General features: G+C 43.9%; 1 protein-coding gene and 1 pseudogene across 1 annotated transcript; both read left to right on the top strand.

The window, feature by feature from the left end:
• Positions 1–20,855: 20,855 nt before the first annotated feature.
• Positions 20,856–21,478, top strand: LOC107131963 (protein BEX2-like; annotated as a pseudogene).
• Positions 21,479–38,961: 17,483 nt separating this feature from the next.
• LRRC52 (leucine rich repeat containing 52) lies at positions 38,962–60,818 on the top strand. The gene is made up of 2 exons (NM_001206099.1): positions 38,962–39,583; positions 60,478–60,818. The coding sequence occupies exons 1-2, from the start codon at positions 38,962–38,964 to the stop codon at positions 60,816–60,818; spliced, it is 963 nt and encodes a 320-aa protein (NP_001193028.1).
• The last annotated feature ends 11,271 nt before the right edge of the window (positions 60,819–72,089 follow it).

The raw sequence follows: 72,089 nt of genomic DNA, 5'->3' as shown, positions 1-72,089 counted from the left end.
GACTATGATTTTCCAGACTCCAGATGGTGATCATGGTTGTTAAAAAGCAAGCATTATCCCTGTTAATGAGGATAATAAAACTGAACAATTCATGAGCACTGACAACATATGGAGCCCCCTACAAAACACAGATTTACCCAGCATTATCAGGAAATGAGGTTTTCCACATCAGTGAATTTTCTGGAAAATTAGGGCTTACCTTTTTAGCGTCAATATTTTTTCCTGAAGATATTAAGCATTTGGGATGGAAATATGTGTCAGATATGTAATGTACTTTCCTATCTTGCACACACTGTTTTATCTGATGTCTCCTTATGAATGTGCACTGAAGGACAGGAGGGAGGGTTCTTCATCCACTGCATATTTGGGTCTTTATCCAGACAGCCTACTTCTCCTTGACTTAGATTCAGCTGTACACAGGTTTCTCTGCGGGCTTCCATAAGCTCCTTATGGGGAAACCGGGCTTTTTATCCTTGATCTTATATCCCCTACAACCTTGCCACACAAAATGTGCTCCCCAGAAGAGCATGTTAGCACCACCTGAGAGGGGATTAGAAATCAGACTCTCTGACCCCATCCCAGGCCTGATGGATGAATTCGATTCTGAATTTTAACAAGATCTTCAAGTGATTCATATGCACATTAAAACTTGAGAAGTATCCTCCAGCTGTGCTTGCCAGCCTGTCCCTAACTGGTTATATCACCCTCAGCTGAGAGTGCCTATTAGAAACATAGGACATGGGACCTGGTTCAGACCCCAGAATCAGATTTTCTGGGGAGTGAAACCCAGAAATCTACTTGTACCTCACTCTAAGGGCAATTCTGATATGTACCAATAGTAGGAGTATCCACCCCTATGGTTTGCTCATAGAAAATACTCGATAAGTTGGTTTTTCTTTTTAAACTCACTTTACTTCACCTTTTAGTAAACAAAGCAAATCCAGGAACGTTTGCATTGCCTTGTAAAGGGTTGCCTCACGACCGAATCATCATTTCCGAAGGGAAAGAAACCATGGCTTCACTCATATACCTGACGTTCGGCCATGACCCACGATCAGTTCGGCCATGACCCACGATCAATAGTCCAACATCACTAGGGACGCAAGCCTCAGTTTAAGGACGCCTGCCCAAGTTCCCCTAAGAGAAGTACTTCTGTGGCTCCTCCACTCCCTCTTGAGGTTCAGGGAATTTGAGGTTGAGTGGGAGCCCTTCTTCTTTTTTTTTTTGTTTCCCATTTTTTAAAATTTATTTTTCATTGAAGGCTAATTGCTTTACAGAATTTTGCTGTTTTCTGTCAAACCTCAACATGAATCAGCCATAGGTATACATATATCCCTTCCCTTTTGAACCTGCCTCTCATCCCCCTCCCCATCCCACCCCTCTACGTTGATACAGACAGCCGTTTGAGTTTCCTGAGACATACAGCAAATTCCCCTTGGCTATCTATTTTCCATATGGTAATATAAGTTTCCAGGTTACTCTTTTCATACGTCTCACCCTCTCCTCCCCTCTCCCAATGTCCGTAAGTCTGTTATCTATGTCTGTTTCTCCACTGTTGCTCTGTAAGTAAATTCTTCAGTACCATTTTTCTGGATTCTGTATATATGTGTTAGAATACCCGCCCGAGCCCGCGCTGTGGCCGTCCGTGCTCAGCAGCGCCCCCTCTGGCAGCTGGCCCTCCGGGCTTTGGTCGGCAGAGCCTCTGCGCTCCGAGGCGCTCCGAGACCGGCTGCTGGTACATAGCTCCGTAAGAACTATTGCTATTGCCCCCTGCCTTCCCTTCTCTCGCCAGCCTGTGCCGCTTCTCGGCCTCCCGCTTCCTCCCGCGGGAAGCGTGGAGTCTGGCGGGGAATGTGGCCAACCTAAGGCGGGAATGGCATATAGATACGCCCCCTGAGCTGAACGGCTGGGCAGTGGACCTCCGCTCCCCATTCCAAACCGCAGCTCAGAAACTCCGCTCCACGCGCGAATCCGCCCCTCAAGGGGCACACAGTGTGGCCCAGCGCACCATCGGTCTTCAAAATAAATCTTTATTAAATTGAATAGAATGCCTGCTTTGTTTCCACGATTATCCTGTTTCCTGCACAAGCAAGCTGGCAGGTGTTAGTCCTTTCTAAGCAGATAACAAGCCCATTTCTAGGTTTCTAACTTGGCGGTTAATATCTCTGGTATTACCATGTGAAAAAAAGACAGACACAAAAGGCCAGATAGTGTATGATTGAATTTACGTGAAATGTCCCAAATAGACAAATCCATAGAGACAGGAAGTAAATTAGCAGTTGCCAGAGACTAAAGGGAGGGGGGAAGTGGGGCGTGACTGTTAGTAGGTATGGGGTTTCTTTGGGGAGTGATGAAAATAAAAGAATTAGAGAGCAGTGATGGTTACACAATCTTGTGAATATACTAAAACCACTGGTTGTAAATATAAGATGGAGATGTGAATTATATCAATTTTTGAAAGATCTCGGACTTTGGACTCAGTCCACCTGAGTTTGAATCTGGCCCCTGCCACATCCCAGCTGTGCTACACGGTACAAGTTAATTTATCTCTTTGAGATCCAGTAGCACGGTCTGGGGAGAAGGCAATGGCACCCCACTCCAGTACTCTTGCCTAGAAAATCCCATGGACGGAGGAGCCTGGTAGGCTGCGGTCCATGGGGTCGCTGGAGTTGGACACGACTGGGCGACTTCACTTTCACTTTTCACTTTGATGCATTGGAGAAGGAGATAGTAGCCCACTCCAGTGTTCTTGCCTGGAGAATCCCAGGGACAGGGGAGCCTGGTGGGCTGCCGTCTGTGGGGTCGCACAGAGTTGGACACGACTGAAGCGACTCAGCAGCAGCAGCAGGACTGTCTGGAAAGAGAATGATCAAAGTTCCCATGTTATAGACTTGCTATGAGATTTAAATAGGACAGTCTTTGAAAAAATGCCTGGTACATCAAAAGTGCTAATGAATGTTTACTGCTGACATTAAATCCAACAATTCTCAAACTTAAGATGCATAAACATTACCTGGAGAGCTTGATAACCCCTTACATCTTCAGATTTATAAGCCTGGAGTTTGGCTTTAGAATCAGCATTTTTAATAAGCTTACCATTCTGATACAAATGGTCTGAGAATGACACTAAGAAAAATACTGTTCTACACTTTCATAAAATGGAAGAATTGATAAATCATATTTTTAAGAAGTACATGTTAGCTTCCCAGTTAGGAGATAGAAAACTGGAAAAAATATTGCTCATACCCTCACAGCAAAAAAAAAAAGTTGGACAATCTACAAATCCACAAGTTCTCTTGAACCCAGCAGAGAGCTGAAACTGAAGAGAAACCAACTAACACAAAATTTACGTAAACTACAGGCACCTCCCCAGAGAGACAAACATGAGCACTCTGTAATCTGGACCAAATGTCACTAGACCCAGATAAGAATAATTCAACTAAAACTTTCAACACATTGCTAAAGGCTGAGTTTAGGCTGGCAAGAAATGTAGAACCGCTGGAGACACAGACAAAGGAGAATTAAACACACTCTCACAGGCTTTTCTCCAAAGACCTTGCCAGGTACACCCAAGAAAGATTAAAGCAAGACAAGAATCCTGAAATAGCATTCCATGTGCTGCAGGCTGTCATAGTGGCTCAGATGATAAAGCATCTGCCTGTACTGTAGGAGACCCAAGTTCGAGTCCTAGGTCGGAAAGATCCCCTGGAGAAGGGAATGGCAACCCGCTCCAGTATTCCTATCTGGAAAATTCCATGGACAGAGGAACCTGGCAGGCTACAGTCCATTGGATCGCAGAGTCGGACACGACTGAGCGACTAACACACACACGTGCTGCAGGCTTGGGAGAAAGGGTCGCGGTCACCATGGGAAAAACGTGAAGCTCCACCTGGATCCTTAACCTATTTCTCCTACAGAACACAAAGCCTTAAAATACTGGCAAAAGGGCAACACATCCTGTCACTCTTAGCGCGTGGTGAAAAAGCCACTGCAACTGGGATAAGGGGTGTGGCGAGGACAGAACCAATTTTCTAGCCATAGCAGGGAGCAAGAACACGTGCTGGGCCCAGACCTGCAGCTGAGGGTAAAGGATGACCACTGAGAAAGCACCACCCTCAAGACCCAGAGACATGCTGTCTGCTTACAGCTGAGACTTAATCAGGACACACAGCGTGCTTTCTGCTGTTCCAAACCACCAGGTAACCAGAGATGGTAGTCTACCACTGAGAGAAGTGCGAAAGCACAGGGAGAGGCCCCACTGAAGCACAGTGCAGAGGGAACACCTGAAGCTGAGGGCAGAGCAGACACGGGCAACAAGCTTCCCAGCACACCAGATCCCCACCCTAAATACAAGCTACACTAGAGGTATGGGAAAACTCTGGTACTGAAGGTGACCAGCACAACATCCAGACTGGTTCACCTTTTAAGTAGGCTGACTCAGTTCCCCACATTAAATGCTTAGAATAAGAAAAGGCACGTATGTGTGCTCAGTTGTGCCTGACTCTTTGCAACCCCACGGACTGTAGCTCCCAGGCTCCTCTGTTCGTGGAATTTTCCAGGCAAGAATTATTGGAGCAGGTTGCCATGGTGTTGGAGAAGACTCTTGAGAGTCCCTTGGACTGCAAGGAGATCCAACCAGTCCATTCTAAAGGAGATCAGCCCTGAGATTTCTTTGGAAGGAATGATGCTAAAGCTGAAACTCCAGTACTTTGGCCACCTCATGCAAAGAGTTGACTCATTGGAAAAGACTCTGATGCTGGGAGGGACTGGAGGCAGGAGGAGAAGGGGACGACAGGGGATGAGATGTCTGGATGGCATCACTGACTCGACAGACATGAGTTTGAGTGAACTCTGGGAGTTGGTGATAGACAGGGAGGCCTGGCGTGCTGTGATTCATGGGGTCGCAAAGAGTTGGACACAACTGAGCGACCTAACTGAACTGAACTGAACTCCAGAATATCCTCCTGACCCAGGGATCAAACCCACATCTCTTGAGTCTCCTGCATTGGCAGGTGGATTCTTTACCACTGCAGTACCTGGGAAGCCTAAGAAAAGGCATGCCCATTTCTAAATGTAACAACTGTTTAACTCAGTCTCTACCATCCTACACAAGGTGTCTGGATTTCATCAAAAAATTACAAGGCATTCAAAGACACAAGAAAATGAAAAACATTGTCAAGAGACAAAGCAATCAACCAAATCAGATTGTTACTGTCACAGCTACACTCAGCTATGACACAAATGTCAGAATTATCAAACGGGGAATTTAAAACAACTATGTTTATTATTAAACATATTAAACTATTGAAAGGCTCTAGTGGAAAAGCTGGGAAGTATTTTTGATGAGATGAGTAATTTCTATAAAAAGAGAAAAACTGTAAGGAAGAATCAAATGGAAATGATAGAAATGGAAAACACAATAGCACAGATAAATGCCTCAACAGGCTCATAAACAGATTTTACATAATCAAGGAAAGAAGAAGTGAATTTGAAGATAGGTCACTAGAAAAAACAAAAGCTGAAATCCAAGAGAAAAAAAATGGGTTAAAAACAAAAAAACAGAATACAGCACCTAAGAACTGTGAGACAGTATCAGTAATTGCATGTAATTCAAATCCCAGAAGGAGAAGAAGGCTTCAGCAGGACGTGAACTGTGAACTTCCAGATGTTCAAGCTGGATTTAGAAAAGGCAGAGGAACCAGAGACCAAATTGCCAACACCCGTTGGATCATCGAAAAAGCAAGAGAACTCCAGAAAAACATCTCCATCTGCTTTATTGACTATGTCAAAGTCTTTGACTATGTGGATCCACAACAAATGTGGAAAATTCTTCAAGAGATGGGAATACCAGACCACCTTATCTGCCTCCTGAGAAATCTGTATGCAGGTCAAGAAGCAACAGTTAGAACTGGACATGGAACAATGGACTGGTTCCAAACTGGGAGAGGAGTACGTCAAGGCTATATATTGTCACCCTGCTTATTTAACTTAAATGAAGAGTACATTATGCAAAATGCCAGGCTGGATGAAGCACAAGCTGGAATCAAGATTGCTGGGAAAAATATCAATAACCTAAGATATGCAGAAAAAACCCTTATGGCAGAAAGCAAAGAACTAACGAGCCTCTTGATGAAAGTGGAAGAGGAGAGTGAAAAAGTTGGCTTCAAACTCAACATTCAGAAAACTAAAATCATGGCATCCAGTCACATCACTTCATGGCAAATAGATGGGAAACAGTGAAAGACTTTATTTAGGGGGGCTCCAAAATCACTGCAGATGGTGACTGCAGCCATGAAATTAAAAGACGCTCACCCCTTGGAAGAAAAGCTATGACAAACCTAGAGAGCATATTAAAAAGCAGAGACATTACTTTGCAAACAAAGGTCCATCTAGTCAAAGCTCTGGTTTTGCCAGTAGTCATGTATAGATGTGAGAGTTGGACTGTAAAGAAAGCTGAGCACCAAAGAATTGATGCCTTTGAACTGTGGTGTTGGAGAAGACTCTTGAGAGTCCCTTGGACTACAAGGAGATCCAACCAATCCATCCTAAAGGAAATCAGTCCTGAATTTTCATTGGAAGGACTGATGCTGAAGCTGAAACTCCAATACTTTGGCCACCTGATGTGAAGAGCTGACTCATCTGAAAAGACCCTGATGCTGGAAAAGATTGAAGGTGGGAGGAGAAGGGGACGACAGAAGATGAGATGGTTGGATGGCATCACCGACTCGATGGATATGAGTTTGAGCAAGCTCCGGAGTTGGTGGTGGACAGGGAAGCCTGACATGCTGTAGTCCCTGGAGTTGCAAAGAGTCAGACACAAATGAGTGACTAAATTGACTGAACTGAACTGAAGGAGAAGAGAAAGCAAGGCAGAAAAATATTTTAAGAAACAATGCATTTAAATTTATCTTCATTTATTCCATTTTCAGCCATTTTCTTCATTTCTTTTAATAGACCCAAGACTCTATCTGGTATCATTTTAACTGATACCAAAAGAACTTCCTTTAACATTTCTTATAGGTCTACAATTTCCTTGCATAGCATTACAGGCTTTTCTCTTCCATCTTCTTTTGCCCTGTATCTTCTATCACCCAAAACATACCTCCTAGTCTCCTTGCAAACTTATCTATGCTATCTGTGGTCCATTCCTTTGGATTTTACTAAGTGTTTATCAATCTCTCCTTTTCTCCACAGAGCTAAACTACATTTCCCAGCCTTGCTTGCTGTTAGGTTTGGCCATGTGCCTGAGTTCTGGCCAATATGAGTAAGAAATAAACTTTTATTATTCTCCATCACTAAGATTTAAGAGTATTTAGGCACAGCATTCAGATTGATTATATTCATTGCAGCCAAAGATGGAGCTCTATACAGTCAACAAAAACAAGACCAGGAGCTGACTGTGGCTCAGATCATGAACTCCTTATTGCCAAATTCAGACTTAAATTGAAGAAAGTAGGGAAAACTACTAGACCATTCAGGTATGACCTAAATCAAATCCTTTATGATTATACAGTGGAAGTGAGAAATAGACTTAATGGACTAGATCTGATAGACAGACTGCCTGATGAACTATGGACAGAGGTTCGTGACATTGTACAGGAGACAGGAATCAACACCATCCCCAAGAAAAAGAAATGTAAAAAAAGCAAAACGGCTGTCTGAGGAGGCCTTACAAACAGCTGTGAAATGAAGAGAAGTAAAAGCAAAGGAGAAAAGGAAAGATATCCCATTTGAATGTAGAGTTCTAAACAATAGAAAGGAGAGATAAGAAAGCCTTCCTCAGGGATCAACGCAAAGAAATAGAGGAAAACAACAGAATGGGAAAAACTTGAGATCTCTTCAAGGAAATTAGAGATGCCAAGGGAACATTTCATGCAAAGATAGGCTCAGTTAAGGACAGAAATGGTTTGGACCTAACAGAAGCAGAAGATATTAAGAAGAGGTGGCAAGAATACACAGAAGAACTGTACAAAAAATCTTCACGACCAAGATAATCACGATGGTGTGATCACTGACCTAGAGCCAGACATTCTGGGATGTGAGGTCAAGTAGGCCTTAAAAAGCATCACTACGAATAAAGCTAGTGGAGGTGATGGAATTCCAGTTGAGCTATTTCAAATCCTGAAAGATGATGCTGTGAAAGTGCTGCACTCAGTATGCCAGCAAATTTGGAAAACTCAGCAGTGGCCACAGGATTGGAAAAGGTCAGTTTTCATTCCAATCCCAAAGAAAGGCAATGCCAAAGAATGCTCAAAGTACCACACAATTGCACTCATCTCACACACTAGTAAAGTAATGCTCAAAATTCTCCAAGCCAGGCTTCAGCAATACATGAACTGTGAACTTCCTGATGTTCAAGCTGGTTTTATAAAAGGCAGAGGAACCAGAGATCAAATTGCCAACATCTGTTGGATCATGGAAAAAGCAAGAGAGTTCCAGAAAAACATCTATTTCTGCTTCATTGACTATGCCAAAGCCTTTGACTGTGTGGGTCACAATAAACTGTGGAAAATTCTGAAAGAGATGGGAATATCAGACCACCTAACCTACCTCTTGAGAAACCTGTATGAAGGTCAGGAAGCAACAGTTAGAACTGGACATGGAACAACAGACTGGTTCCAAATAGGAAAAGGAGTACGCCAAGGCTGTATATTGTACCCTGCTTATTTAACTTATATCCAGAATACATCATGAGAAATGCTGGGCTCGATGAAGTACAATCTGGAATCAAGATTGCCAGGAGAAATATCAGTAACCTCAAATGTACAGATGACACCAACCTTATGGCAGAAAGTGAAGAAGAAATAAAGAGCCTCTTGATGAAAGTGAAAGAAGAGAGTGAAAAAGTTGGCTTAAAGCTCAACATTCAGAAAACGAATATCATGGCATCTGGTCCCATCACTTCATGGCAAATAGATGGGGAAACAGTGGAAACAGTGGCTGACTTTATTTTTCTGGGCTCCAAAATCACTGCAGATGGTGATTGCAGCCATGAAATTAAAAGACGCTTACTCCTTGGAAGAAAAGTTATGGCCAACCTAGACAGCATATTACAAAGTAGAGACATTACTTTGTCAACAAAGGTCCATTTAGTCAAGGCTATGATTTTTCCAGTGGTCATGTATGGATGTGAGAGTTGGACTATAAAGAAAGCTGAGCACTGAAGAATTGATGCTTTTGAACTGTGGTGTTGGAGAACACTCTTGAGAGTCCCTTGGGCTGCAAGGAGATCCAACCAGTCCATCCTAAAGGAGATCAGTCCTGGGTGTTCATTGGAAGGACTGATGCTGAAGCTGAAACTCCAATACTCTAGCCACGTGATGCGAAGAGCTGACTCATTTGAAAAGATCCTGATGCTGGAAAAGATTGAAGGCAGGAGGAGAAGGGGACCACAGAGGATGAGATGGTTGGATGGCATCACCAACTCAATGGACATGGGTTTGGGTGAACTCCATGAGTTGATGATGGACAGGGAGGCCTGGCTTCCTGTGGTTCATGGGGTCACAAAGAGTCGGACACGACTGAGCGACTGAACTGAACTGAGGTACAGCATTTAGCCTACCCTGACAAATACACTAAATATCTACCTAGTCAAAAGTAAACTAATTTTTAGATAACCAGTGAATTCCTTGGAATATGTTTTATGGGAAAATATATTTTGTACAACTGCTGGCAATTTCAGAAAAAAGGCTATAAGAATAAATAGGTAAAATTTTATGTATTCTCTAACTCATAAAACATTGAGAGCCACATTTGTTACTTTACCAACATCTACCTCTTGGGAGCTCCTGGCAAAACTCCTGGGATGTGCTCTTAATCAAGCATGGTATAGTACAATGGAAAGTGCCTTGTATTTGTAATAGGAAGACCAATATTCCAGCTTCTGAGATGCTACTGATCAGTCATGTGGCCTCAGGAAGCGTTTTACCTCTTTGATGTCCATTTTTTTTTAATCTATAAAGGGGGGATAATAGTACCAATCTTCAAGGGTAAAGGATTACACTGTAAGGATTAAGTAAAGCAATATCTGTGTGGTAGATTGCTGTAATCTCACCAGTGCTTTTCCCTTCCCTGTATCTATACCTTTCGCCAGATGATTCTATTAATACAACTCCTCCAACAAAAGGAGTGAAGTGCATTTCCCCATACTTGACACTGAGTTCAGCCATGTGACTTCCTTTCACCAGTAGCGGAACCCTAGCACGCTTCTGCCTACTCCTGTGCTTCTTGCATCAGCTCTTTCATCACCACGAGAACACACCTGGGTTAGCTTGAAGGAAGACAGGAGAAGTGGGTCAGATCTGAGTTATCCAAGTCTTCACAGCGGAGGCCATTCTAGGTCAACTGACAGCCAGCTGATCTCTGGCTCTATGACCAATATAGCCGGACAAGATCAGCAGAGCCGCCTAGCAAACCTCCAGACACGTGAGCCGTAAATGCTTATTGTTGCACGCCACTGAGAGGTCACAGTTGTTTGTTACACAGTATCACTGTGGCAGCAGGTAACCAATGAAATAGAGTACGAAATTAGGCTCCTACAGACTGTAAACTACTGCACAGATGAAAATTGTTTAAGTTCATGGGCGAAAATGTATATATATGGGGCTTCCCCAATGGCTCAGCAGTAAGGAATCTGCCTGCAATGTAGGAGCTGCAGAAGATGCAGGTTCGATCCCTGGATTGGGATGATCCCCTGGAGGGTACAGAAACCCACTCCAGTACTCTTGCCTGGAGAATCCCATGGACAGAGGAGCCTGGCAGGCTATAGTCCAAAGGGTCGCACAGAGTTGGACACAACTGAGTGATTTAGTATGCACAGCACATATATATATATACACATATAGTGGAGTCTTGCCCCAAAGCCACAGGTGTGAGACCTGGTACCAAGGCCACAGAAGCAGAGTCCAAAACCAAGGTCACCTTCAAAGGTGACTGAGCCCCTTTGTAACTGTTGCCAAAAGCCCCCTGATCATCAGCAGCAGACTTTCTGACCCCAAATTAGGCAAAAATGCCCACTCCAGTAGTCACCCTATAGCACCCTAGAAAGTGAAGTCAATCAGTCGTGTCCAACTCTTTGTGACCGCATGGACTATAGCCTACCAGGTTCCTCCGTCCATGGGATTTTCCAGGCAAGAGTACTGGAGCCCCAACCAGTCACCTAATGCTACCCTTCCAGCAGGAATTTTCTTTGTTTCAGGGTTATAAAAATTGGCTACTAACCCACGAAAAGCATCAACTCTTCCTGTTCTGTGAGAAAGTCGACCCACTGCTTGCAGCGTCCTATAACAGAGATAATAGTATTCTTTGTTCTTAATAAACTCACTCCCTTCTGAAATGCTGTGTCTGGAAATTCTTTTCCAACTCGAGTTTGGACTACCCCAACATATATGTGTGTATATATATATATATATATTTATATATATATACGTATATATAGATATATATATATTTAGTATATATATACATATATATGATATATATGATTGATATATATATATACACATATATATCATATATATATACATATATATCTCCAAGGACTCCCTTGGTCTATGAGATATTAGAGCCTGTGAAGAAATTTCATTGAGTCCTGATTCAGAGTCATGAGATCAAAGTCTGAGTAGGGCAGAACCTTGAAAGTGAAAGTGTTAATCACTCAGTTGTGTCCCACTCCTTGTGACCCCATGGACTGTAGCCCACCAGGCTCCTCTGTCCATGAAATTCTCCAGACAAGAATACTGAAATGGGTTGCCATTTCCTTCTTGAGGGGATCTTCCTGACCCAGGGATCAAACCTAGGTCTCTTGCACTGCAGGCAGATTCTTTACCCTCTGAGCCACCAGGGAAGACAGAACCTTGAAAATGGTCTAATCTACCCTCTACCTGTGTATATAGACTCGTTTTCTCAGCCACATTGATTCTCTTTTGTACATACTACACGCAGGTTTGTTCCTTCTAGCACTTTTATGCTCTGACAGTTATAAAAACTTCACCTTTAAATCTTGCCCTCTCTCTAGCAGTCCCTGTGTTAGACAAGCCAGGAGGCTGGGTCCAGTTCCATTCTTCTCAATTCACCATTTCTCTGCCTTGGCCTCTGTTGGTTATGCTCTGATCATGCTGTGAGTTACAATTTTCTCAGATGCCTTCAACATGCAGCCACTTTACAGACTAGAAGCTGCTAATGCTGTTTCATTTATCATGTTTTCCGGCATATTGCATTCATCCTAAATATCCAGCTTAATTCACACAAGAACACCCTCTCTGAATATAGGAGGGCTGGTCTACAAAAGCCCATAAAATAAGCATCCTCCTAGCTTCCAAAGGAATGAAAAGCCACAAGAATAAATTGGAAGAGAAACCAAGCAAGCTGTTTTTTATTTTCTAGAGGAAGGAAGAAATTATTCAGCCTGACTCAGGCCTCTTTCAGGCACCTCACACATTATTATCGCTGAACATTTGTTATTATTTTTTATTATTTTTCTTAACAAGCAGGTAATCTGAGATGGACCTTTTCTTCCCTAAAAGGAATAAGGAAGATTTCCAGGTCTATTTCTGCATCCTAAATGGTATTTTACCTTACTAGCTGAAGGATCTTTTTTTTCCTCTGAGAAGAAGGCAGGAGGCAGAGTGCCTGTCTAGAAAGTGACAAATCAGACATGACGTACACACAGACCCATTACTTCTGTCATATTTCTCTTCTTAACTTTTCTCAGCAATTAAGGTTTCCATGAGCCTCCCACTCCTTTTCAAATCCTGCTCGTGAGGCAGTTGTAATTAAATCCCTTGATTTCCCAATGCTTCTTTATAAAGTAACTTTATATTAGAAAAGTTGTCTTTTAAATTTCCCCAAACACCCTTTCCTGACTCAGACTGTGATGGGCAACAAAAATCTCTTCCTCCTTCTCTTTGGTGTCTAAATTCAGGTCAAGGATTGTCTCCTCCAGGAAGTCTTCCTTGATAACCTAACCCAGCCTCATTTTAATGCTCTTTGTCTGGACTCCCATGTCCCCTATACTTGCCACTATCATAATATTTACTACACTGTCTTATAGTCTTCAGTGTCCTTATTGTCTCCCACACTTTGCATTCATGGAGCTAGTTTTGGCAGTAGAATTCTAGAGTAGGAACACGGACCAGTTGTTTATCAACCCTCACAGCAACTGTTTTGTTCCCCATTGAAAGTATTCTCAATGTGTAAGCCTAAACCCAGCACTGCCTTTGTTTCTGCCTTATTTGCATCACAGTGAGAATAAGATTGTGATGATTTACCTGGAAATGAGCTTCATGGGATCTTCTGAAATCATCATATTACCAAATAAACTTTGGTACCACATTTGTACTGGCACTGTGGTGGGCGATTGGGGGAAGGTAATAAGGAAATACAAAACTAGGTCTCAGACAACCAGAAATATATTATCTACTTGGAGTTATAGGTATATGTATATAAAACACTAATTAACATGAGGGTAAATGAGTGCCAAATAAGTCACATAGATACAATAGCTAAGGGAGACATTCAGACAGAAGGAGGTTACTGGAATAAGCAGGGCTTCCCTGGTGGCTCAGTGGTAAAGAATTCACCTGCCAAGCAGGAGACACAGGTTCGATCCCTGGGTTAGAAAGATCACCTGGAGAAGGAAATGGCAACCCACTCCAGTGTTCTTGCCGAGGAAATCCCATGGACAAAGGAGCCTGGCAGGCTACAGCCCATGGGGTCACAAGAGTCAGATACAACTTAGCAACTAAACAAAAACAACTGGAAAGAGAGGAAAGTTGGAAGTGTTTTCAACGCAGCTTTACAAAAGAAGCTATAACTGGGTCTTGAAGGAACAGCATAAATGCAGGCACAGAGGTGGAATCTGCACTATTTCGATTTAGACAATAATAAATAGACTTTTTGGCTAGTATAAAGGCCTTGTGCTGAGGAACAATGTGAAATTAGGTTCCAAAGCCAGATCATATTATTTTCATTTTCCCCCACTAAAAGAACTGTCCAAGTCACCTACTTTTAAGAGGCCCCATCAAGTCTATGTCCTGAACAGGAAATGTGTGCTTAGCAGGGTGCACATTATTACATAACTCAACCACCACCAATGGCTCTTCAAGAGCACCATGTTAACTCTTGGTTAGCCAAAAGCTATCTTTCTAGTCTGTGCTCTACCTCATTCAACCAACCAGTACAGATTGCACACCCACTAAGTTCTTCTTTCTGAATTGAACTCCCTAAACCACTAAAAAATGAAGGAGATAGAATTCCTAATTTCAAAGAACATATTTTTGTCTTATTTTTCTTTTTCCATACTTGTCTATCTCCCACCATTTCTTATGGATAGTATTCTTTTAGGCATTTCATCAAATTTCAGACCTTCTGCAGCACTTCCCTGTTAAACACATTGTAATTACACTGGTAGATTTTAAAAGAGAGGAAAGAAGAAAACAAGAAATGCTTTGGCTTTGGAAATGAAACGGTTACATTCAGAGAGCCTTCTTTATAATACTAGATCTATAGCTATTCTCTCCTCAGTGGTTAAGAATTGGTTCTATCTGCCAGAAAACTTTTTTTGCATCTCTCTCTGATGAGAAATAAGACATCTCTCTTCTTGTCTCATGGAGAATTGAAATTGTGGCCAGGCCAAGATAACACTGTCCAACTCATCCTTCTGAGCTTAACTTCTACCAGCCCCTGAGCCAGCTCCAAGGCAGCATAGCATGCCTGGAAAACCCTCCTTTTCACTGCGCCAAGCCATGTGTCTCATCATTTAAGGAATTCCTAAAATCCCACCCTCTCTGTGGTCCTTAAGACTTCAAGAATAACCAAGTGCTTCCCCTCAACAGAAACTGCCTATTCATCCAAGTCATTGGCCACTTTCCCTGATTGATTACCACTCCAATCCCAGCCCTTCCCACCTCATCCCTAAACATATGTGCCCTTGAGCTGGCCTTACTAGAAACAGCCTACATTTTAACTCATCTGTGGCATCATGAAACTTTTCTGTGGGTTTAAGTAGTCCTGGGTTTGCTGGGATGTAGGGAGCTAGCCCTGTGGGGGGTTGTTTTCGAAGGGCATTAGGAGAAGCCTACACCAAACAAGCAAGCACCCATTCACACATTATTTTCTTATAACAACTAGAAAAAAATAGCATTTCCATAGTATTGATAAAATGCTTTCATATCCATGACCTTAGTTTTTTCTTCAACCTTACTCTTCAAGTTAGGATGTATCTTATCATCTCCTAATAAGGAAATGGAAGTTAAAAGAGGTTAAGAAGAAAAAAGAGGTTTAAAAAAAAAGAAAAAAAAGAGGTTAAGTTGTTTGCCTTTGATCAAGTAGTAAATGGTTCTAGGAAAACTATTTGGGACTAACATCATCTAGGCCCTTCACCTGACACCATAAAGCAAAATAAATCTCAGATGGATTAAAGAATTAAACATAAAAAAGTAAAACTATTAACAAAAAGAGAAAATGTAGTTGAAGATTTGCCTAATCTCTGGATGAATAAAGAGTTTTCAGGCATAAAAACACTGGAAGAGATGGCAAAAGGAGAAAATTTAATAGATCAGTCTACATAAAAAGGTAAAACTTTTACTTGTCAAAAAATCAAATAAAAAAACAAGCAACAATCTGAGGGGAAATGGTCAGGCTATTGTGGCATAGCCTTGCTCAGTCTCAGCTGGAGCCACCTCAAAGTCCAGGAGGGACTTCCTGGTGGCCCAGTGCTTAAGAATCTGCCTGCCAAAGCAGGGGACATGAGTTCGATCCCTGGTCCAGGAAGAGCCCAAACTAAGCCCAAAACCACAACTAGTGAGCCCACATGCTGCAACTACTGAAATCCGTGTACCCCAGAGCCTGTGCTCCACGAAAAAGAAGGCTGCACAATGAGAAGCCTGCACACTACAACCAGAGGGGAGCCCCAGCTCTCCACAACTAGACAAAGGCTCTGGAGCAGTGGAGATCCAGCACAGTAAAAAATTTAACTAATTTTTTTTAAAAAAAGAACACAAGAATGTTGACACAAATGCTGAGGCCAGTTCCAAAGGAGTTAATAGCTGGACGCCAGGTCTCTCATGAAGGGAGATGTGAATAGCACATCTACACAGAGAAAAGACTTGAAATGCACTAAAATGTTGACAGTAGTTATGGAATTATAAATTATTTTTGTTTTCTTCTTTATCTTTTCCATATTTTCCATAATTTGGCAAAAAAAAAAAAAAAAACCAATAATCGGGGAAGAAAAGGTGTTATATTCAGGAAAATAGGCCTTTTTATTTTAAAATGAGGATTATCAAGGGATTTTTGTTTTCCTTAATCTCTTGTTCTTATCGCCACACGTCGTTTGAAGGTGATAGTCTAATATATCCATAGTTTGCCTGGAGACATTTGTGTCAGGACAAGACCAAGCTTTAAATTACACACGCATACACATAGCACTTGGCTCACTCTCTGAGGTCTTTGTTTCCTTCAAGGTTTATATGAAGTTCCAATTTCTCTCTTGAAACAACTGCATTGGGAGGAAGATAAAGAACTTGGAGTTGAGGGGCAAAGGAGTTCACAATTACAGTCTGCTGTATGCAGGGCTGGGGCAGGGGTTTCCAGCACTAGCACCGCGTATCTGGGGTAAATTGTACCATTACCACTCCACAAAAAACAAGGTTCAGAGTCAAGTCTATTGCCGCACGTCTAGTGAGAGCTGAAGATGGGATTCACTCCAGGTCTGGCCCCAAATCTTTGCTCATTCATCTACACCTCAACTCCCTTCAATCAAGGTATATCTATATCCTGCAGCTCAGCAAATCTGGGGGAGCTGAGCATTGGAAATGCCTTGGCAGGCAATTTGGAATTCTGTTGAGAGCGGGCTGAGAGTCAAGGGATGATTGCCTTCTAAGAATGACCATGACCAAGGTGCCAGATGACTTTGGACAAATTTATCTTCTTGCCCATAGAAAGAGTAGTTGGAAATAGTAGTTTCAAGAAGGCTTTCCTGTTCTTCACCTCTGGCTCCCTTAATATTCATTTATATATGTGTGAGAGGTGTGTCAGCAAGCCAAGGCTACTCATTGTGCTGCAGGGAAAACAGAGGGCTTGAAACAGTTCCCTGTGAGTGCCTCACCAAAAACTGCCGAAAAGTCCACCACACGCCAGCAAAAGCATAGTAACAATCCAGACGCCAATGGACAGAGGACTAGTTAAGTGATGTTGTAGCCATACAGTAGAATGCAATGCAAATATGAAAAAGAATTGGCGGAGTCATCTAGCACTTTCTATGCGGGGCTTCCAAAATGCCACACTCACGTTTTTCTCCTTCCTCCCTGGTCATCCCATTTCAGTCTCTGTAGCTGGTGTAGCTGGTCTCCCCTCTTCCCAACCTCTCAATATTAGAGCAACCCAAGAATCAGTTTCAGCTTTCTCTTTACATTCTCTGAATTCAATCCCTGATGGCTATCTGGGCCCAAAGTTTAAAATATCTAATGACACCCAAATTTCTATCTCCAGCCCTAACCTAAGCTGTGCCCCCAGACTCATACATCCTACTGGGACAGGAAACAGCCACCCCAAGTGTAGCCCTCCTAAGCCAGAAAATGGCAGTCCCCACCTTACTGGCCCCTTCACCCCCATTTCCCCCATTTTAGTAAGTGGAGAACATTCACCCAGTCGCTCGGGTCACTTTGATTGCTTTCTCTCGCACCCCATATTCTGCAGGCTCTACTCTCAACATATAAATCTACTGTTACCACCCTGGCCCAAGCCACTGTCACCTGCTTCCTGATTATAGCAACAGCCACCTGGTCCTCATCACTTCCACTCCTGCCCCTTGACAGTCTGTTCACCACACAGCAGGCAGAGGATCTTTTTAAAACAGGCCAGCTATTATCCGCACCCCCAACCAAACCACCCGTGGATTTATATATCCCTTAGGACCTCGTGGGCTGCGTCCCCTGACTGCCTCAGTGACCTCTTTGGCCCTCACACCCCCATCTCATTCTTTCCCAGCCACAGCAGCCTCCTCCTGTCCCCCTAACATGCTAGACACATGTTCATCCTCTTCCTTCATATATTTCTGCCCACCTGGCAAACTTGGCATGGTTATGCCTCTCTTTTATGTCATCTCCCCAGACTGGCCTTCTTATCTAAGAGACCCTAGCATGTCTATCCTTATGCTGCTTTTATTTTCCTTCACAGCACTTCTCCTTACCTGACCTCATATTACGTAATTACTGTTTACTTGTGCATCTCCTGATATTGTCAATAGAATGTCAAGGAGGGTGGAGATCTTGTCATGCTTTTCTACTGCTATATATTCAGGGCCTAGAACAGTCTGCACCTCAGAAGACACTCAAAGTTATGTCTAAATAATTAATGAATGTATGTGTGCCAGGCTACAGTCCAAAGGGTTGCAAGAGGCAGACATGACTGAGCGACTAAGCACGCACATGCTGTGACAGGACAATCTCTAACATGTGTGTTAGATAAAGCCAAGTGAGGATAACACCCAGAGTACGTCTAGAAGGACACACAAATCGTAAAAGATGGTCGTCTCTGTGAATGAAGACCGAAGGTCGAGAGTAGAAAGGAAATGCATTTTTCAGTGATAACTATTGGACTGTCTGAATTATTTCCATGTACATGAACTACCTTCTCAGTGGAAAAAAGGAAAATCCCCTTGTGTCTGGCCACTTATTGCTCTAATTGGACACATTTTTTGATAGGACACCACAGCCTCCCTTGTTGTCCTACCAGGGTCCTCAAACACTTCCAGTTCACCTTGATTTCTCCAAATGGACCACCACATCCTCCAAGTTTTGTTTTAGTTTAGTTTTGTTTTGCAGGGGGAGGTTCCCTGCCACAAGACCAGAGACCAGAATTTGATTTCACATACCTACACTATTCTGACAGGTTCCACTCTCCTCCCAGGGAATCTCAGAGCTTTGCTGTGTCCAATTACCTATCCCCTGCTCTCCCAGTGACTCCTGGCTGTTCCACACCTCCAGACTGCCAACTCTAGATTGCACCAATCTCAGAAACACACGTTGTCAGCTTGGACAACACTACTTGTAAAGGACAGCTGGGATGTGTCTTTCAGTGGGAAGGGAAGGGGCTGTTTCCTGCCCTGATGCTTGTCCCTGGCCTAGGTCCACAGAACCTGAGAGCCAAGGCCATAGCTCCTGTATTTCTCAGATGATCAAACCAAAGCCTAGAGTGTGGCACTTGCCGAAGATTGCATGGTGAGTTAATGAAGCACCAGGACTAAATTCAAGTCCCAAATTCCCAGTTCTAGGCTCTTTCCAACAGGATTGCCATCAGGGCGGATCCCAATTAGACCACCCCTCAGCTCCACACTTGGCTTTTAGGGGAATTAAAAGATGGGGAGGGAGGAGAGCATGGTCTCAGCCAGAGCAGCTCCAGGAGGCTCTGAAGGAGCACTGGCCTCTCATGGATTTTACCAGGGCTGGGGACCAGCTCCTGAACACACTTAGGACTTCTAGGGACATGATAGTAATTTCCTCTGACCTCAGCCTCCTCACAGACCACAATACACAAGTAATATCCCTTTCAGTCTCCAAAATCAGGTATACTTTAAGTTGACTGCAGAAACCTCTTACCTCTAAAGAGAGAAAGAAATTAAAGTATTGCAAAAGCAGAGGGTGTTAAACAAAACTACTCTTTCTCCTGGTAATGCCTAATCAAAGAAGAATGTTTAAGAAAACACCAAAGACATGGGATTCCATTTGTAATGGATTTATCCATCAGAGATTACATACTCACACATGCTCTCATGGTCAAAATAAGCGATAAGCTTTGGGGGTTGCAGGTCTGCTAGGGAAAGAGTCAAGAAGCAGCTTCAGGTGTAGCCTTCATGTAATGCTCCCAAGAAACTTAACTGTCAGGAGTTTCCCATCCAGTGTGGGGGGTGGTGATCTCAAACAATCCAGGGTCGTGTGCAAAGAGATCACCTGCATTTTGTCTGCTCTGTGAGGCTGTGCTGAAAGTCTGTAGCCACCCAGCCTCCTAACACACACTTGGCCTGCTTATTGGGTCCCCTAGCCTTGTCTGCTAATCTTGCGGTACTCAGAACCACAGATTATCTGAGCATCTTCTTTCTGTGGGATGGCCTTAGCCGAGCAGTTCTTTTGGAATTCTTTTGAGACTGGGTCTAACCTCTAAGTGTTAAACAGCTACTAATAACAAACTAAATTCTAATGTACCAGCAAACTAGTAATTATTACTGCAATTGCTATTTCTTTGGGGGAACTTACATTATTGTATTATTCTGTATTGCTATAGTACAATTTATCAATAACTAATAATAGTTCTAAAGTCAAACAAAAATAACAGCTACTACCTTTTCTGAACGCTGTCCTATATGTCAGGTGCCCTATTAATTACATGGCTGAATACCTCAAAAGGGCTGTAGGAATGGATAAAGTATAATTATGCCCATTGTACAGATAACAAAACTGGCAAGCAGTTCAGTGAGCTGCCAATCACACAGATAAGTTGTATCTGCTTGACTCCAAATTTCATGTTTTAACCACCACGTTATATGACCTCCCATTACTAAGCGTTTATAAGACACTGTTAGTTAGCATCATAGAGCAAGTGATTCTTTGGTGACCTCTAAGTTTGACCTTTCTACCCATTAACCAAAGGAGTATCAGTGAACTGTAGTTTTAGCTTCCTGCTACTGCTGCCCGTATGCAAAGATGATTTCCTTCCACAAGACGTTGTGGAACTATCATATACAGCAATGCAGAAAAGACCAGGGTCACAGTCACTTCAAAAATCTTTATGGACCAGCTCCCCGCTGCCCTGAGCTCGGCGGGCTGGCATCGGGCAAGCAGAGCAGGTCTGTCGGTCTACGTGTCAAGTGTTGCAGCAACTCACTTTGCAGCAGGAATCGGGAGGAGGAGGAGACAGCAAGGATAAGCTCAGGAGCAATGATGCCCAAAGAGGAACAAGTGCTGAAAAATCTCACCATGTAAAATGCCAATGAAGAAAATGAAAAAAAGGATGAAAAGAGCAAGATGCTAATAAAGGAGAGCCTTTGGCCCTCTCTTTGGGAGCTGGAGAATATTGTGTACCTAGAGGAAATTGCAGACGGTTCCATGTTAGGCAGCCTACATTATAGATGGGACATGACTCAGAGACTTGGAAAGCCACAGGTGAGGATGAGAGAAGAGAATATAGAAAGGATTGGGGAAGAGATGAGACAACTCATGCAAAAGCTGAGGGAAAAGCAGTTGGGTCACAGTTTGTGGGCAGTTAGCACTGACACCCCTCACCATGAACATAATGATGAGTTTTGCCTTATACCTTAAATCCTGATGTTAATAGGGAGACACACTTGCTTCCTAAACTTACATGTTCATGATGTACCTTTGTCATAAACCTTTTGATGCCACTCATTTCTGGTGGGTCTCAGATTACCAGCTTCTAGTTGAATGTTTTGACCCAGTCTGTAAGATTTTGTTAACAGAATAATTTTACCTGTTTCATGACAAGATGCTCACAGCAGGATCCTCTATGACCCACCTCCCAGAATGTTGGAAATAAAAGCAAAAATAAAAAAATGGGACCTAATTAAAATTAAAAGCTTCTGCACAACAAAGGAAACTATAAGCAAGGTGAAAAGACAGCCTTCAGAATGGGAGAAAATAATAGCAAATGAAGCAACTGACAAAGAATTAATCTCAAAAATATATAAGCAACTCGTGCAGCTCAATTTCAGAAAAATAAATGACCCAATCAAAAAGTGGGCCAAAGAACTAAACAGACATTTCTCCAAAGAATACATACAGATGGCTAACAAACACATGAAAAGATGCTCAACACCACTCATTATCAGAGAAATGCAAATCAAAACCACAATGAGGTACCATTTCATGCCAGTCAAAATGGGGCTGCTATCCAAAAGTCTACAAGCAATAAATGCTGGAGAGGGTGTGGAGAAAAGGGAACCCTCTTACCCTGTTGGTGGGAATACAAACTAGTACATCCACTATGGAAAATAGTGTGGAGATTCCTTAAAAAACTGGAAATAGAACTGCGATACGACCAAGCAATCCCACTGCTGGGCATACACACCAAGGAAACCAGAATTGAAAGAGACACATGTACCCCATCGCAGCACTGTTTATAATAGCCAGGGCATGGAAGCAACCTATATGTCCATCAGCAGATGAATGGATAAGAAAGCTGTGGTAAATATACACAATGGAGTATTACTCAGCCATTAAAAAGAATGCATTTGAATCAGTTCTAATGAGGTGGATGAAACTGGAGCCTACTATACAAAGTGAAGTAAGCCAGAAAGGAAAACACCAATATAGTATACTAATGCATATATATGGAATTTAGAAAGATAGTAACGATAACCCTGTATGCAAGACAGCAAAAGAGACACAGATGTATAGAACAGTCTTTTGGATTCTGTGGGAGAGGGCGAGGGTGGGATGATTTGAGAGAATGGCATTGAAACATGTATATTATCATGTGAAATGAATCGCCAATCCAGGTTCAATGCATGATACAGGATGCTTGGGGCTGGTGCACTGGGATGACCCAGAGGGATGGTATGGGGAGGGAGGCGGGAGGGGGGTTCAGGAGTGGGAACATGTGTACATCCGTGGAGGATTCATGTTGATGTATGGCAAAACCAATACAATATTGTAAAGTAATTAGCCTCCAATTAAAATAAATTTTATATTTTAAAAAGATTTTTAAAAATCTTTATGACATCATAATGCTATTAACTGGCAGTGCAGTGTAATGAACTTAAGTTCCTTCAACAAGTGTTGGGCATTACAAGAATATACAAACATTTACATAATGAATAGGTCCCTGGGTCCCAAGGAGCTCACAGTCTAGTGGAGAAATGCATAATTATGGTGCATTATGATGAGAATTATCATAAAGTGCAAAATTCAAGGAACTCTAGGGTAATTCCATCTGGAGGAATCCAAAGAGGTCTAGCATGTACGCTAGAAGGAGGAAATTTGAACTGGGTTTTGAAGAGTGAACAGGAACTTGCAAAGCCAAGAGCATACAAGAAAAAGAATCCAAAGAGTTAATAATGTAAAGAGACCAGGGAACACTGTGTCAGCAATTGCCAGCAAGCACCTAAGGGTCTATCAGTAACAAATGAGTTTGGGAAGGAGGTTGGCTCAGATCCTAAAAGGTCTGGACTCACACGTGTTAGGAAGATTGACCGTCATCTGTCCACAGGACAATGGTGAGCCATTAAAAGTTTCTGAGCAGAGTAGTAGAGCAATTAGAACAGTGTCCTGACAAAGAAAGATCACTCTGGAGGCTTTGTGGCCAACAGATTAATAGGTATCTGGGTCTGAGTAGATTTGATGGTCCTGAATATTTAATTAAATGAATTTCCTAAACACAAAAAGTATGATACATTTTAATGTGTTTTTGTCTCTCTCTCTCTCTCTCTATGGCAACTAATCTTAATTATCTCAGAACTCCTAGGTCAGGAAGATATCTCACCTGTTTATCTTCAGAGGGAACAAACCAAGGGTTTACTCTGAGTATTAAATATCCATTTCTATAGGTTTAGGATTTAATTAAATAGCATTGAAATTCATATGCAGGTTACTGAAAGTGAAAGTACCTGGAAACAATAAAGGGGAAAATATTTAAAAGTTGCCACATTGAAACATTATTATTAAAAGAACAGAAAACTCTCCTTAAAAACCAATTCATTGTACCCTGGTGTCTTAATCTGTTCACGTCGCTATAAAAAAAATTGCTACAGACCGAGTGTCTTACAATAGGGATTTATTGCTCACGTTCTAAAGGCTGGAAGTCCAAGATCAAGATGCTACAATATTTGAACAAGGGCCCTCTTCCAGGCTTCAAGCTTCTTACATGCATACATGGTGGAAGGGCCCTCTTTTATAAGGTATTGATTCCATTCATGAGGGCTCCACCCACATTACCTAATCGCCTTCCAAAGACCCTGCCTCCTATCATCATCACATTGGTCTTTAGGCTTTAACCATAGCACCTGGATTGCATTTGCTACAGGTAAATTCATGTCCTTTGGGATCTTAGAGCATCTTTCCCCACTAGAAAGAAAATCTGTGAAGGAAATATGATCCAACCTCTACCTGCCGGTCTCTCCACACCTGCTCCCACTCACCCCTTCTCCCCCACCACATACAGGGGCATACACCCAACACGTGTTATAATCCCATCCACCACTGTGATTTGGCTGAATCCAAAAGTTTAAAGAAGTCATCCCAAAGCAAAATAAATTGTGGTAATCATCCAGGACAGCAGACAGGTGGAAGAGGAAGAAACCTCAGTGGAGTCTAGCAAAAGGAGTGGACCCTGCACCCCAGGTGGCTCTGTGGTAAAGAGCCTGCCTGCCAATCCAGGAGACACAGGAGATAGGGGAAAGATCCCCTGGAGGAGGAAATGACAACCCATTCCAGTATTCTTGCCTGGAAAAGTCCATGGACAGAGAAACCTGGTGGGCTCTAGTTCATGGGATTGCAAAAAGGAGGACGCAACTGAGCATTGCATCATGTATAGCAGGATGTGCAACTGGATTGTCGTCAATTCATTCAGGAATCAGAGCATACGTGGCACCTGCCCAGCCCTGGCCCAGGCACTGGGAATGCTAAGAGGGACAGCTGTCTATCTCTTTTGATGCCTACTGCAATTCCATAATGGCTTAAGCATTCAGAGGAGGGAAGCTGAGGCTCAGAGATGCCAATGCACTTCAAGATGAAGGATCCCAGCTTGGGAGTGGAAGGCAGGGGTGGCAGAAACAAGGCAAAAGACCAAAGTGAAAGCTGCACACTGAGCCACTAAGTCTGAGCACAATGTCAGGAGAACACAAGTCACAAAAGAAGCTCCCAGGCTAGGGGCCAAATTTGCACACAAGGACGCCAGATGAGGGGGAAGAGCACTGTCTAAGCAAGAAGCCACACAAACCATTATGTTCCCCAAAGACCAACTTCACACTAAAAGCTTGTATAGATGAGATAGGTGATAGACAGACAGACAGATAGACAGGCAAACAGATATGCAGATAAATTGAAATGGATTGACTTCTTAGCTGCAGCAAAGAGGTTTAGGAGTCAGTGGGTATCGTGGTAAACTATGTAGCAGCCTCTGGAAACATAATGAGCTAGGTTCAAATCCCAGCTCTACTGCCTAATAACTGCAAGTAGGTTACTTAATCTTGCCATGTGTTAACAGTACTTATCTCAAGGACTTGTGAGAATTACATGAAATAATGCATTTCCTGTGCTTCATATAGTTCCTGGCACTCAGTGAGAATCAGTAAAAGTGAGTTGCTGCTGCTGCTGCTGCTAAGTCGCTTCAGTCATGTCCGACTCTGTGCGACCCCATAGATGGCAGCCCACCGGGCTCCACCATCCCTGGGATTCTCCAGGCAAGAACACTGGAGTGGCTTGCCATTTCCTTCTCCAATGCATGAAAGTGAAAAGTGAAAGTGAAATGAGTTAGGCCACTTCAAATTCAACAAGCCCAAAAATGAAATCATTGGTTGTTTTCACAAACCAGTTCCTTCTGCACCTGGATTCACCAAAATCAGGAGCCATTCTCAATTCCATTTCTCATAACTTTCCCCTTTCTCCACCATCTTCATCAACACAGCTAGCATGTTCAATGAATTTCTATGTTCAGTGAATATGTTCGTATTTCTGTGATGCTAAGTGCCATAGAAAAATCTTTAACTAAGCAGAGAATCCCTTTTGAGGAAGGTACTATCATTATGTCCATTTTGCATTTGGGGAAATTGAGACAGGTTAACAAACTTGTCCATGGTCATTCAGCTAGCTCCATTAGACTAATTTCAAAACCCATATGCTTAAACATTGCACTGTATTGCTGGAACCAGATACAGCAGATTCCAGGTTCTGGGAAAAACATCTCAGGCAAACATCTTACTGTTCAGGCCATGTGCTCCCGGGGACCTGTGCAAGCCTTAAAACGACCTTGCTTAGTAAAGATTCACCCATACTTCTCCGAGGCAGCTCGAGGACCTGAATCTGTCTGCTTTGTACTGGTTGTGGGCATTCCGTTCCTTCTGTTGTATGCAAAATGAATGTCCACAACTATCTGAAAAGACTACTAAAATTCCCCTCCCTTAATCTCTGGAGCGGTGAGCGGTGGCTGCGTGGTGCTGGAGCGGCAAGCGGCCGAGAGGAGCTACCCCACGTCCAAGGTCAGTAGCAGCCGTGAGGAGATACCCAACGTCCAAGGTAAGAGAAACCCCAGCAAGACAGTAGGCACTGAGAGAGGGCATCAGAGGGCAGACAGACTGAAACCACAATCACAGAAAACTAACTAATCTGATCAAACAGACCACAGCCTTGTCTAACTCAATGAAACTAAGCCATACCCTGTCGGGCCACTCAAGACGGACGGGTCATGGTGGAGAGGTCTGACAGAATGTGGTCCACTGGAGAAGGGAATGGCAAACCACCTCAGTATTCTTGCCTTGAGAACCCCATGAACAATATGAAAAGGCAAAAAGATAGGACACTAAAAGACTAACTCCCCAGGTTTGCCACTGGAGATCAGTGGAGAAATAACTCCAGAAAGAAGGAAGGGAATGAGTCAAAGCAAAAACAACACCCAGTTGTGGACGTGACTGGTGATTGAAGCAAGGTCCGACACTGTAAAGAGCAATATTGCATAGGAACCTGGAACGTTAGGTCCATGAATCAAGGCAAATTGGAAGTGTTCAAACAGGAGATGGCAAGAGTGAACATCGACATTCTAGGAATCAGTGAACTGAAATGGACTGGAATGGGTGAATTTAACTCAGATGACCATTGTATCTACTACTGCAGGCAGGAATCCCTTAGAAGAAATGGAGTAGTCATCACAGTCAACAAACGAGTCTGAAATGCAGTACTTGGATGCAATCTCAAAAACGACAGAATGACCTCTGTTCATTTCCAAGGAAAACCATTCAATATCACAGTAATCCAAGTCTATGCTCCAACCAGTAACGCTGAAGAAGCTGAAGTTGAACGGTTCTATGAAGACCTACAAGACCTTTTAGAACTAACACCCAAAAAAGATGTCTTTTTCATTATAGGGGACTGGAATGCAAAAGTAGGAAGTCAAGAAACACCTGGAGTAACAGGCAAATTTGGCCCTGAATACAGAATGAAGCAGGGCAAAGGCTAATAGAGTTTTGCCAAGAGAATGCACTGGTCATAGAAAACACCTTCTTCCAACAACACAAGAGAAGATTCTACACATGAACATTACCAGATGGCCAACATTGAAATCAGATTGTTTATATTCTTTGCAGTCGAAGTTGGAGAAGCTCTATACAGTCAGCAAAAACAAGATTGGGAGCTGACTGTGGCTCAAATCACGAACTCCTTATTGCCAAATTCAGACTTAAACTGAAGAAATTAGGGAAAACAACTAGACCATTCAGGTATGACCTAAATCAAATCCTTTATGACTACACAATGGAAGTGAGAAATAGATTTAAGGGACTAGATCTGATAGAGTGCCTGATGAACTATGGACAGAGGTTCATGACATTGTACAGGAGACAGAAATCAAGACCATCCCCAAGAAAAGGAAATGTAAAAAAAGCAAAATGCCTGTCTGAGGAGGCCTTACAAATAGCTGTAAAAATAATAGAAGCAAAAAGCAAAGGAGAAAAGGAAGGATATACCCATTTGAATGCAGAGTTCCAAAGAATAGCAAGGAGAGATAAGAGAGCCTTCCTCAGTGATCAGTGCAAAGAAATAGAGGAAAACAGGAGAATGGGAAAGACTTGAGATCTCTTCAAGAAAATTAGAGATGCCAAGGGAACATTTCATGCAAAGATAGGCTCGATAAAGGACAGAAATTGTATGGAACTAACAGAAGCAGAAGATATTAAGAAAAGGTGGCAAGAATACACAGAAGAACTATACAAAAAATCTTCACGACCCAGATAATCACGATGGTGTAATCACTCACCTAGAGCCAGACATCCTGGAATGTGAAGTCAAGAGGGCCTTAGGAAGCATCACTATGAACAAAGCTAGTGGAGGTGATGGAATTCCAGTTGAGCTATTTCAAGTCCTGAAAGATGATGCTGTGAAAGTGCTGCACTCAATATGCCAGCACATTTGGAAAACTCAGCAGTGGCCACAGGACTGGAAAAGGTCCATTTTCATTCCAATCCCAAAGAAAGGCAATGCCAAAGAATGCTCAAACTACTGCACAATTGCACTCATCTCACATGCTAGTAAAGTAATGCTCAAAATTCTCCAAGCCAGGCTTCAGCAATATGTGAACTGTGAACTTCCTGATGTTCAAGCTAGATTTAGAAAAGGCAGAGGAACCAGAGATCAAATTGCCAACATCCGCTGGATCATGGAAAAAGTAAGAGAGTTCCAGAAAAACATCTATTTCTGCTTTATTGACTATGCCAAAGCCTTTGATTGTGTGGATCACAATAAACTGTGGAAAATCCTGAAAGAGATGGGAATATCAGACCACCTGACCTGCCTCTTGAGAAACCTGTATGCAGGTCAGGAAGCAACAGTTAGAACTGGACATGGAACAACAGACTGGTTCCAAATAGGAAAAGGAGTATGTCAAGGCTGTATATTGTCACCCTGCTTATTTAACTTACATGCAGAGTACATCATGAGAATTGCTGGGCTGTATGAAGCATAAGCTGGAATCAAGATTGCTGGGAGAAGTATCAATAACCTCAGATATGCAGATGACACCACCCTTGTAGCAGAAAGCAAAGAGCAATTAAAGAGCCTCTTGATGAAAGTAAAAGAGGAGAGTGAAAAAGTTGGCTTAAAGTTCAATATTCAGAAAACTAAGATCATGGTATCTGGTCCCATCACTTCATGTAAAATAGATGGGGAATCAGTGGTTGATTTTATTTTTCTGGGCTCAAAAATTACTGAAGATTGTGATTGCAGCCATGAAATTAAAAGACGCTTACTCCTTGGAAGGAAAGTTATGACCAACCTAGATAGCATATTGAAAAGCAGAGACATTACTTTGCCAACAAAGGTCCGTCTAGTCAAGGCTATGGTTTTTCCAGTGGTCATGCATGGATGTGAGAGTTGGACTATAAAGAAAGCTGAGCACCAAAGAATTGATGCTTTTGAACTGGGGTGTTGGAGAAGATTCTTGCTAGTCCCTTGGACTGCAAGGAGATCCGACCAGTCCATCCTAAAGGAGCTCAGTCCTGAGTGTTCATTGGAAGGACTGATGTTGAAGCTGAAACTCTATTTTGGCCACCTGATGCGAAGAGCTGACTCATTTGAAAAGATCCTGATGTTGAGATGGCTGGATGGCATCATCGACTCAGTGGACATGAATTTGGGTAAACTCTGGGAGCTGGTGATGGACAGGGAGGCCTGGCATGCTGCGTCCATGGAGTTGCAAAGAGTCAGACAGGACTGAGGGACTGAACTGAACTGTATTGCCTCCCACCCAGCCAGTCCCTAGATAAGCCCCATGGATTCTCCTTGTTTAGTTCCTCTTGGATCTATTTCTTGACACTGCCCTACAGCCACAGTGTGCTCTGCTGAGGCCCAGGTAGTGCTGTGGGTTTTAGGAATGGAGGCATGGGAATCTTTAAATGCCAGCTGATGGAGACATTGACCAATGCTGAGTCTCTGAGCCTGAGAAAGGGTGTTGCTGAGCTAGAAGCAGCCCCAGTGCAAAGGGTGGGCAGGGCACTGAGGCCAGGGAGGAGAAGAGTACATTATGTGTGAGGTACATGGGGCCTGAAGTGAGGGGGTGGGAGTGGAAATGAAAAGAAAGCCTGGATGCGACAGACATTACCTCACCAGCATAAATACTCTAGAGGCTAGAACATGGTTTAATAATTCTGTTACTAGGGCAACAGCAAAAGAATCTATCTCAGAAGGAACCCAGCGTGGACTGTTTCTGCACAGGAGTGTGGCAGCTATAAGCTGGGAAAACAGAGGTGAAGGCTAGTGGCCTGATGACACAGCAGGATGTATGGATTAGGATCTTCTCACAGGCATTTTCCTGACCTTTCATCCTCTACAGGTGGGAAGAAACATGTGAAGCAAGCTCTCCAGGAAGGAAGATAGCAAGGTCATGAAGCAGAGGCTATTTAAGCCCAATGACAGACTAGAGACTCTGCTCCTGAAACTTAGATTAATCCCCACCACAAAAGGGAGGGCAATGCCTTGCCTGCATCTGCTCTTTTGGTGAAGCTGAGCAGGATCCTGTGGGGCTCCTGCTCATAGAAGCCTTTCTGTGTCCCCCATTCCCTGTTCACAGGGGACGGACTTCAGGCTCCATGACCTTCCCTGACTCCAAAGGGCAGATTCAAACAGTTGCCAATGAGGAAAGGGAGGGGCTGCAAAGACAGGAGACACGTAGCGAAGAAACAGTACAGCCTTGGGGCAGGGTCCTGGTTCCCCCTCAAGGGACACCCATAAGAGTGTCTTCTGAGCTCTTTATAGAACTAAAACCCCCCAATAAATGAAAGACGTCAGCATTCTTCATGCCGGAGAAGACCTCCTGAGGCCAGATTAAAAGGAGGACAGGCCCTGCACACATCCTAATCTTATCAGAAAACCTGCCCTTGACCTATGACTATAAAACTCCTCACCACATCCTCCCGGGTTGGGACACACAGCTTTCAGGGCAGGAGCCCACTGTGTGCCCCTTTGACTGGCAAAGCAATAAAGCTCTTCTTTGCTACTTCACCCAACACTCTCTCTCTGAGGTTCACTTTGGCAGCAGTGCACAGAGGCCAAGCTTTTGGCATCAACAAAAGCTCTCATGGAAAAGAGCTCAGGCCTGGCAATGGAGGCAAAAGCATTTATCACAAAGTTAACCTGCTGCCCAGCTATTTACTTCCTATGAATTGGTATCACCGGGACTATGGCCAGGCCTTAAAGGTCATTTTTTCAGTCTGTCCAGGAAGTGAAGTGCTAGGAGGACCCTGCCCATGGGAGTGGGTCTGTGAGCTCCAAAAGGAAGTACTAATGCTCCTTGCAAGGCTCACATTTACCCTCGGCTTTCTTCCTATGAGCTCCCTGCTTCTCCCCCTCCCCTTTATCATCTGCCCTTGCAGAAACAGCACGATGAGATACTCATGACATTCCACTTAGCTCTGACAAGAACTTATAGCCTTTGAAAAACACTAGGAAAGCTTTGAGACTTAGAGACATTCTCGCCAGCCTCACTCAGGTTGAGTGCCATGCTTTTCAATTTCCAGGCCAAATACCAGTTTGACCACCCTACACAACGTCAGGTAGAAAAGTCAGTAGCAGTTGTGCTCAAAGTGTTTACCTCCCATATTACATATTTTCTTGAAAATCTGTCCACAAGGAATGCTGAAAAAGAAATAGGACTCCATTTCCTTCAGTCCTCCTCCTGACTTCCCATGAGCCTATGGGAAGTGTAGATTAAGAAGCCACCAAAGGCTTTCACTGTATTTGAATTTCAGTGTTGTTGTCGACTCACTAAGCTGTGTCTGACTCTTCTGCAACCCCATGGAATGTAGCCTGCCAGGTTCTTCTGTCCATGAGATTTCCCAGGCAAGAATACTGAAGTGAGTTGCTATTTCCTTCTCCACGGGATCTTCCCAACCCAGGGATCAAACCCAAGTCTCCTACATTGGCAGCTGGATTCTTTACTTCTGAGCCACCAGGGAAGCCCATTAGAATTTCAGTATAAAATACTAAAAGAGCAGGCAAGGAGGTAGGGCTAGCCACACATGATTATGAAGAGATAGATTTCAACTAGAATGGTTTTGTACTATCAGGGGCTTTGATAAGTATTCATTGCCCAGTGGTTTGTAGCATGTTCCACATTATATTCAAAGGAATTCCTTCTTATGAGAATAGCTATATGGGGAATTCAATTCACCTCAGGATTTAATGAGTCAGCTGCTTCAGGCTTTGTCACTCATTTTTTGAGTAAGCCTAGGCAAGTTTTTTTCCCCTTTTAGCTTATTTGCCTGAGAAAAAAAAATGTATACAAACAATCTCAATCTTTCTTATAAGAATTTAAAGTGAAAAGTCATAGCCTTCTGAAAGACAAGAAACCCCAAAGCATATATAAATCCTACGGCAATAGTGGTTTTGATATTGTCTGAAGTCAAGATACCATTTGGTGCTAGGAGGTGATGATTGATTCTATGGTGTCAGTAAAAACAATCATGAATATTTTGAGGCATTTGTTCATGATGTAACTGTAAGTTTAGTAATTAAGGGCTTGCACTCAGAAGTAAAACTTTCTGAAACAAATTCCACCTCCATCACTCACCACCTCTGTGACCTTAGACAAATGGCACCTCCTAGAGCTTCTTTCTGGAGAAGGAAATGGCAACCCACTCCAGTACTCTTGCCTAGAAAACCCCATGGAAGGAGGAGTTTGGTGCAGGCTACTGTCCATGGGGTCGCAAAGAGTCGGGCACGACTGAGCAGAGAAAGAGAGAGCTTCTTTGTCTTCATCTGTAAGATTCAGGTCATGCTATGTGATTCACTGGGTTGCTGGGAAGATCACGTGCTTGATACAAGGGGATCAGTTCAGTTCAGTTCAGTCGCTCAGTCATGGCCAACTCTTTGCAACCCCATGATTTGCAACACACGAGGCCTCCCTGTCCATCACCAACTCCCAGAGTTCACTCAAACTCACGTCCATCGAGTCAGTGATGCCATCCAGCCATCTCACCTTCTGTCGTCTCCTTCTCCTCCTGCCCCCAACCCCCTCCAGCATCAGAATCTTTTCCATTGAGTCAACTCTTCACATGAGGTGGCCAAAGTATTGGAGTTTCAGCTTTAGCATCATTCCTTCCAAAGAACACCCAGGACTGATCTCCTTTAGAATGGACTGGTTGGATCTCCTTGCAGTCCAAGAGACTCTCAAGAGTCTTCTCCAACACCACAGTTCAAAAGCATCAATTCTTTGGTGCTCAGCTTTCTTCACAGTCCAACTCTCACATCCATACCTGACCACTGAAAAAACCATAGCCTTGGCTAGACGGACCTTTGTTGGCAAAGTAATGTCTCTGCTTTTCAATATGCTATCTAGGTTGGTCATAACTTTCCTTTCAAGGAGTAAGCATCTTTTAATTTCATGGCTGCAATCACCATCTGCAGTGATTTTGGAGCCCCAAAAAACAAAGTCTGACACTGTTTCCACTGTTTCCTCCTCTATTTTCCATGAAGTGATGGGACCAGATACCATGATCTTTGTTGTCTGAATGTTGAGCTTTAAGCCAACTTTTTCACTCTCCTCTTCCACTTTCATCAAGAGGTTCTTTAGTTCCTCTTCACTTTCTGCCATAAGGGTGGTGTCATCTGCATATCTGAGGTTATTGATATTTCTCCCAGCAATCTTGATTCCAGCTTGTGCTTCTTCCAGCCCAGCATTTCTCATGATGTACTCTGCATATAAGTTAAATAAGCAGGGTGACAATACACAGCCTTGACATACTCCTTTTCCTATTTGGAACCAGTCTGTTGTTCCATGTCCAGTTCTAACTGTTGCTTCCTGACATACAGATTTCTCAAGAGGCAGGTCAGGTGGTCTGGTATTCCCATCTCTTTCAGAATTTTCCACAGTTTATTGTGATCCACACAGTCAAAGGCTTTGGCATAGTCAATAAAGCAGAAATAGATGTTTTTCTGGAACTCTCTTGCTTTTTCCATGATCCAGCGGATGTTGGCAATTTGATCTCTGGTTCCTCTGCCTTTTCTAAATCCAGCTTGAACATCAGGAAGTTCACAGTTCACATATTGCTGAAGCCTGGCTTGGAGAATTTTGAGCATTACTTTACTAGCATGTGAGATGAGTGCAATTGTGCAGTAGTTTGAGCATTCTTTGGCATTGCCTTTCTTTGGGATTGGAATGAAAATGGACCTTTTCCAGTCCTGTGGCCACTGCTGAGTTTTCCAAATGTGCTGGCATATTGAGTGCAGCACTTTCACAGCATCATCTTTCAGGACTTGAAATAGCTCAACTGGAATTCCATCACCTCCACTAGCTTTGTTCATAGTGATGCTTTCTAAGGCCCTCTTGACTTCACATTCCAGGATGTCTGGCTCTAGGTCAGTGATCACACCATCGTGATTATCTGGGTCATGAAGATCTTTTTTATATAGTTCTTCTATGTATTCTTGCCACCTATTCTTAATATCTTCTGACACAAGGGGATAGTGAATGGTAGATACTGTGTTATATTAAATCACATGCAATCTTTCTAAGAACCCCAGAAAAGCAATATTTGTCATCCCTATTTTATCAAAAAGGAAACTAATATCCCTAGAAACTAAGGTATGTGTATAAAGTCATTCAATGAAGTCTTCTCATCTCAGAACTCACACTGTACTGCATACAGTTGTCTCTCCCATGCTGAAATCTACAAAAAGATCCCATATTTTCCTCCCATATCAATGGGCTCAGGCAAATCACAATGTGAGTTTCAGGCATAATGACTCTTATAGAAGACTAGCCTTAGGCAACAGTGTATAGATTTGTTACAAGCTGAAAATGTGATCCTATCCCTCCAAAACAGAATGCAATTCTGAGGCTTCCCCTTGGATTCCTCTAGATAATGAATGCTGCAGAAGCGCGTAATGTGGAGAAAGCCTAAAAACAAAGGCATCCCTGGGGAACACAGCAACTGGAGTGATTTTCTCTGGTCTGGACTCTATAAGGGTCCAATCTCCTGAGTGGGAACTCAGGCAGCCTGAAGGGAAAAGACAAAAATAGTTCATACCAGCTGATACTAAAAACAGACCCAAGGCTCATTATAGGTAGGTAGGTAGGTAGATAGATAGATAAATGTACATATTTGACCCAGGCTTCCCAGCTTATCTTAGGAGTTTTTTTTTTTTTCTTCCAGTCTGACTCATTAATTTTTATCTGCTTTCCATAGGACTTGCCCCAAGCCTCATACCCACTGAGATGACCTTGCTGAAAAGGGCTCAGATGATGTCCTAAGTCTGGAGTGAATTGAATACCATAGCAGGTCCTACAGAAATGTCGTTGGAATTTTGACATCCTTTAGACCTCAGCTCACTAAATTTCCTGCCCAGGAAGCAGGGCAAAATACTAACTTGTGTGCCCCTAGATCCTAATCCCATGCAAGTACAAAATTGAACACATGAGCATTTTTACCTTAATGACATATGTATTATTTTCTGCTATTTTTCTCCTGAGTAAATTAATTTATGTCAAAGTTTTGCACTTGTACCCATGCCTCCAGATGGAGTATTTCCTGGACAGACTTTCTCACACCGTGCTGAGCACTGGGCGGTTGCTTGAACCTCTGTCCCTAGTGTGTGGGTCTTAGAACTTTTAAGCATCTGTCCTCTCCCTGCACAGGCTTGGTCTTTATAGAATTTCACATTTGGAAGGGCCCTTAAGAAACCATCCTATCTTATTTCACAGAAAGGAGATCAAGGTCCTGGAAGTCACAAAGTCATACTGCTTCACAGTGAGAGAAATCCAAGTGCCTCGGTTGAGTCCACGTTTCTCTATGTCACCCTGTTCTTTCCTTTTATAATTCCAGGGGCCTTTTGAATCTTGAGAGAGCTGTTTGGAGATGCATGGGTACCTGAACACAGTCGTTAAGCTGAGAAGTCAGTGTCTGTAACAGACACAGCTAAAAATAGGAGCCTGACCAAGACCAGCTGCAGTGAGAGAGACTGTACTGATACCAGGGCTTCTCAGTGTGGCCACCTGATATTCCACCTGTGCTACCAGAAGGATGGCCACGCCGGCCACCTAGGGGGCAGAGGAGGTCTCATAAAATAGCTGTTCATACAAAGGACAACTTAGCTGCAGCTGAAGCTGCTAGAGTAGCTCACTGGGAAGATCAAATTCTGTCTTTGCAGCCTCTTGACAGGTCGGACTACATGGTGTGATTAGAAGGAATAGGAAGTCTTTTATCTTAGCCCCGAAATTCTTCCCTACTGGTTCACTGAGTGGTGCCTGGAACCTTTCCATTATGAAGGAGTTTGGAAGTCCTAAGGGAATATGGAAATTACCTTGTCCACCTTTCTGAATATATAGATGAGAAAAATAAAGCCTCAGAGACTTTAAACAGTTCTACCTAAGGCAAACAGCCTTGTCCAGAATCTCTCGCAGGATCCCTGAAAAAGTAGTTTAACAAGAATGTTCCTTGAAAAAAGAATCTTTAAGTTTCTGAGATCAGGTAGTCTTGGAAAGACTACACTCTCAACTCCTTTGTCTCATTTGGGCATCCTCTATTTAACGCTTATTTACTCAGTCTCAAAACAAAGAAAACATTTTAGGGATCTGATCTAACCTGGCCATGCTGAAACTAGCCTGTGGATAGTTAGACTTCAGGACCAAAAAACACACAACTAGCTCAAGCCAAAAGACTATTCCTTGAGGTCAACCACTCATAAAACTTTGTTAAAATGGTAATATTCCAAAGAGAGACACAGCTGTTGGTGTTGGTCAATAAACTGTTTTATTTGTCTAAGGCTTTTCTAAGAGACAGCACTTGAATCATATAGCCAAACAGGTAAGCCTGGGCCAGAGGCTACTGTCTAGAGAAAGTTCATCTACATGAGGGGTTGAAATTCAGTAGGGCAACCTGGAGACACTGGTTCCCTGAGGAAAAGGAGTCTCAGAAAGAGAAAGTCACTGAAGAAGAGGTGGACGTCCCTCAGTATGTCAGTCTTTGGATCCATTCATGTTGCTGCAAATGGCATTTCGTTCTTTTTTATGACTGAGTAATATTCTGCTGTACATGTGTGCCACTTCTTCTTTATCCGTTCCCTTGTTGATGGACACTAAGTTGCTTCTGTGAACTGGCTATGGTAAATAGTGCTGCCGTGACACTGGGCGGCATGGCTTTCGAATTATGGTTTTCTCTGGATATAGACCCAGGAGTGGAATCGCTGGATCTGATGGCAGCTTGGGAAACTGAGATTGACATATACACACTACTATATGTAAAACAGATAACTAATAAGGACCTACTATATGGCACAGGGAACTCTACTCAGTACACTGTCACGACATATAGGGGGAAAGAATCTAAAAATGGTGGATATACTATAACTAATTCACTGTGCAGCACAGCAGAAACTAACACAAAATTGTAAATCAACTTTACTCCAATAAAAAGTTTTAAATAAAAAATAAAAGCACTGAGAAGATTTTTTAAAAGAAAGAAAGAATAGGTGGAACATCAATAAAAACACTCCACTCAATGAGCCTTGGTAGGCCACTCAGCGATCATCTCCCATTAAAAGGAAACACAACACACACAGCCCCAGCTGAAGAAAGCATCCCCACCACACACCACCATCAAGCTACACCTTTGCCCCAGCCCCCAAAAGAAACAACCACTTTGGAAATTAGTTCTTCTCCGTAGACTTCATGTACCAAATTCCTCTCCTGGGCAATCATGTAAAATCTAGCCAGGAATTTATTTTTTTAATTATAAGGAGAGGGTGATGCTTCTATCAATAAACTCCTGCCTCAATTAGTACAATCATCATCTGGGTCATTATTTTAAGTGTTTGAAATTTCTGCTTAAATAAGGTCACTTTCAATTCAGTAAACACACCAAAGTCATCATCTTAATTCATGGCCAGTCACCCCGGAAATGCTGAGTAAGTAAACACAATCAAGCATTAGCTAACCAGCCACAGATCCACTTGAGTTTATTAATTTCTCTCTTGGCAGAGAAACAAGAAAAGGAAGCAGACCATCAGAGCCATTCACGCATCATTCATTCAATAAATATTTATTACATACCAGGTGCCAGGCACTGTTCTAAGCTAAATATAGATTTCATTGCTTTATTAATATTCAAGCTATGTTATATATGAATGTTTTAAAGAATGAGAGTCCTTCTTCTCCAAAATAAAAATTTTAATTCCTGAGATGCTTTCTTTGTTTCTGCCCAGTGCGCCTTCTTCTGTAGAGTGGATGATACATCTTAACTCTTAAACTTCAGGCTCTCCATCCCTCCCTTTTAAAGAGCCCCTACCATCACCCCTCAAGTAACTAATGGATATAAACTCATACTAGAGTATTAGTGACACCCTATTTTAGAATATAAATATAAATGGTAAGAAAAGTTCATATCATTGCATTCAGATTTTTTTTATACATTTGGGTTTTGTTTCAGGGGGATTATTTATACTTGCTCAAAAGGCTTTTAATTCTAGTACACATATATATTCCAAATGCAGACAGAGTTGTATGTAAACTGGGAATACAACCTTATCAGGGAACTTCCCTTGCCTCATTTCAGAGAAGCCCACCTGCTTCCTGCCCCTTTCCCATTTTCTGACAACACCCCCAAAAATGGCACCTAGCCAAACTCAATACCCACGGAAGAGACCCATGGTGAGAACTGACCTCAAACAGGTCACTTTTCACATCAGTAAAAAAGGGAGTTGCACTGGAGATTTCTGTGATCCCGCTATGGCCTGCAGATTAGGGGGTTCAATCTAGTCTAATCCACTGCACCTCCATGGGGAGCTGATAAGGAGCTTCCCCCCTACTCCTATGCTTCAGGCCCCCACTCCCCCCAAGGACAGCCAGCTTACCAAGTTACACAAAACACCCCCACACAACCCAGAAGGAGAGTCAGGACTCTCCCTCCCTCCCCCGGGCAGTCTCCGGAAGCTGCTGACATCACAAAGGTGTCAACTGGCAACCTCATTGTCATGTGGCTCTCCCCTGGCTCCCCTTCACTTACAAACGCAGGCAAGCAGGCAGGCTTCCAGCAGCAGTCTGGGAGTGAGCAACCAGCAGAGCCACCGGGGCACCCGGCTTGGCGCTTCAACTTCTGTTCAGTTCTTCTGTAATGGAAAATTGCTTTGCACAAAGCTAGAGTGTTACAGTTCTTTCCAGCGCCCTTCCCCCGCCCCACCCCGCCCCTCGCAGCCTTCTGATCAGAGGGATAGCGCCCGCTGAAAAGTGGAAGGAGGGTAGTCGCCGCGACTTACTATGTCCCTCGCTTCAGACCCTAGGCCGGGGTGGTTACTCTTTTCCTTCGGAATGGTACTGGTATCGGGGTCAAAGTGTCCAAATAATTGTCAATGTCAAGACCAAGAAGTGATCTGCACAGGGATCCAGTTAACTGAATACCCCTCTGATATACCCCTGAACACCCGGAGGCTGTACCTGAATGATAACAAGATCCGTTTCTTGCCAGCGATGAATCTAGGACTCCTCAGTGACCTTGTTTACTTGGACTGCCAGAAGAACAGGATTCAGGAGGTGATGGATTATACCTTTGTCGGGGTCTTCAGACTCATCTACCTTGACCTCAGCTTCAACAATCTAACCTTCATCTCCCCTTATAGTTTCTCCATGCTCAGCAACCTGCTGCAGCTGAATATCTCCAACAACCCTCATCTGTTATCACTTAACAAGTACACCTTTGCCAACACCAGCTCTTTGAGATACCTGGACCTCAGAAATACTGGCTTGCAGACCTTGGATGAAGCTGCCTTCCAAAACCTCATAACACTCCAGACCCTGTATCTGAGTGGAAACCCCTGGAAATGCAACTGCTTTTTCCTGGACTTCACCATCTACTTAATAGTGTCCCATCTGAACTATCCAGGTGAGGGCTTGATTGCGTGTGGGGATGAGGATATGATGGCATAGGAGGAACTGGTTCCGGAAAAGGTGAAGTCAAAAGGTGGTTAGTGCGGGAGAGAAATCTGGGTAAAACTGATTGAAAGCATTCTTATTGCTCTGCAGGATCCATCCTTGGGTTGACCGGAGAGGCAATAAGGATCAATAGAAAATGTTCTAGAATAGTTATCCAAAGAGCTGAGTTCTGCTCCCATACTCAGCCCTTACTACTCAGCTGCTGTTGGGGAAGTCTCGATTTCTCTGAGCCTCAGTTTCTTGATCCATAAAGTGGGGACAATAATATTACCAAACATAGAGAGTGTCCTTTCAATGTGAAATGATATGAGTGGAAATGATAATGTACTATAACTGCAAAATGACAAAGTAATACAAGGACACTGAATTCCCTTGGTAAATTATTTTAATCTGTTTAATTTGGTGACTGACTTTTCTAGGATCTAAAAGTAAATTCAGTCATTCCTAACCAGGAGAAAATCCAATGGTATGATGCATAGAAAGGAAAGATCAATAGAGATGGAGGAGGCACAGTTGAGCCACTGAGACATGAGTGAGAGGGGGAGGAGAAGAGAAGGCTTGGATATCTCCTTTGTGTTCAGATGCTAACATGCACGGAAGGTGAGAACAGCACGAATGAGTGCAGAATGGGCCACCAATGCCCAGTGTGTCAAGCAGAGAGATTCCGAACTCACAGGCAGACGCTCAAGTCTTACCTGGTAGAGTTCCAAGCCAGTTGCTGCCACTCTGTCCACTGTCCCCATGGCTCTGCCATGGTCCCTGGGGCACTCTGGTGCCTCATCCCTTCTTTTCAGTGGCTTTACTGTCCCATTCTCATCCTTCAATTCCCCCACACCACCAATATCACGTTGACCCAGGGAAGGCAGAGCTTTGGGTAAGTGTGAAATAATGAGCCCCTCACAGAAAGCTTGGAGCCACTGATGTAATTAAACTCGGTCAGAACCATGTCTTCTCTGCCTTCCCTGGGTGTGTGTTTTTGAAAATAATTTCATATACCAGCTTCACAAATGTCCTGCTGAAGTTTCCACCCTTAAGTCCAAGTGGCAATATTCTAGAAAGATTCCTGACCAAAATGCCAGGCTTTTAAGGGGCACTGGGAGAGAAGGAACTGGGTGATGACAGCAAGTAAAAAAAGCCTCCTAGCTTTCTAAGTGGGTCTGTCGTTAAATGTCTTCCAGGCAGGGGCTGTACTATGATGGGGCAAGTGATGCAAAATTGGGGCTCCCAGGATACAAAATTGAAGGTGGCACCAAGAAAAAGTATCTCCTTAAATTTTGTGCCTGAGGCACCTGGCCCTGCTGCCAGGTACTTCAACTCGAATTGTGTGTGTCACTCAGTCATGTCCAACTCTGCAACCCCATGGGGTGTAGCCTGCCAGGCTCCTCCGTCCATGGGATTCTCCAGGCAAGAATGCTGGAGTGGGTTCCATTTCCTTCTCCAGAAGATCCTCCTGACCCCAGGTTTCCTGCATTGCAGGCAGACCCTTTACCATCTAAGCCAACTCAAGTTAGAATCAATCGAAAGGAAGAAACTTTGTCAGACCATTTTCTTAACAGTACTAATCATAAAAGAATACAGGAGCAGTTTCTTGGGTCGCTTGCCTTGCCTCTCCAGAGATGGTGTCTTCTGCTTTTCTCAAGACTGGTGCTGTGGTGGTTTCTAGAAAGCTCTCTAAAAGAAGGTTAATATTAATCATTCTCATACATTAAATGTGGTTCCCAGATGGGATTCTCCCTGTCAATGTTTGTGTAACTAGCCTGTGGACCAGCATCATCTTCTCTTGCTCCCTCCCCACCATTCATACACATTTTTCTTGAGCAGAAATTGCCAATTTGCCAGGAGGACCCCCTGCTGAAAAGTGTGAAGGAGCTTGGCTCCTTCCCCAGTCCCAGAGCCTTCCACTTCACCTCCCAGGTAATCTCCCTTAATCCGAATTTTAGCTTTTAAAGTTGTATCTTCTCAGAATTTTCAGACTAACTACTTTGGACTCTTTGACTGAATTCCATCCAGGATTGGACAGGATTATAAACTGAATCTGTTTCACTACATGTTTTCAAAAACATCAGAAGCTGGTGTCTATCTTGTCAAGCTCATAAGCTTCTCATGAATGAAGAGTCTGTCTTTTGAGGTAGACAAATCTTTTCATCCATTGTCCAGTGGAAGTCCCCCACCCAACACACACACACACACACACACACACACACACGCACGCACGCACGCAAACTACAAATCTGCTCATCTCCCTCTGCTGTTTGGTTAGATCACTTCATGCAGAAATATAGTCCCATTGCCCCAATTCACTATTATTATCTCTTAAAGGTATCAATGAACCCCAAGCCAGGCATAGAACAATTTCGCTTTGTATCAGGTTTTGCAGCTACTGAAGTTTTTCACATGTGCAGTTTCATTTTCTTTACTTTGAGTTTCATACCAGCTCTTAGATTTTGTGCCCTAAGACTATGGAAAGAGGCTAGAGTAGGTATTTTTGACCCTATCCTATGGTTAATAAGATGGATTGGTTCACCCAAAGTCACACAGCAACTAAATGGCAGGAAAGTGGTTTGAACTTCCTGATTTCAAATTCAAGTCTTTTTCTATATGACTGCTATCTCTTAAGTCCTCAAATTATATAACTATGATCCAATAAGTCACTTTAGTAATAAATATAAGTCATGTCATAAGCATAGGGCCACAGCACCTATATTTCACCTTTATGTCTTGTCTACATTTGGAACTCACACAAGATCACTTTCATTGGATAATAAGCCCGAGCCATCATAGACTCATTATAATATGCCTGCACTTCCCTTCCAATCCAAGGTTTCACCCCAATCTACCCAAACTCTAAAAGAATAAACCCAACTTCAGTGTTTGCTCTCCTTTGCACCTTATTCAGTCTGGTTCTCCCTTCCCATGCATACACACATACACACACACACACAAACACATGTGCGAACACATACACACATGCACATATACAAACACAAAACTATATCTACACAAACATACATACATATATATACATACTCACACTCTCGACCACGTATTACATATGCATGACACACATACATGTGTAAAAATGCACAGATACACACCAAGACATGAACAAACACACACAGACACAAAGTTGAAAACACACGCAGTAGAATTCACGGAATGCTCCACTTGTCCTTTAGCCAGACCTCAACATAACGGAGACATTTATTTTACGTGACTCTCATACGATGACTCATTCCTCTGTTAGGTGAAAGTATCTTTGCTATTTACAAACACTCTAGTTGAACTCTCAACCTTCAGCCCACCTATTACACCACATTTTTCTATCAAAACGGTAATCTTTGACATGTTCTTGAATGGTATCACATCTCTTTCCCATGTGCCCAAGTTTCAGGATATAGGAAAATTTCTATGAAATGAGCTGAATAACCTGGTTGTTTATAAAGGAGAATCAAACTTAAAGATGGGTTTCATTTTAGACCCAGGGAGAATACCAAACCGTACTCCTGGAGATTTTGCCTGCAGTGCTGTATTGAGGTCAGTATGACAGCAGAATTATAGTATGTAGACCGTTTGAAGAGCATGGCAGTGAAGTAGGGATCTTCCATGCCACCACTCAGCTCATCCTTTCATTCATTTAAATATTTATTATGTCCCAAACAAGTGCTCATGGAGACAACTAGCCAAGAAGCCTGGGAGTATGTACAGAGACTCATGTGACTATGAGTCACCTGCACATATGTGTCCCACGGTGCAATGGGACACCAGAACTAAACTCACCGGACAGAGCAGGACAAAGAAGGCAGCATGTGCCTTTTGGGGTAGAACAAGCACTTGGGAAAGTCTCAGCTGTGGGTGGTGAAGGATGGCCACCATGCAGGCAGGAAAGCCCAGTGTTAAGAGCTCAGGTTCTAGAGCAAAACAGACCTGAATCATATTCCTAGCCCTGCCACTTAGTATCTGTAGGAGATCAGATAATTCATTTAACCTCTCTGCACTTCAATTTCCTCATCTTTCAGACAGGTCTAATAATAGACCCAACTGCCCAGGGATGGTGCAAGGATGAAATTAGAACATTTATGAACTTCCATTTAGCATTAAGACTGGCACAGCATAAACATTCAGTAAATGAATGGTAGGCAGTAAACATTCAATAAATGAATGGTAGGCAGATGTAGGAAAGGCGCAAGGAATGGAGAGAGCACCAGTTATCAGTCAGGTGGCCAATGGGGCAAGCAGTGGACTTCAGCAAGGCTTGGTGGTATTGGAGGACAGTGTGCCTTGTCCAGGAGACACGCCTGTACAGATGCATGTGGGCATATAAATAGGCTATGAGAAGGTGGGCAGCAGGTCTCAGGACACTCATCCCTGAGAAAATAGAAGGGAGGGAATCCTGGAGGGAGTTGGATATTGGATGAATTATGAATATAGGAATTCAGACCCTGGGGGGAAAAAAAATCTCAAATAAAGGCATGGTCTCAACTGGATCATGAGACTCAGGGCTGGACCAACATCAGTAAGGGGATTCTTCCTGAGTCATCTGAGTCTAGAACTGAAGTTCTACCTTAAAGACAAGCCAACTTCCAGGAACACATATGGACATGCAGGCATCTTTCGAGGGATGGAGTCGAGGTCAGTTCCAACCTCCAACGGGTAGACATGGCCCTGGGAGAAAGAAGTCACCTTCATGGTGTAATTTTGTCATCTGAAGAGTACTGAATAGAAGTTTTGTCCCAGGCTCTCCCTATCCACAGCCTACCATCAGGCTACCATTAGCCATTAGAGATGTATCCTTATGGATCCCCCAAAGTGCCCCAATCTTGAAGAGGGTTGTGAAAGATACATAAACTCCTGGGCAAATAATATAAGTACCCCTTGATGCCTTTGAACTGTGGTGCTGGAGAAGACTCCTGAAAGTCCCTTGGACATCAAGGAGATCAAACGAGTCAATCTTAAGGGAGATCAACCCTGAACATTCACTGGAAGGACTGATGCTAAAGATGAAACTCCAGTATTTTGGTCAACTCACCCACTCCAGCATTCTTACCTGGAGAATCCCACGGATGGAGGAGCCTGGGGGGCTACAGTCCATGGGGTCGCAAAGAGTCGGACACGACTGAGTGACTTCACTCACTCACTCACTCACATGTGAATAGACAACTCATTGGAAAAGTCCTTGATGCTGGGAAAGATTAAGGGCAGAAGGAAAAGAGGGCATCAGAGGATGACATGGCTGGATGGCATCACAGATGCAATGAACATGAACTTGGGCAAACTCCAGGAGATGGTAAAGGACAGGGAGGCCTGGCGTGTTGCAGTTCATGTGGTCACAAAGAGTCAGACACAACTGGACGACTGAACAATCTTTTATCAACTTTCATATCAGAGGAAAGAGTGATTTCATAGGAAATACAATTAACTAAGATTAACTCTGAAACAGTGGGGAACCCTGAAGGAAGCCAAGATCCAAAAAAGACATGGAGTGGTCTTAAAAGACATGAGGGTAATAACGTGTTCTCCCCCTATGTCATACTGCTGCTTGCCCCCTCAGAGGAACTGTAGAGGAGGTTGAATGTTTTATTCACCTTGCTTCATCACAAGGCTACAGCTAATAGGAGCATTGAAACTTTCCCTTACTGACCAGAGATTTGGTGCTGTTACCAAAAGTCTTCATTAAAGGAAACCCTCAATAATAGACTCACCAGATGCACTGGAAACTGTCCAGTTCTCAAAGAGTTCATGTATTCAGTTTCCAAAGACAAAAATCATAGCAGAAATAGAAGTGAGTTGAAGTGTGCTTGTTCCTCGGATGCTCTGGTCAATACAGAGTTAAAACAGATTCACAGATTGCATTTTCTTTTTGGCTCAAGTCAGCAAATAGGAAGACTAATTCCTGGCCAGAACTGTAATTTTCCAGTCATTAATGCTATTTGAAGGTGAGCGTGGAAATTGAGCTCTTCCCAGGATAGCGCTCCCCAGCAGGACAGAGTTGAATGCCTCTGAAGATGCTCTCAAAAACTCATGCAGCTCTAAGCTCCTGGACAGAACAAGTCTGGCTTCCTACATCCCTGCACCCTGCCTCCACATTGGTCTAGCGCTGTCCAACAAAACCTTCTGCAGCAGCAGAAATGGTCTAAATCTGTGCTGTCCAACACAGTATCCACTAGCCACATGTGGCGATTAAACTCTTGAAATAGGGTTAGTGGAACTGAGGACCAAATTTTTAATTTTATGTCATTTCAATTCATTTAAATAGCCATATTTATGACTGGTCAGGGAAGCCTTTAATATAAGATACTTAAGCTGGAACTTTATAATTTAGCCCCCTCTCAGGTAAGTGGCTGGAGAAGGCAATGGCACCCCACTCCAGTACTCTTCCTGGAAAATACCATGGACGGAGGAGCCTGGTAGGCTGCAATCCATGGGGTTGCTAAGAGTCCGACACGACTGAGCGGCTTCACTTTCACTTTTCACTTTCATGCATTGGAGAAGGAAATGGCAACCCACTCCAGTGTTCTTGCCTGGAGAATCCCAGGGACAGGGGAGCCTGGTGGGCTGCCGTCTCTTGGGTCGCACAGAGTCGGACGCGACTGAAGCGACTTAGCAGCAGCAGCAGGTAAGTGGTTATAGAGTCCAGTCCAGGATGGAGATCTTCTAACATCCAAGTTAAGTGTTTCCCCCATGCCATGATATTTCCTTACTATCAGGTACATCACTGTCCATTCAACTCTGAAACAGATATTGTATGTTTATTATATGCTTAACATTCTTTTTTTTTTTTTTATGTTGGGGTGCTTTATCACAGGGAAAGAAGTCATAAATCCTGTCTTTAATAAGACAAATCTAGGGATACAAGAGAGGGAAAATGCAGTTGAAAGCCAGGAGTTCTGATCTCAATCATGTCAATGTATGATTTGGGTGGCAAGTCATTTTCTCTCTGAGTCTCACTTGTCTCTGAAATAAGGAAACAGGAGTAGACATTCTATAAGACTCCTTCTAGTTGGACCTAAATAGAAATAAAAGATGCACTTAGATGGAGGAAGAGGAGAGCAGTGGTCAGCAGACAGGGTCCCAAATGGGCAAGTACACAATGGATTAGTGTTGAGGTACAGATGTTCCTAGATGAGTACTGTGGTCACACAATTAGGAAATGCAACCTGTAACTTCTGCATTCTCTCACCTCCTGTCTTAAACACCCTCTGCTGGCTAGAACAATGCCTCCACCCTCCAGGGACTCAGTGCCTTGAATTTTCCTCCCAGGCCTGGCCTGCTCAACCAGCAGTTCTCAAACGCCAATGAGCACAAGAAGCCCAGGCTCCCTGTCCAGAGATGATGACCCAGTTAGCTTGGGGCAGGGTCTATGAGAAGCCCAATGACAATGACCTGGATTCTAGCTCTACAGTGGCTGCTTCAACTAGTGAATAAATTGATTTACACTGAGATGTTGGGGGCTTCCCTGATGGCTCAGATAATAAAGAGTCTGCCTGCAATGCAGAAGACCCAGGTTCAATCCCTGGATTGGGAAGATCCTGTGGAGAAGGAAATGGCAACCCACTGCAGTATTCTTGCCTGGAAAATGCCATGGATGAGGAGCCTGGGGGGCTACAGTCAATGGGGTCATAAAGAGTCAGACGTGACTGGGCGACTAACACACTGGATGTGATGCTGGTGGCTAATAATGTTTTGATATGTCTCCCTCAAGGGGCATTTGCAATGTGACAGGGAATAAACAGAACCAGAGAGAACACAGAAAGGGACAGGCTACTAGCATAGACATGGGGGTAGTTTCAGGACAGAAGGTCTGTCTGTGTCAGCCCTTAAATTACAGTCCTTGGACCATCCTGCTTAGTCCAATGGTGGGGTCCACAAGTCAAAAAAAGGACTCTAGGCAGGAGTGCCACCAAGGCAGGGGGATAAAGCCACCTGGGGACATCTGCAGGAAGCAGATGGGCTGGGTCATGTACTGCTTCAGGTCTAAGCCATTTAGAGGGCATTTTGAACAGAGAACATCTTAGTTTCATCCTGAGGCTATTTTATCCTGTATTCCAGGCTGCTGTAATAGGATAATGGCTCCATTTCAACCCACCAAGTACAAAGTCATCTACAACTGTGCCAAAACTTAGATTTCCAGAATGAATTCAGGTCTTCACACCCTTCCACTATTAATGCTAACCCATCTCCTCCATCAAGGAGATTGCAATAAAGACCAGACGCCAAAAGCGGGAACAGCTGGGCAGCAGACATTGCCAAGGCTGTCAACTGCTCTGCTAGCGTGTCTCTCCCACCTCACCCTGGCCCTGTGGCTCCCTTCTGCTGAGAGCCGGAGAAGCAGCCTCCCGAGGGCAATGAAGCCGCTGAGAGGGCTGCAACTGGGGCAGTGATCCCCAAACGATCCAGAAAACTTGAGAAGGGATGGAGGGGGCAAGCTTGTTCAGTTTGGGAAGGAACTTGTGTGATTCTCATACACTCTCTAACTCAGCCCAGTTGGAATCCCTGAGAGTAGGTGATCTAAAGCCCCCTCAAACTCAGAAATGCCAGACCGCTATGCATGGCCCCTCTGGTCACCCAATACCATTCAGGCCCCTGGAAGGAGGCAGTGCAAGGCCGCCAAAGCAGCCAACCTCAGTTTCTTCACCTCTAGAAATGAAGAATTCCCCAACCTGAAAGAAATCCAACAAAATGTGGATGCGGCTAGAAAAGAGAAACGGGCGGTTGGCCATCTAGGGCCTTTGAATGATTTTCTAGGGAACATGCAATGTATCCTGAGAAGTTTTGGAAGGCAGGAAAGATGAATACAGAGCTAGGAGGCTTCTGTGGGCATTCAGACAAGAGAGGCTGGCAGTCTACAGCAGAGGCATGAATTGAAGAGGTACAGATAGGCCAGAAGAAACTGTTCAGAAGGCAGACACAACAGGACCTGGGACTGAACTAGACCTTCTCAGAGTCCCCTGCACTCCCTTTGTGACTCCAGGCACAATTCTAAGTAATTAACAGGTCTGTGTTCTTTAACATTTGTATTCTCTGATAGACAGGAAGGTCTACAAGATCCAAGAGCAGGTCTGAATCTTCAGACACAAAGAAAGTTCTCAAAAAATATTTGAGTGAATAAAAAAGTCAATGAGATGTGGAAAATAAAGGAAAGGAAAAATCAAGTGTAATTCCCAAGGCTTTGGCTTGGACAGCTGTGGGGGCTCCACTGAGAGAAGAAAGTAGTAAAGGGGCTTGGGGAGAAGCCAAGTCCTGTCTTGAATGTGTTGAGCGGGAGCTCTTTGTGAGACAGGAGGCTTTTGGATGTTTTGACCTGAAATTCAGAATAGAAGATAAAATATATGTTTGTAAATCATCAGCTCACTGGTGATCATGAAAACCAAACAAATGATGCTTAGCATGAGAGGATCACAGGGACTGCAAGGAGATCCAACCAGTCCATTCTGAAGGAGATCAGCCCTGGGATTTCTTTGGAGGGAATGATGCTGAAGCTGAAACTCCTACTTTGGCCACCTCATGCAAAGAGTTGACTCATTGGGAAAGACTCTGATGCTGGGAGGGATTGGGGGCAGGAGGAGACGGGGACGACAGAGGATGAGATGGCTGGATGGCATCACTGACTCAATGCACGTGAGTCTGAGTGAACTCTGGGAGTTGGTGATGGACAGGGAGGCCTGGCGTGCTGCAATTCATGGGATCGCAGAGAGTTGGACACGACTGAGCGACCGAACTGAACTGAACATATCAAAGGATAAATTAAGAAGTGCAGAAAACTGAATAAAGTGAGGGGATCGGCAAAGGAAACATGACACAGAGTGTGGGCTTTCTAAACAAAGACAAGAGCAAGTGCAAAGACCCTAGGGTGGAATAAGTTCGATGTAGTAGAAGGTGAGTATGGCTGAAGAGGAGTGGAGCCAAGGTAAGAGATGAGGTTAAAAATCAAAGGCCAGATCACATAGGACCTGGAGGTCATGGAGAAGCTTTCGATTTTATTCCAAATGTGACAGGAAGTTATGAAAGGGTTTTAAGTGGAGAAGAGACACGATCTATGATGTACAGCTGCCTCCCAGTGCTAGATGGAGAGCTGGGAAAGCGGGGACCTGAGTTAAGAGGCTGCCTCAGTTTTCAGGCAGCAGGCAACAGTGGCTTGGCCCCAGGTAATGGTCCAGAGAAGGTTAGAATCGGGGTATACTGTGAAGGTCAGACTAACAGGGCTGGCTCATGGCTTGAATTATGGGATGTGAGAGAGGCAGCAAGGACTCCCAAGTCTCTGCCTGGGCAACTGGTGAATGGTGTTGCCCTTCCACCACTGAGCTTTTCTAAATTGCCTCTTACCCATGAGGACAATAACTGTCCACTATCTGAGTTTTTCCAAGAAGATGGGTAGTTATTCACAAGGTCCAGCTCTAGGCCAAACTGAGAGCCAACTTTGTTTGGTTTACAAATTAGCTTCCCAGAACTGCCTGGTACCATCCCCAGATCTGATATGCAGTTGGCTCCTCTCCCCCCATCATAACCTGCTACAGAAAGTCAGTAGCAGGCGTTCCGCATGGGAGGGCTTAAGTCTTTGGCTTCTTTTCCAGAGGACTTTACACTTTAAGCCTTATTTTATCAGTGAAGTGAAGCTCCTGCTGACAGAATTCTGGGCACTGAGAAGCATCTGAGAAATGTCATGAAGAAAAGGGGTCTTTCTACCTGTAAACTGTGCTCATCTACAACTGCTCATACAAAAGACCAGTTCTGTAGTCTAAGCAACTTTAAAGCACAGGAATAATCAGGCTGAACTTGATAGACTTCAAGGTTTGTTCCTGTAGTGTTCCAATGGTCTATGAATCAGGCTTAAACCTTACCAAAATATGAACTCTTCATGCAAGGGGAAAAATTGTTATAAGAACTGTATTGCCCAAGCCCAAATTATCCAAAGCCAAGGATGCTTTAGACCAGGAGTCAGCACACACTTTCTACCTATGGCTGATTCCTATTGATTGACAGAAAACAACAAAATTCTGTAAAGCAATTACCCTTCAATTAAAAAAATTTAAAAAAAAGGACAAGTAAATATTTTAAGCTTTGTGGGTCTTTGTTGTGACTACTCTGTCTCTGTAGCATAAAAGCAGCCATAGAAACTACATTAATGAATGGTCATGGCTGTGTTCCAATAAAACTTTATTTATCAATACAAAAACATGCCACAGGATGGATTTGGCCCACAGATTATAGTTTGCTAAAGCCTGGCTTCCATCAAGGGAAGACATTTGGGTGATGAGAGAAAGGAGCTCTAGGGAGGCAAAAGTAGGAGCCAATGTCAGGACTAGAAATACTCACAGGACCATGCATGAGGGTCTAAGAAGGGGCCCTGTTGGCCAGTTGACTTTGGTTGTGCTGGGCTGCATATGGTGCAATCCAGGTTCCCCTCTAGGGAGTCTTCTCTGAGCCATTCATAGTATGCTGCTGCTGCTTAATCACTTCAGTCATGTCCAACTCCGTGCAGCTCTGTGGACTGCCACCTGCCAGGCTCCTCTGTCCATGGATTCTCCAAGCAAGAGTACTAGAATGGGTTGCCACGCCCTCTTCCTGGGCATCTTCCAGACTCAGGGATCAAACCCAGGTCTCCTGCATTGCACGCAGATTCTTTACTGCTGAGCCACCAGGGAAGCCCCATTCATAGTACGGCAGAATATAATAGTGTTCCCTTCAAATTCCATCAGAAACAAGTCCTGCACAGCAAAGCCAAAAACATGAGTTTTAAAGAACTGCTGTATGAGAATCCAGATGAGCTATTTCAAATCCTTAAAGATGATGCTGTTAAAGTGTTCCACTCAATATGCCAGCAAATTTGGAAAACTCAGCAGTGGCCACAGGACTAGAAAAGGTCACTTTTTATTCCAATCCCAAAGAAGGCAATGCCAAAGAATGCTCAAACTACTGCACAATTGCACTCATTTCAGATGCTAGCAATATAATGCTCAAAATTCTCCAAGCTAGGCTTCAACAGTATGTGAACTGAGAACTTCCAGATGTTCAAGCTGGATTTAGAAAAGGAAGAGGAATCAGAGATCAAATTGCCAACATCTGCTGGATCATAGAAAAAGCAAGAGAGTTCCAGAAAAGCATCCACCTGTGCTTCATTGACTATGCTAAAGCCTTTGAATTGTGTGGATCACAACAAACTGTGGAAAATTCTTCAAGAGATGGGAATACCAGACCATCTTACCTGCCTCCTAAGAAATCTGTATGGAGGTCAAGAAGCAACAGTTAGAACTGGACATGGAACAATGGACTGGTTCCAAACTGGGAGAGGAGTACATCAAGGCTGTATATTGTCACCTTGCTTATTTAACCTACATGCAGAGTACATCATGCAAAATGCTGGACTGGTTGAAGTACAAGCTGAAATCAAGATTGCAGGGAGAAATATCAATAACCTCAGATATTTAGATGACACCACCCTTATGGCAGAAAGTGAAGAGGAACTAGAGAGCCCCCTGATGAAAGTGAAAGAGGAGAGTGAAAAAGCCAGCTTAAAACTCAGCTTTGAAAAACGAAGATCATGACATCTGGTCCCATCACTTCATGGTGTATAAATGGGTAAACAATGGAAACAGTGACAGACTTTATTTTCTTGGGCTCCAAAATCACTGGGATGGTGATTGCAGCTATGAAATTAAAAGACGCTTGTTCCTTGGAAGAAAAGCTATGACAAACCTAGTTCAGTTCAGTTCAGTCGCTCAGTCATGTCCGACTCTTTGCAACAGTGTATTAAAAAGCAGAGGCATTACTTTACAGGCAAAGGTCTGTATAGTCAAAGAGATGGTTTTTCCCATATGGATGGATGGATGGATGTGAGAGTTAGACCATAAGGAAAGCTGAGTCCTGAATAATTGATGTTTTTGAACTGTGATGTTGAAGAAGACTCTTGAGAGTCCCTTGGACTGCAAGGAGATCAAACCAGTCAATCCTAAGGGAAATCAGTCCTGAATATTCACTGGAAGGACTGATGCTAAAGTTGAAGCTCTAGTACTTTGGCTGCCTGATATGAAAAACTGATTCATTGGAAAAGACCCTGATATTGGGAAAAGTTGAAGGCAGGAAAAGAAGGGGACGACAGAGGATGAGATGGGTGGATGGCATCTTGAGTTGATGGACATGAGTTTGAGCAAGCTCCAGGAGTTGGTGATGAACAGGGCAGCCTGGCATGCTGCAGTCCATGGGATCACAAAGAGTCAGACACAACTGAGCAACTGAACTGAACTGTATGAGATTAGGCCAATAATCCACACATTTTCTCCTATATGTATTCAACAGATGTTTATCAAGGCTCTATTGTGTGCTGCTGCTGCTAAGTCCCTTCAGTCGTGTCCAACTCTGTGCGACCCCATAAACAGCAGCCTACCAGGCTGCCCCGTCCCTGGGATTCTCCAGGCAAGAACACTGGAGTGGATTGCCATTTCCTTCTCCAGTGCATAAAAGTGAAAAGTGAAAGTGAAGTCGCTCGGTCATGTCTGACTCTTCGAGACCCCATGGACTGCAGCCTACCAGGCTCCTCCATCCATGGGATTTTCCAGGCAAGAATGCTGGAGTGGGGTGCCATTGCACTAGGGATATACAGGTGAACAAATAGGATCTCTGCTCTCAAACAATTCTCAAGCAGTGATCGAAACAATAGCTACCTTTTGATATCATGCCTGCAGCCCTTGTATCCTCACCCCCATCTCCATGTGCACTTACCCTCATCTCCTTCTCCACTCTCAGAAGACAGTTCAAGGCTTACCCTTCATTTTGTCCTGGAGACCATCTGTTCCTGCCTCCTCCAAGACTTCACATCCCTTAGCTCACTGAATTCTCCCTAAACTCTCACAAGGTAAGCAGGGATTGGTATTAGCCTAGTGTAGAATAGTCCGAGATGGTACGAGGTTAGCTGCCCATCTATGGCCTTCTATCACCCCAAGGTCTCTTTCCTCCCATTAAGCCTTATGTCAATAACACTGCCCCAAGGGACATTAATAACAAAAAATATTTAATCCTCTCAACAAACATACTTTGAGCTCTGGTGTGTGTTAAGCAGTACTCTAGATGTTGGGGACACAATAGTGAACACAAATCCATGTCTTCATGGAGTTCATAATCTAGCAGACAGAAGCAGACAGATATCCACTTCCTCAATAAATACATAATTTAGCTGGACGAAAAAAAAAAAAAAAAAGACAAAGTACTGAACATCCAATGATATTCAGGCAAGCTAGGGCCTAATAAGGAGAAATGGGGGAACTGGGCCTTTCCCTAGGTTCCAGGTGGAAATTTTTACCACAAAGTGCTTAGACTGATAGAAACTGGCATTTGTTCTCCAAGGGGCAGTTGCAGTGTAACTGAAGTCTGCAAATTGTATCCTCTCCCATTACATGGCCGTCAGCTGGAGGCTGGCCTTCTCCCCTTAGCCCAGGCAGTTCCTAAGCAAGACTGTCCAGGGAACTCAAAGCAGCCTGCTCATCTGGAGAGCCATGCAGACTGCAGAACTGTGGTCACTTTTGTGGATTAAGAAAAAGAGCAGTTCCTCATAAAGCCACCAGGTTCAAGCTGGTTTTCTGAAGGAAGGCTTCCTCAGTTGCTATGCTACCAGCTGTGGTTCTGGGTCCCTGAAACTTTTCCCTTCATGCGTTGATTTTGGCAGACAGGTTTTCCACTTGTGAGCAATATGCCACATGAGGAACTAAAGAAGTGTGTGGTTTATGTTTCCTTAGGAACTATCTGCAGGGAGAATTTAAACATTAATGATACCTGTAATTGTACCTAGGCACTGTACTGGGGCAAATGCTCTGCACCTATGAAGTGGAGCTGAGGAAGGGATAATATGGGGCTTAACTGCCTGTTTGTAATATGAATGAAAGCCCTGGGATTGTGCAGTGCACAACATATACAACAGTGCCATGGCAGCCTTTTCTCAGAGGCAAGGAGATCAAGAAAGCCAGAGAAGGAGTAATTGATGAACAACTTATTCATCCTGTAGCTTGGGAATAATTAAAACTACTTAGTGGAGCACTTGCCTGGTGTCTCAAAAGGTAAAGAATCTGCCTGCAATGTGGGGGACCCAAGCTTGATCCCTGGATTGGGAAGATCCCCTGGAGAAAGGAATGGCAACGCATTCCAGTATTCTTGCCTGCAGAATTTCATGGACAGAGGAGCCTGGGAGGGTACAATTCATAAAGTCGCAAAAAGTCAGACACGACTGAGCAACTAACACACACACCCAGTGGGGTGCTCAAGAGTAGAGTTTAATTTCGTGAAGCACCTTATATGATGCCTAGAACATATAAGACACTCCAAGATGAGCAGATAGGTCCATAAACCCTAAAGTCATCATACTAGACTAGAAGAATGCATGACTAACAAGCTAAAGAAGAGATGAACCAATAAGGACCTATTGTGTAGCATATGGAACTTACCCTGATGTTACCTAACAGCCTGAATGAGAGGGGAGTTTGGGGGAGAATGGATACATGTGTATGTCTGGCTGAGTCCCTTTGCTGTTCACCTGAAATTGTCACAATGTTGTTAATTGGCTATCCCCCAATACAAAGTGAAAAATTTTTTTAAGAAGAGAGAGATGAAATAATAGAGAGCTAGGATCATTTAAAAAGTGGGAGAAATGGAAAACAATAGTTAATCCAAATATATCAGTCTAACATTAAATGTTAATGGGCTGATTAAAATACAGTTTACTAGACTGAATGAAAAACAAAGCCCAGCTGCATCCGGCTTACTAAACGTACCTTAAATATAGGAACACAGAAAGATTAAAAGTAAAATGATGGGAAAAGATATGCAATACAAACACTAACCAAAAGAAAAGGGTAAATCTACCAGAAAGAACTAACAGTTATATATGTATTTAAGAACATTGCTTCAAAATATGTAAGCAAAACTTAACAGAACTATTTGCAGAAGTAGACAAGTGCACAACCATAACTGGTGATTTTAACATACTTCCCAGTAACTGCTGCTGCTGCTGCTAAGTTGCTTCAGTCGTGTCCAACTCTGTGTGACCCCAAAGAGGGCAGCCCACTAGGCTCCTCTGTCCCTGGGATTCTCCAGGCAAGAACACTGGAGTGGGCTGCCATTTCCTTCTCCAATGCATGAAAGTGAAAGTGAAGTCGCTTAGTCGTGTCGGACTCCTAGCGACACCATAGACTGCAGCCTACCAGGCTCCTCCGTCCATGGGATTTCCCAGGCAAGAGTACTGGAGTGGGGTGCCATCGCCTTCTCCATCCCAGTAACTAGCAGACGACAAGTAGGCTAATAGTAGCTGAGACAATAAAGTTAACAAAAAGCCAAAAAAGATGAAAAGTCAATAAAGATGTAGACAATCTGTATAAAAGCACACTCATTGGCATACATAGAACAATGTATTCAACAAAGACAATACATTTTTCAGTGCACATGCAAAAATTACTAAAACTGACTCTGTTATAAAGAAAATTCTTAATAAACTTCAAAGGACTGAAATCAGAAAAATATGCCTCTGACTACAGTAGAACTGAACTGGAATTGAATAATGAAAGCAGTGCTAGAAAATCCCCAAATATTAAAAATCAAGTAATTCAAGGAATAATAGCTCTTATTAACAAGAATGATAATGATCAGACATGGATTATGCCTTCAGGAGCTAAAAGTCTGTCTTGTAGGAGAGAAAAGATGCTTTTCGCAGGACCTTCATAGTGGTCCAGTGGTTAAGACTTCACTTGCAGGGGTTATAGTTTTGGCCCCTGGTCAGGGAGCTAAGATCCCACATTCCTGTGGCCAAAAATCCAAAGCATGAAGCAGAAGCAATACTGTGACAAGTTCAATAAAGACTTTAAAAGTGGTCACATCAAAAAAATCTGTTTAAATATATGCTTTTTCAAATTTTTTTTTTTTTGATGCTTTGCTTTTCTAGCAAATAACCACCAAGTAAGACAGAACGTGATAGGTGCAGTAAGAATGATGCTAAGAAATGCAACAGATGAGCCCACAGTGGGAACAATCACAATATATCCTCTGAACTGGGAGGATGAAGTGGCTGGGGAAGGGTTCCTGGAAGTAGATGCATTTACATTAGACCTTGAAGGACAGGAAGGACTTGATGATGCAAAAATTGGAGGAAGAGATATTTGATGCGAAAAGGGCAGTGTAACAAAGCTAGCTGTAGGTAAGGGGGAGAGGTAACCAAGGAGCAAAGAGAGTTTAATTTGACTAGAATAAAGGGTGAGTTACGGGGAGAACTGAGAAGTAAGGTGGGAATGGTAGAACGGGGCAACGCTGAGGGCTCTGAACACCAGGCGGTCTGGATGTTATCCTGAGCCCTGGGGGAAGTCAGACAGGGGTTTTGAACCAGAGTGTGACTGGCAAGAGCCAAGCTTGCAGAAGGGGAAATCTGGCAGGAGTGTGTGCAGCGGTCCAGAGCTGGGGAGCTGGCTATGGTGGAGACAGACGTGCTGGGAGGTGAGGAGCGCTCACACCTTGGCGGTGACAGGTAATGAAGAGGGGAGAGAGAATGCAGCAGTAGAGAAACCCTCTCCACAGAGCCACCCACATCCCTCACTTAAAAGCAGCCTAACAATGCATTAAAATCGCTGCCTAATTGCTCCTTTCAAGGTAATGCTCCAAAATGGGGAAATAACGCATTTAATGTTTAGTCTCATATCTGCCGCCCAAGCCCTGATTTGAAAGCCTAATCTTTTTAAAAATAGAATGAGATAAACCCCTCTGCACCCACCATTGGGCACACTCCAGACCCTCAGAGTCCCATGTTCTCCTTTCTCATATACATCTTTCTTTGTATATTCCCACATGGTGTCTCTGGCAGCTTAGGCAGGTGATCTAAGCCCTGTCTTGCTAGAATTCCTGAAGATTGCTGGAGTCTTCCCTCACCTCACCAGCCTCTGCTTGGGCCTCCTGGAAAAGCACCAGAGGTCCTTGAACCAGGCTGACTAGAGAGAGGTCTTGAGACATAACTGCGTTCCTGACCCTTTACAGCACCCTGAGATGGAAGCCCAAGGGCCCTTTCCTCTCCAGTTGGCCTGGGTCACCCACAGAGCCTCTGTCTCACACTCATTCTAGAGAGGGGCTTCTTCCTCTCCTTTCCTCTGTAATCTTTGCAAACAGTCAATGTGGCAGCCCCATGCTGGCTTCCTCCTCCTGTGACTAAAACCTCAACCAACAGCGAGTCCTCAGTAGCATTACAAACATCAGGCCATCTTCCTGAAAGTAACCAACAAGTTCACTGTAGGTGCACTGACCAGGAACCAGGGTGCAGGCAATGGTGTCCAGTTTGGAGAGGACCTAATGGTCAGCCTGGACAGCTCATTCCGGTCACCCAGAACCAGCTGCCTCCCAGTAAGCTCACCTCTGTATTCCTTTCCCTATTTCTCCTGCCTCTAGCTCTAGTCCAAACTGATTTCCCTCATTTCCTTGGTCACCAAGGAAATCAGTGCCTTTACATAGCCTGGGCTTCCCTTGTGGCTCAGCTGGTAAAGAATCTGCCTGCAATGCAGGAGACCTGGGTTTGATCCCTGAGTTGGGAAGATCCCCTGGAGAAGAGAAAGGCTACCCACTCCAGTATTCTGGCCTGGAGAATTCCATGGACTATATAGTCCATGGGGTCCCAAAAAGTCAGATACAACTGAGCAACTTTCACTACTACCACTACATAGCCTGGAGTTCCTACCCTGTTGTAGGGGAAGCTTCTCCCCGCATTAGTCTCTCTCTGACTCCTACTTCTGTGAAACAAGCTCAGATGGCTCAGTCCAGGTTTTCTGTCTCCTGTCCCCTGCTGAGATCCTGCAGTTTATCCAGAACCTTCAGGTTAGGAAACTTTTCTGAGTCTCAGTTTCCTGATGTGAAAAACAAGGATGAAAATGTGTCAACATTCTTGTAAGAATTAAATGAGATAGCATTTACATATCACTTAGCATGTAGACAGAACTTGGTAAATATCAGCTGCTACTATGACTCTGATCATAATTGTCTTAAGCCCTAATCTCAGCCCTGAGTGGAAACTCATTTATCTAATGCTTGCTGGATATTTTCACCTGGACACTGCACACAGGCACCTCAGCATCAGCATGGCAAAATATATGGAGCTAGAGAAATGCAGGGCTGACAACAGAGCTCTGAGCAGTCTGTGCAGCTCTTGTGTACAGTGTACTGTGTGCACTGCTGTGTACAGTAGCTCACCTGCTCACCTGTGCCAGTTAAATCCTCTTTATTACCCTGAGAATAGATGTTCTTCTTTATCAGTTCAGTTCAGTTGCTCAGTCGTGTCCAACTCTTTGCAACCCCATGGACTGCAGCACTCCAGGCTTCCCTGTTCATTACCAACTCCTGGAGCTTACTCAAACTCATGTCCATTGTGTCAGTGATCCCATCCAACCATCTCATTCTCTGTCTCCTCCAGCCTTCAATCTTTCCCAGCATCAGGGTCTTTTCTAATGAGTCAGCTCTTCACATCAGTTGGTCAAAGGATTGGAGTTTCAGCTTTAGCATCAGTCCTTCCAATGAATATTCAGGACTGATCTCCTTTAGGATTGACTGGTTGGATCTCCCTGCCATCCAAGGGAATCTTCAAGAGTCTTCTCCAACACCATAGCTCAAAAGCATCAATTCTTCAGCGCTCAGCTTTCTTTAGAGTCCAACTCTCACATCCATACATGACTACTGGAAAAACCATAGCTTTGACTACAAGGACCTTTGTATGCAAAGTAATGTTTCTGCTTTTCAATGTGCTGTCTAGGTTGGTCATAACTTTTCTTCCAAGGAGCAAGCGTCTTTTAATTTCATGGATACAGTTATTCTTTATAGGATGAGGCAATGGGATTCCAAGACAGTATCAGACATCCTGCTGAAGTTTCCAAAATTAGTGACAGCGGGTTTGAATTCTAGTCTGTCTGGCTCCATGACCCACTTTTCCTTCTATTATATACTGAAGTCCACAGTGCTTGGTGTGGGGAGGTGCTCAGAGAAGGATCCAGGCAGCTGAGTCAGCCGCTATAAAGGACTGAGACTCATGTAAATCATGAGTGATGCCAACAGCATCACAGAAGCAGAACTGCTTCCCGTATTGGCTGTCCCTTTGCCCTGAGCTCGTCCCTGATTTCTCCAGGTTGAGGGTGTAGAGAACACACAGTAGGCATTTCCAGAGAATCCTGTCCCTCCTAAGTGGGGTGTGATGACCTTGAGTGGCCTTAGTGATCCCTGGCTGGGCTCAGGCACAGGAGAAGGGAAAGGGACAAGGTGGAGGGGAAGGTGGGGGTAAGATGAGGAAGGGGAGCAAGAGATGCCAAACACTGATGGAGCTCTGTGGAGTGTCCACACTCCATGACCATCTTGCTTAAGTTTCCAAACTCCCAGCTCCTTCTGTGCTCTCCCATTCCTTGAAGAGCCTTAAAAAGCAAACATCATTTTTAGGACGTGATGTGAACACAGCTAGAAGTGAAGTTGCTCAGTCATGTCCGACTCTTTGCGATCCCATGGACTGTAGCCTACCAGGCTCCTCCGTCCATGGAATTTTCCAGGCAAGAGTACTGGAGTGAGTTGCCTGAATGCAGCTAAGCCTGGGGCAAAAAGCAGTCCACGTGCAGTCTCAAACCTTACTATGCCCAGAGATCACCTGGAGATCTTGTTAAGATGCAGATTCTGAGTCAAGGAGGCCTGGGTGTGCTGCCTGAGATTCCACATTTCTCACGGGGTCCCTGTCATGCCGGTACTGCTGGCCCTCAGACCACGCTTTGAGTAGCCGGTGTCCATGCCATCACTCCAGGTCCCCGTTGGCCTCACAAGCCTAGGAGTTCTGTTTCAGCACTCTGCCTGCTGTGTGTTTCCTCTTAGATGAACAAAATGCCACTTGTGTGGAGCCCACAGAGCTGGCAGGATGGCCCATCACGAAGGTGGGGAACCCGCTCCGGTATATGTGCATCACGAACCTAGATCTCCAGGACTACATCTTCCTGCTGCTCATCAGCTTCTGCATCTTCTGCGCGGGCACCGTGGCCGCCTGGCTGACCGGCGTGTGTGCCGTGCTCTACCAGAACGCCTGCCGCAAGTCGAGCGAGGACGAGGTGGAGGAGGAGGAGGCGGAGAACGAGGACGAGCAGAGGGTGGAAGTCAGCAGGCGGATTTTTCATAGCAGGGTGGACTCGGGCCATGATGGGTTCCCTCAGCTGATTTAGTTGCAGAGGCTGAAGCTGCTGTCTGATGCAACTTTCCCAGGCTCCCGCCTTCGTTTTGCCTTCAGCTTCCCATTCCTCAGAGCTGTCTTAGAAATGAAAGCCTACTATTATGGTAAAGTACTATTAATGTAAAATAAATAAAATGTTTGGTGGTCATTTCAGAGGTTGGTCTTCTTCTGCTCAACCAACCCAAGCACGATTTCTCAAGCTCAGAAGGATGGGGTAGAACCAAGGCTAGTGCAGCTGCTGTAGGATCTAAAGGTTGAGGAAGCCCACCCTGAAAGGGGGCCATATGTGTTTGATGAGCACCTACTCTGCCCCTAAATTAAGTGCTGGGGGGAGGCATCTGGGAAATAGAAGATTTAAAAGATTTGTCCTGGAAGAGCGACAAGCTGGTTCAGAGGAGTAGTCAACATTAAAGTGAATCAAATGGAGAGAAACGCAAGACAAAATGACAAGAACTAACAGGATTGGGGTATGTCTATGGGCTACGCTCACACTTCACCTTGTAATATCACTACAGTCCTACACTTTACAGTGACACCAGTTTACCCAAATGGTCAGCAGCACAGACTCCCAAAGCTACATTTTTTCCTTTAAGAGAAGCTGCCTTTCCAAGAAATGTTTAGCAGCATTGTCACAGTGAAGGAGAGAGGCACAGAGGCAGCCACCGCTCCTGAGGCCTTACCGTGTGCCGAGCATCATGACACATCTAATGGGAGTAATCCTCATAGCAACTCAGTCGGTTGGCCATTGGTACCTCGTTTTCGTGATGCTCAGAGAGGCTAAGTAACCAGCTCACAAGATGACAAGAAACAGCACAGCTGCTGAGCCCAGACTGCCTGGCCCAAAGCCCATGCTCTGTGCACTGTGGCCACCTGACCCTGATGAAGCGACAAAACAGCCAAGTGTGCACCCACCTGGCCCTGCTCTAGGCGCTGCTTAGAAGACGGAAAAGCGCAGAAGTCGGGGGTGGCTCAACCCAAACACTCACGATTTCCCTTTCTCCCTTCCCAGACCGAATTAAGACTCAGATCAAAGCCCCACCCATGGAGCTACCTGTCCCTAAGCCCCCAACAAGACTCGCCTTTACCTCTACACTTACTCTGCAAATTCATGTGATTCCCTTGACTTTTCTTGGTGTCATGCCCCCCAAACTGTTGTTGTCGTTGTTCAGTTTCTAAGCTGTGTCCGACTCTTTGCAACCCCATGAACTGAAGCGTGCAAGGCTTCCCTGTCCTTCACTAACTCCCTGAGTTTGCTCAAACTCACATCCATTGCATCAATGATGCCATCCAACCATCTCATCCTCTGTCACTTCCTTTTCCTCCTTCCCTCAATCTTTCCCAGGATCAGAGTCTTTTCCAATGAGTTGTCCCTTCGCATCAAGTGGCCAAAGTATTGGAGCTTCAGCTTCAGCATCAGTCCTTCCAATGAATATTCAGGACTGATCTCCTTCAGGATGGACTGGTTGGATCTCCTTGCCATTCAAGGGAATCTTCAAGAGCCTTCTCCAACACCATAGCTCAAAATCATCAATTCTTTGGCTCTCAGCCTTCTATATAGTCCAACTCTCACATCCATACATGACTACTGGAAAAACCATAGCTTTGACTAGACGGACCTTTGTCAGCAAAGTAATGTCTCTGCATTTTAATATGCTGTCTAGATTGGTCACAGCTTTTCTTCCAAGGAGCAAGTGTCTTTTAATTTCATGGCTGCAGTCACCATCTGCAGTGATTTTGGAGCCCAAGAAAATAAAGTCTCTCACTGTTTCCATTGTTTTCCCACCTATTTGCCATGAAGTGTTGGGACCAGATGCCATGATCTTAGTTTTCTGAATGTTGAGTTTTAAGCCAACTTTTTCCACTCTCCTCTTCCAAGAAACCAACATTGGAATACTGCTATTAACTAAACTTCAGAGCTTATTTATATTCCCCAGTGTCCTTTTAATGTTCCAGGATCCAATCAAGGACACCACATTTACATTGAGGATATTCTTAAAAACAAAAATTTATCTAACATTTATTGGGCATTTCTACATGTCAAGAATTCATCTGCATGTTTCTAATTAAACACTAAATATATCAACTCATTTAACTGTCAACATAACCATTGTGATGTGAATATTATCATTATTTGTATCCCCATTAGATAAGGAAATTGGGGCTTAACTATCTCAAAATTATGAAGTAAAACCAGAAGTCAAACCAGCTCTGTGTGACTATAGACTGCTTTCTCCAAACCACTGATCAACACTAGCTCTCAAGAATTTAAACTACCAGGAAAGTCTTGGCAAAAGAAATCTGAATTGCAGATTTGCACAGTAGTTCTTCCCCTAAGAGACCCTGGATCTTTACACAGACACACACACATACACACAGATGGGCCCGGCATCTACTCTGACTGGCCCTCAGGACTTCACAGGGAATAGACAGAATCAAGACTCTCAGGGAGCTTATAGTCTAGTTTGGCAGAAACACAAGTAAGCAAGTGATTTCCAGCCAGAGTGGTAAGTGAAGTGTAAGCACGGGGTAGCTCAGTCAGTAAAGAGTCTGCCTGCAGTGCAGGAAACCCGGGTTCGATCCCTGGGTTGGGAAGATCCCCTGGAGAAGGAAATGGCAACCCACTCCAGTATCCTTGCCTGGAAAATCTCATGGACTGAGGATGGAGGAGCCTGGTGGGCTGCAGTTCATTGGGTCACAAAGAGTCAGGCACGACTTAGTGACTAACTCTTAATCTGGCCAAGGGACCCAGAGGAAGGGCACCTCTCACGGGGAGTCTTGAAAGTCTTCCCTGAGGAAGAGACATCTAAGGTGAGACTTGGCTGAATGCAAAGTGGGCGAGGGGGACATTCTAAGTAACAAGAACTGTGTGTGCAAACACCTAGAAATGGGAAAGAACCTGGCACATCATTGTAGCTAGAATATAGAGTAGAAGAGGGGAGGAAGACAGGAGAGATCACAGGAGAGAGAGATGCAAGGCCAGGCTCTGGAGTCCTTATGCCACCTTTTGTTACCCAGGGTTATGGTAGGTTCTGCTGCAGTATCAGATAAAACCCAAAGTTTCCTTAGCTTAGCACAACAAAGACCCTTCTCACTCCTGTAAGGTCTCCTATGGGAAGGGCAGCCCTCCTCCACCCTTCAGCTCCAGCATCTAGAACACAGGCCTGGAGTACACACCACAGCATCTCTTCAAGAGAAGAAATGAAACAGGCACGTAGCTCTTAACTGCCCACACCTGGAAACGACAGATCATTTTCAACTCACATTTCTTATGGCCCCAACCTCATGACAAGCAAACACAGTCTGTGTGCCAGGAACGCAAAATCTGATGGTAGACAAAGGTTTGTGTCTGCTGCTGCTGCAGCTAAGTCGCTTCAGTCGTGTCTGACTCTGTGTGACCCCATAGATGGCAGCCCACCAGGCTCCCCCGTCCCTGGGATTCTCCAGGCAAGAACACTGGAGTGGGTTGCCATTTCCTTCTCCAATGCATGAAAGTGAAAAGTGAAAGTGAAGTCACTCAGTCGTACCTGACTCTTCGTGACCCCATGGACTGCAGCCCACCAGGCTCTTCCATCCATGGGATTTTCCAGGCAAGAGCGCTGGAGTGGGTTGCCATTGCCTTCTCCGAAGATTTATGTCTAGCTCACCACAATAAGGAATTTGAACTGTTCCCTGGAGACCCCAAGGTCCACTCAAGAGTTTTTGGCATGAGAATCACATAGTCTAATCTGTGTTTTAGAAAGCTCACTCTGGCTGGCTATAAGGTGAAAGAGCCCAGAGGGAGGCACAAGAACACACAGTCTGGCATACTGCAGAACTCCAGGGGAGACCCAAGGGTGAGGAAGCAAGGGCTTCGACAGTGGAAACAGAGAGAAGTAGATGAATTTCAGTTATATAAGAGACGGAGTTGACAGAATTCTGTGAATGACTGGACAGGGAATATAGGGAAAGAATGGGTGGGCAGAGGATTCCGAGAGGGTGGAAGGAGTTAAGGAGGGTGCCCAAACTTCTGATCTAGACAGCCAGGGGGCTGGTAGCACCAGTAAGTGAGATAGAAAGAACCATGGTGGTGACCTGGATGTAAAAACTGGCCAAGCAATAAGATATGGGCATGGGACAGGGCACGTGTGAAGGCATGGTGGGGTGCAGGGAGGGAGATTGAAGGTGAAGTCCTTAGGCTCTTCAGTGGAAAGTCAATAGTGCTTAAAACTGAAAAATGAAATAGAAGCCATCTAAGCATAATCTTTAGAGATATCAAAAAAATCAGTCAAAAGAGTTTCAACTGTCTGGGGAGGGGGAGAGCATGGGAGAAATCATAGAAGATGGATGTTTTTCATAAATTTTGTAGAGCTACAACTGTAAATAAACTATGTGCTTCTATATTTGATTAAAATGGTTGTTTTTTCTTTAGATACTAGCTCATCTAAGTGTTGCTATCTCAAGAGGCTCTTAGCCCCCTTTTCTATCCATGTGGTATCCATGTGATTTAAAAGGGCAATGTGCCTGCAAAGGGAATGTCCCTACTCCATGCCAGATTTCTCCATTCACAATGTGCCCCTGAGACTGAGTCCCAGAAAAATCAGAGAGGGCTTTCTACAGGAGGCCCTGTTTAGCCTAGATCTTTAAAAGTCATGGGATTTCATGGAGGAAGGGGCATTTCAGATAATGGTATGGGTGAAAGCATGGAGGTATGACAAAGAGAGATGTGTTCAGGGAATGATTTTAATTCTTTTTGGCAGCCTGGACGACATTGAAATAACTCTAGGATGGGCTTCCCTGCTGGCTTAGATGGTAAAGAATCTGCCCAAAATGCAGGAGACCTGGGTTCAATCCCGGGTTGGGAAGATCCCCTGGAGAAGGAAATGGCAACCCACTCCAGTATTCTTGCCTGGGAAATCTCATGGACAAAGGAGCCTAGCGGACTACAGTCCATGGGGTCACAAAGAGTTGGTCACCACTGAGTAACTAAGCGTGCTAGTATGGAAACAGAAGATCAGTCAGGATCAATCAGGTAGCTAATGAAATTCGTGCACTGTTTCGCAAAATCAGGCCCACGGACCTCCTGTAACAGGGACTAAGGATCCTTCAGTGCTTCTAAATCCTCAGGAGGGGTGAGGCAGTAATCTACATGATAATATATTCTCTCCGTGAATCCTATACATCCTAAAATTTGAGAAACATCAGTCAAGCACAAGGAAATAAAGTCCCGAAGTAGTGACTGTTTGAATGGGAAGGAAGAAATGGTCACTAAACCCAGGACCTCATAGGCTGCAAGGGCCTCTTGGATCTCGAACTGGTCTCAGTCATCATGTCAGGGTAAGTGGTTCTTTGGGCTACAAAGAAATGCAGATGCTGGCAGCGGGAGGCAATACTCAACAGCTCCTCCTGCCCACCACTTACTGCCATTCCCGCCTCACTAAAAGGGATCCTTGTAGTGATACGATGGGAGAAGTACTAATTTCCAGGCTCAGCTTTTCCATTGCATGTGTGATCTTAAGAAGTTGCTTACCAAAAAAAAAAAAAAAAAAGCTGCTTCTTCGCTTGGGTCTCATTTTCCCCAAATGTAAAATGAGGTGGTTAGATTAGATTACCTCAAAGGCCATCTCAAATATAAACATCTAAAAACAAATAAAGATAATATCCAGAATATTCAAGGACCTCCTGAAAATCAATAAGGAAAATAGAAAGAACCCCAATAAAAATACTGGCTGAGAATATGAATGGGCAACTTATAAAAGGAGGAAAAGAAAGCTAACTAGCATACAAAGAAGTGCTCACATTCATTAGTATTCAAAGAAATGCAAATTGAAAGCTGGATCTTGTCACATGTTGGCAGGGATGTGTACTGCTGAAGGAAGTAGAGATGGGTACAGTCAGCCAGGAGAGCAATCCGTCACCACTTAAGTCAAATTGAGTGTGTGCTTACCCTACCACCCAACAGGTCCACTCAGTCCTGGGTAGATCTCCTGCAGAAATGATTACTCAGCCTACAATAGAACACGCATGAAGACATCTTAGAGTTGGAAGAGTGACTAGGTAAAATGTACAGAGCGCTATAGAACGGTTGTAAGCAACTAACTAGGTGTACATATGGCAACATGAGTAGATCTCAAAAACACAAGCTGAGTGAACAAAGGGAGAAACACAATGAGAAATTTTTCTGATTCCCCAAAATTCTGAAACCCCCTAGTAAAATCTAAAGTCCTTACTGCTGTTGCTAAGTCGCTTCAGTCGTGTCCGACTCTTCGACCCCACAGACAGCAGCCCACCAGGCTCCCCCGTCCCTGGGATTCTCCAGGCAAGAACACTGGAGTGTACACAATGGACTATTACTCAGCCATTAAAAAGAAAACATTTGAATCAGCTCTAATGAGGTGGGTGAAACTGGAGCCTATTATACAGAGTGAAGTAAGCCAGAAGGAAAAACACCAATACAGTATAATAACGCATATATATGGAATTTAGAAAGATGGTAACAATAACCCTGTGTACGAGACAGCAAAAGAGACACTGATATATAGAACAGGTTTATGGACTCTATGGGAGAGGGAGAGGGTGGGAAGATATGGGCGAATGGCATTGAAACATGTAAAATATCATGTATGAAACGAGATGCCAGTCCAGGTTCGATGCACGATACTGGATGCTTGGGGCTAGTGCACTGGGACGACCCAGAGGAATGGTATGGGGAGGAAGGAGGGAGGAGGGTTCAGGATGTGGAACACATGTATACCTGTGGCGGATTCATTTTGATATTTGGCAAAACTAATACAATTATGTAAAGTTTAAAAATAAAATAAAATTTTTTAAAAATGTGAAAAAAAAAAACGCTGGAGTGGGTTGCCATTTCCTTCTTCAATGGATGAAAGTGAAAAGTGAAAGTGAAGTCGCTCAGTCATGTCCGACTCTTAGCAACCCCATGGACTGCAGCCCACCAGGCTTCTCCATCCATGGGATTTTCCAGGCAAGAGTACGGAGTGGGGTGCCATTGCCTTCTCGAAAGTCCTTACACTGTCCTACAAAGCCCCACATGATCTGCCTCCCTGTCTCCGTCTCTCTGTTCTCCTCACTGACATCATCTTCTACCACTGTCCCACTACTCAGTGTGCCCCAGCCTCACTGGCTGCCTGCTATAAATACACGCCAGGCACTGAGGCTGCATCAGAGCCTTTGCACTGGCTGTTCTTTTGCCTGGAATTGCAAGCCTTCAGAATCCTCAACAGACACACACACGGTCCCCCTTGCCCAACTCTATTGAAATGTAATGATAAGTAAACTTTATAGTCACCTTAAAGGTAGTAAATGCTGTCGCTCCACCACTCTATTTACCACTAGAACATGAGTTCTGTGAGGGCAGGAACTCTTGCCTGTTTTTCTTTCTTTTCCTGATATCTCTTAAGACCTAGAACAAAGCCTATCATAAAAGAGGCACTTCTAAACTTTTCTTGAATAAGTAAATGAAAGGTGAGTGGGAATGAGGGTGTGTGCATGCTAAGTAACTTCATTCATGTCCAACTCTTTGCAACTGTAGCCTGCCAGGCTCCTCTGTCCATGGAATTTTCCAGGCAAGAATACTGGAGTGGGTTGCCATACTCTCCTCCAAGGAATCTTCCCAACCCAGGGATTGAACCTGAGTCTCTTATGTCTCCTGCATTGGCAAGAAGGTTCTTTACCACTAGCACTGCTGGGAAGCCTGAGACTGAGGGTAAAAATTATGTTTAATTAAAAAAAAAAAAAAAAAAAAGGAGAAGGGCTGAGAACAGGAAAATGATGGTGAGGTTCAATTTATTGAGAGATATGAGTAATTTAACCTGTGTGCCTGAGATTTACAAAGGGGTAAAACTGTGGATCAGTGTCTCATCACCCTCCCAGTGCCCACCCACTCCTGTTGGAGTTCCTCTTCCTGCCAGGTCTTTGAGAATGAGCAGACCAAACCCTGGCTGTGGGAAGAACCCTCTGCTTCATCTACAAGAGCGGCTGTCTCTGAGATGTCAAGACCACAACAGGGCTGAGGGCACGTTCTGGGAACAGTGTACACGACTCCACCCAGCACCTCACACTTCCTCAAACACAGGGCCCACCTGAGCAGGAGACGTCTGGACACAGAGCAGCATCTAATAACCAACTCACAAAGCCTTGCCACAACTTTGAAGGAAATTAGTCCCCCGTTGGATGAATAAGAAAACTAACATTGAAAGAGGTTAGCACTTGGTCCAAAAGGTCAACAAAAAGTCTACAAATTATAAATGCTGCAGAGGGTGTGGAGAAAAAGGAACCCTCCTATGCTGTCGGTGGGAATGTAAATTGGTGCAGCCGCTATGGAGAGAAGTGTGGAGGCTCCTCAAAAATTAAAAATAGAGCTACCGTGTGATCCAGCAATGCCACTCCTGAGCATGTGCCTGGAGAAAACTGTAGTTCGGAAAGATACACGCACCCCAATGTTCACAGCCATGTTTTACAGCATCCAAAACATGGAAGCAACCCAAATGTCCACTGAAAGAAACGGATAAAGAAGATGTAGTACATATATACAATGGAATACTTGATGTTGTTGCTCAGTCATTCAGTCGTCTCCAACTGTTTGCAACCCCATGGATGGTAGGTCACCAGGACTCAACTCTCTCCTCTGACCTCCATTGTCTCCCAGAGTTTGCTCAGACTCATGTCCATTGAGTCGGTGATGCTATCTAACCTTCTTATCATCTGCTTCCCCCTTGTCCTTTTGCCTCAGTCTTTCCCAGCATCAGTGTCTTTTCCAATGAGTCAGCTCTTCGCATCAGGTGGCCAAAGGATTGGAGCTTCAGCTTCAGCATCAGTGCTTCCAGTGAATATTCAGGGTTGATTTCCTTAAGATTGACTGGTTTGATCTCCTTGCAGTCCAAGGGACTCTCAAGAGTCTTCTCCCAGGACCACAATTTGAAAACATCAATTCTTTGGTACTCAACCTTCTTTATGGTCCAACTCTCACATCCATGCATGACTACTGTATAGCTTTGACTATACAGATCTTTGTCAGTAAAGTGATGTCTTTGCTTTTTAATATGTTGTCTCAGTAAAAAAAAAGAAAAGAAAAAGAATGAAATAATGCCATTTGTATCAACATGGATATACCTAGAGGTTATCACACTAAGTGAAGTAAGCCAGATAAAGACATATCATATGATATCACTTATATGAAGAATCTGAAAAAAAAAAGATACAAATGAACTTTTATACAAAATAGAAATACACTCACAGACTTAGAAAATAAACTGATGGTTACCAAAGGGGAAAGGTGTGGGGGCCGGGGATAAATTAGGAGTCTAGGATTAACACATGGAGGGAGGAGCCTGGTAGGCTACAGTCCATGGGGTCGCAAAGAGTCAAACACAACTGAGTGACTTCATTCGCTCACTCACTCACCACTCTATATGGGGCTTCCCCAGTGGCTCAGTGGTAAAGAATCTGCCTGTAGTGAAGGAGACACAGGTTTGATCCCTGGGTTGAAAAGATCCCCTGGAAGGGCACAGCAATTCTCTCCTATATTTTTGCATGGAGAACCCCATGGACAGAGGAGCCTGGTGGGGCTACAGTCCATAAGGGTGCAAAGAGTTGGACATGACCAAAGTGCCTGAGCATGCATGCATATAAAACAGATATCCAACAAAGACCTACAGTATAGCACAAGGAACTATACTCAGTACTTTGTAATAACCTATAAGGGAAAAGAATCTGAAAAAGAATACATATACATATTATTTATATATACACACATAACTAAATCACTGTGCTATACACCTGAAACTAACATGACACTGTAAATCAACTATACTGCAATTAAAAAAAAGAGTTAATGGCAAAAATTTAATTAATTAAATCAGATGTAAAATGTTAACATGGTCCTCTGGTACTATTTCACCTGCTTAACACCTGGCAGCACTGGGATTTCAGCCAGTCTGTCTTCCTAATGCCATGCGTTGTGTTTTCTCTACCAACTTAGCCTCCTTCTCTGTACAAAGAAGACTCCTATGTCAGGGAAATTAACAAAATTAATTTTTCCAGTTTGATTTTTCATGATTTTACTGTCATCTCCTCCCTGTTGCTAACCACTCTTCATCTCTAGGATTCAAATTACAAAACCTGTGGATTGGATACAGGCCATCTAAAAGCTAATGTTAGAAAATAGGGCCAAATGGATCATCTATTACTACTAAGACTTTAAAAGGATTATCCATTCCTTGCAAGCAGCCAGATGGCAGATATGGTATACAGGCCACCAGCTCTGGCAATAATAGTTCTGATACTTCTGAGGGGTAAGGAAGGACCCACTGAGAATACAGGACAATCTATGGGAAGGCAACGCTAAGTGCAGTTGGACTAGGAAAGGGTGCGGGCTGATTGGTTTCTTAACCAGGCCAATTATTCAGGACAAGAGATTAATGTCTAAGAACAATACAGTCTGATACATGACTTGGGGTCTTTTTGGTATCCATGGACTCATTTAAGTGACACTGAGCTCATTCCCAAAGAGAAAAGTGGATAAAAACCAGTTTAATCCTTTGATCTAGTCTCCCTCAGAAGTAGTCCATGGCTTACAGTCCTTTATCTTCAGTGAACTTAACACATGGTATGCACGTGTGCATTCTCAGTCACTTCAGTCCTGTCTGACTCTGTGCAACGCTATGGACTGTAGCCCACCAGGTTCCTCCGTCCATGGGATTCTCCAGGTGAGAACACTGGAGTGGGCTGCCGTGCCCTCCTGCAGGGGATCTTCCTGACTCAGGGCACATGCACGTGGCAGGAGCGCCATAAAGCCCCTGAGACGTGGTCTCACTGAAGCTCACAGGGCAACGACTTTACACTGAAGCACTGGAACCCTGCAAGTCTCCTCCTAAGAAGCCCCTTGGGGATTACCAGTTTCCAGTAAAAATCTATTCAGGCAGATCTTGGCAGTCCCTCATCCGCACCCAGCAAACAAGTAAAAAGAAATTCACCATAATGATCCCTGCATAGAGGGATATTTCTTCATGAGCTACATGAACCTTGAACCCATTATAATCCCTGTCATTCTCATTTTCTCTCAAGTTAAAATGGGCATTAAACTCCATTTGTGGCTCTAAAACTCAGAGATTCTTTACATAAAAGACCTAAAATCCCAAAGCCCAAACACAAAAACAGCAGTAGAAGAGATATCAGAGCTCTTGTCCGCATCCTTTATTTTTATTAATGAAGAAATTGAAGCCTAAAGAGATGAAAGGACTAATTTAAGGTCGTATTCCAGGTGGTT

This window comes from Bos taurus, chromosome 3, assembly GCF_002263795.3.
Source record: "Bos taurus isolate L1 Dominette 01449 registration number 42190680 breed Hereford chromosome 3, ARS-UCD2.0, whole genome shotgun sequence".
Lineage (NCBI taxonomy): Eukaryota > Metazoa > Chordata > Mammalia > Artiodactyla > Bovidae > Bos > Bos taurus.
Note: the sequence above shows the minus strand (reverse complement) of the source record. Positions and strands in the feature narration are given on the sequence as shown.

What these genes read in the sequence shown, in the direction of transcription:
- LRRC52 (NM_001206099.1), top strand. Translation starts at nt 38,962, where the DNA reads ATGTCCCTCGCTTCAGACCCTAGGCCGGGGTGGTTACTCTTTTCCTTC. An exon ending in GTCCCATCTGAACTATCCAG is followed by an intron (nt 39,584 to 60,477) that starts GTGAGGGCTTGA and finishes GTTTCCTCTTAG; the next exon opens with ATGAACAAAATGCCACTTGT.